Here is a 66,064-nt window from a genome sequence, read left to right as displayed (position 1 = left end):
CACTGGCAAGCTGGCCAAGTGGCAAATCCTGTTGAGAGAATTTGACATTGTCTACATAACTCAGAAGGCAATCAAAGGATAGACACTAGCACATCACCTTGCTGAAAATCCCGTGGACGGAGAACACGAACCCCTGAAAACATATTTTCCTGATGAAGACGTATTATTTATAGGGGAAGATATTGTAGAGTCCTATGACGGTTGGAGAATGTTTTTTGATAGAGCAGCAAATTTCAAAGGAGTTGGCATTGGAGCGGTCTTAGTATCAAAAACCGGTCAGCATTATCCAGTATCTGCCAAACTCAAGTTCCCCTGCACCAACAATATGGCCGAGTATGAAGCTTGCATCTTAGGGTTCAAGATGGCCATTAACATGAATATTCAAGAGTTGCTAGTAATTGGAGATTCGGACTTGCTTATACATCAGGTCCGAGAAGAATGGGTGACCAAGAAATCCAAGATACTCCCTTATCTGCATCATGTACAGGAGTTGAGAAAGAGGTTCACAAAGACAGAATTCCAGCATGTTCCTAGGGTCCAGAATGAATTCGCCGATGCACTGGGTACCCTATCATCTATGATACAGCATCCACATAAGAATTTCATTGATCCCTCCGGTAAAGATCCATGATCAGCCAGCTTACTGTGCTCATGTCGAAGAAGAAGCAGACGGAAAGCCTTGGTTTCATGATATCAATGAATACTTGGCAAAAGGAGAATACCCAGAGCTCGCAAATCCTACTCAGAAACGCACACTTCAGAGGTTGTCCAATAATTTCTTTCACAATGGAGGAATCTTGTATATGAGGACTCCTTATTTGGGATTACTAAGGTGTGTCGATGCAAAGGAAGCATCTAAACTGCTAGAGGAAATTCATGCAGGGACCTGCGGTCCACATATGAATGGTTTTGTCATAGCAAAGAAAATACTCTTAGCTGGTTACTTTTGGATGACTATGGAAATAGACTGCATCCAGTATGTCCGGAAATGCCACCGCCGTCAGATACATGTAGACATGATAAGGTACCTCCATGAAAGCTTAATGCAACAAGCTCGTCGTGGCCGTTCGCCGCTTGGGGAATGGATGTTATCGGACCAATAGAACCTGGCGCATCAAACGGGCACATGTTTATCCTAGTAGCAATCGATTATTTTACCAAATGGGTTGAAACAACATCTTACAGAGCAGTGACTAAGAAAGTCGTGGCAGATTTCGTCCGCGACCGTATCATTTGCCGGTTTGGGACTCCGGAGTCAATTGTCACTGATAATGGTTCCAATATCAACAGTGATTTGATGAAAGCCATCTGTGAAACCTTCAAGATCAAACACAAGAATTCTACAGACCTCAGACGAACAAAGCCGCCAACAAGAATATCAAGAAGATACTAAGGTAAATGATAAAGAAGCATAAGCAGTGGCACGAGAAGCTAGCATTCGCTTTATTGGGATACCGCACCATAGTCCAAACATCAAGTGGGGCAACCCCCTACGTGCTGGTATATGGTACAGAAGCGATTATTCCCGCCGAAGTAGAAATCCCTTCCTTGAGGATCATACAGGAAGCAGAACTCGACGATGCAGAGTGGGTGAAGAGTCGTTACGAGCAGCTGGCTCTTATAGATGGAAAAAGAATGAACACAGTTTGCATGGTCAACTTTATCAGAACAAAATGTCCAAAGCCTTCAACAAAAGAGTCAAGCCGAGACAATTCGCACTGAGGCAGTTGGTGTTAAAAAAAAATTCCCGCATCAAGATGAAGCCAAAGGGAAGTTCTCTCCCAACTGGCAGGGTCCATACATGGTGCACTAGTTTCTAACAGGAGGAGCCCTCATACTTGCAGAAATGGATGGGGAAATTTGGCCAAAGCCGATCAATTCAGACGCAGTCAAGCGAAACTATGTGTAACCTTTATGCTTTCTTTCATGATGTAATTTGAACTACGCCTGACATGATTCCCGTTTAAGAGGGGGTACATAGGCAGCCCTATGGGTTCGGTCACAAGTCAATAAAATTTTCATTCCCCCCCGCAATTGGAAACTGGGAATTGGGGCAGAACTTTGAAGAGGACCCTCAAAATTCAGAAGTGATTTTAGCCATTCGTCGCAAGCAGCCGTCAGAAGCAACAACCTAATAAACTAGGGCAGAATTTTGAGGAGGACCTCAAAATTCCGGAGCAAGAAAAGTTGCAATGTCTTGAACCACGTCACAGTCGTCGGTTCATCTAAAGAAAACTATTCTTAATTATGTATTTATGTTACATTTTCTTTACTAAAATCATGCAGTTTATTTCTGAAATCGCTCTGTTTAGCAGCGCTACCCCAATGATACGAGCAGTATCACCAGATCAAAATTGAGCAGGTCAAGCAAAGCCAACAAGGGACACGAACTAACCTTTCCCCCTTTACAAACTCACGACTTTTTCTTTGGATGCAGGCACTCGAGTTGCAAAATCATCAAATATACCATACGCTTACAAGACAAATATTGGTCAAGAATACAACTCTCAGAACCGTGGCACTTACTCACAGGTGTTATCCGCACACAATAGTGTCCCCAGCAGGCACAATATCCCCAGCAATCACGATACCACGATCCGTTATCAACTAAGAAAACTCTATTGCCAATTGCTATTTTTACTTCCTGCATAAGGCTACCTTTTTGCCTTCCGAGGTTAAGCTCTGTCTCCATATGCATTCTCTACATTGCATAAGGCTACCATTCTGCCTTCTAAGACTAAGCTCTGTCTCCATCTGCATTCTTTGCATTGCATAAGGCTACCATTCTGCCTTCCAAGGTTAAGCTCTACCTCCATTTGCATTTCCTGCATTGCATAAGGCTACCATTCTACTTTCCGAGGTTAAGCTCTACCTCCATCTGCATTTCCTGCATTGCATAAGGCTACCATTCTGCCTTCTAAGACTAAGCCATGTCTCCATCTGCATTCTCTGCATTGCATAAGGCTATCATTCTGCCTTCTGAGACTAAGCTCTGTCTCCATCTGCATTCTTTACATTGCATAAGGCTACCATTCTGCCTTACGAGACTAAGCTCTATCTCTATCTACATTCTCTACATTGTATAAGGCTACCATTCTGCCTTCCGAGGTTAAGCTCTACCTCCATCTTCATGGCTGAAAAATTGCCACTTTATTTACATCTTGCATGGCTAAAATATCGCCACCTTATTTACACCTTGCATGACTGAAATATCGCCACCTTATTTACGCCTCGCCACTTCATTTACACTTGCATGGCTGAAATATCGCCGCTTTCTTTTTTGCTTGCATGGCTGAAATATCGCCGTTTTATTCTATGTTAGCATGGGATGAAAGATCTCCACCTTCACACTTGCATGGCTGAAATATCGCTGCTTTATTTTACGCTTGCATGGATAAAATATCGCTGCTTTATTTTACATTTGCACTGGCTAAAAGATCGCCACTTATTGCATTTCATGGGCTGAAAGATTGCCACCTACTACATTTCATGGGCTGAAAGATCGCCAAAATTGTCCAAAGGCTTCATTGTTTGGAGGCAGCACTTTCATAGCCTGAGAATGCCATGCCATGGCCTGAGGACCCCTTCTAATCTCTTGCATATCATTATTCAAAAGGATCATAGTTCGGAGGCATCATTCTCATAGCCCGAGAGCATCATTTCATGGCTTGCGAATCCTTTATTATACGCTTCATGGCCCATAATGTCATAGTCTGAGGATGTCATCCTAACCCTCCAAAGACAACATTCATTGTCCGACGGGAACTTGCATCACATTTAAATTTTCGCACAATATACACTTGTATTGCTTATTTGCAGGTAAACCGGCGAGCAATGACTGCCTCAGTAGGATCAATCATGTTCCAGTTCCCACAGCCCTGTTAGACTTTAACCATCCATCCCAACCCAAATATCGAGTCCGTCTTGAAAAATCTTCATCGGCATATTCCGCTGACGGATCCTGAACTACATATGGCCTGATTCTTGTAAGATCAGGGATATGTAGGCAGCTTAGGAACCAGAGCACGGTCATCCTCTTCAAACCATTTTGTTCGGTCAAAATTGGCCATCATATCATTACCCGACAACTCTTTCATCCTTCCCGGGTAAAGAGGGGCAGCTGTTGATACCCAATTTTTCCCTGTATATTTTTCATATGCAAAATACTTTGAAAATAGCATATGTATGCATATATAAGTATTTACAATATTTTTATTATTTTTCCTTAATTTTAAAGGCTTTTAAAATCAATTTTATTGCCTTATTTTACCAAGAAAAATCCAAAAAGTGTCCAAAATTATCATTTTTGGTGATTCACTTGTTGAATTCTCATATTTATACTAAACTACAGCCCAGATAATTTTTGCATATTTTTACAAATTTATTTAGCATTTTTTAAAGCTCAACTACATGTAATTGCAATATTAGCCTCATTTACGATTTGATTGCATTTATATTTATAAAAATTAAGTACAGTATTTTTAAATTGATAATTATATGTTATAAATCATTTTAGTACTTGCAATTTATTTCCAGATTTTTATTTGCTATTTTTTATAAAATAAATGGGGGAAAGTGGCTATTTAAAATCTAGCCAGATTTCATTTCAATTTCAGCCTAATTTGCACCCCTAATCCAACCCAATTTCAAATCACCCAGACCAATTCCTAAAATTACCCGACCCACAACCCGTTTAAATGACCCGCCCGACCCCCCTTTTAATCCAGGCCGTTGATCGAAATGATCAACGACCACATTTCTTCCTTACCATCTTTAATTACCCAACCCCCCTAAACCTAAATCATTTTCCACCTACCAAGCTACCTCTAAACCCTCCCCATTCTCTCAAATCCTCTCAAAACTTCTCGAACCCTAGCCACCTCCCACCATTTCCACCCTGAAAACCACCGGAATCCATGGCTTCCAAGGCTATGGAAACCCTATAACGGCCTCCTACGGCTCCTACGTGCCTGATTTCTGAAGATTCAAGGCCTGACCATGAAGGGTCATATCCAGACCTCTATCAATTCAAAGTTTCATGGTCATCTCCGGCTTTGCTCCAGCGTACCATGATTGTTTGAGCCCAATTCTGACCTCTCCGACTCAGATCGGTGATTTTTTAAAGCCTTTCTCATTTCTAAGGTTCCTTTGAAATCCTAACCCTTTGAGGTTTTCTCTGATTCCTTTAGATCTGTTGTGTATCCATGCTTTCCCTGAGTTTTCAAATGATTTCTCTAGCTTTTCTTTCAAAAATTACTTTCAAAACCATTTCTTCTCTGATCTAGGGCTTTTTGAAAATATTTAAATGTTTCTCTGACTTTCTTTCTTTTTTTCTTTGTGTGTATTTGCCTCTACTGTGATCTTGTATTTTTCTTTTACCATGTTCTTGTATGCTTCTCCTACTGTGTTTTCCTATACTATGTTCTCGCATGCTTTTCTATTGTATTTCTTTTCTCCTGTGTTCTTGTGTTTCTTCTACTGTATTTTTTTAGTTCTTAAGTCTCCTTATTAAGTTCTTTCTACTAAGCTCTGTTTAAGTTTCTTCTAAAAGATCTTCTTAAGCAAGCTTCTTCTACTGTTCTTATCAGTCTCTTCTCATCATGCTTCGAATTAGTTTCTTCACTCTGTTTGCCTTGAACCCTTCTACTGTGTTTGCATATTACTCAAGAGTTCTGTTGATGAAAGAGGCATGTTGGAAGTTTCAGTTCTTTTCTGAAACCTTTAAACATGTTTCGATTCAATTGCTTTCCCTCTCATCTCTGCTTTGTGGTTTTCTTATTTCAAAACCCCCAACTCTTTCAGACCAATTTCGAGTCTCTGAACTGAGTTTGGGCATCTTTGTTTTCATACAATTCTGGCTTTTACTAAACTCTTCTACACTGGATTTTCCTACTAATTTTGCAATGGCACAACATCTTCTTTCAACTCAGCATGTTTGTATGCTCTTTATATGTGACGAACCTCCCTTTAAAGGGGTTTTCAAATTTATGATTAGTTCAGACTTCCTTTTGAATAGGACTAATTGATTTTCCTTCTTTGTTTGTTGATTTTCCTCAAGACTCGACTTAATTTTAAAACCCTTCTCAGCTTTTATGACTTGGTTCATTCATGGATCAGTAATAACAAAATCTCAGACACTTTGATTTACTGGATACTAATTGATTTTCTTACCTTATTTGTACAACTGTGTATTTCAAATTTGTTCCTTAAATAACTCTCTTATGTATTTACCCCTAATTGCCTACTATGCACAAAGTGCTTAGCTAATTTCCTTCCTTAAATAGTTCTTACCCGTTTGAATCTGAATTCCTTGAATAAAGGAATCCTTGTGTGATTTATTCTTAATTGATATTCAGTTTCTTAACTGTTTTCTTACCTTGTTTCCGTCTGATTTTCACACTATTAATGCACAACTCTTTCGCAAACTCAAACACAATTTTCACAATCCCTTTGAACTCATCACACACAATAATATTCTCTCTTTTTGTCTGCATTGTGGCCTGTTTACAAGACCTACTGTTTTCTTTACTTGTTTCTTTGAAACTGGTATGTCCTGATTTAAGCTTCAGCATCACAACAATGTGTTTATTTATAGTTTGTGTATCTATATCTTCTTACTGCTTCTGTAGAGCTCGATATTTCAATTAGCATGTTGATTTCTTTATGTTTGTTTCTGCTATGAATCCCTATTCCCTACCCCTTCTGTGTTTGAACATCTGTTTTAAACATGGCAATATGTAAGTTGTTGTCCATGAATTAAACTTGATCCTTTAGGATCCTAATCTCTAAACAGTGTGTTCTAACAGGCTTATGGGTGTGCCAGCATTTCTCATTGCTGGGTATGCCCACCAGCCTGTCTTTGCCTCTTTACCACCTCCCCTATACCCCTATGTGTATTTATTTGTAATTGTTTCCCTTTCCCCCTTTCAGCACTCTATTTATGCACTTGCACTCTCTCTTAGTCCCTAAGTTCTGTCCCCCCCTCTTGTGAGCCTTGCCTTGGGACCTTGAGTTCCCTCTGAACTTGGACACTTAAGGGCTGGCCCTTCCACACTGCACTTGTCCTAATCTGACATTGCAATTTGGTGTGAGCATTGCCCGGAGTCCTTTTCGAGGCTCTTAGGGAACTTTGACACATCCAAATGGAGAAAGGCTTTAGATCATGACTCTTGGAGTTGGTTTACTTCATATTTCAGATATGAAGTCTTAATCACGCTCTCCTTGGTTGTACCTTTTAATTTCTAATGTATTTTCTTCTTTTATCTTCATTCTGGGCTGTAATAATTTTGTAATAAACTCTTGGGGATGGCTAGTGAAAAGGGAGGAATAACTATGTATGCAAAGGGTAGATATCCTGCCTATAGGTGTATTTCTGAATTTCTGCACTCTCATATAGATAACTTGTCTATAGGTGTATTTCTGAATTTCTGCACTCTCATATAGATATCCTGCATATAGGTTACTTCTTGAATTCTACATTTCTCATATAGATACCATGTCTGTAGGAATTTTGCATTCTCTCATATAGATAACATGTCTATAATTACTTGGAAATCTGAATCCTGCATATGCATATAGAAAATACGCCTATAGATCTTTCTGAATCTTGCATATACATTCTTCATTTGGCAATCATGTTTATAGGTCTTAATCAATCAATAGCAATTAGATATCATGTTCATAGGCCTTAAATGAAATTCAACACCTAGATATCATATTTATAGGATTTTTGCATTTTACCATGTCTGTTAAAAGGGGTTTAAAATCAACAACGCATAGAAAGCATGCCTATAGGAGCTATTAATCAAGTTTGAATCGTTTCACTCGCTTACAAGTCTAAAACCAGTAATAATGACGTACCACCAGTTGCAGAACTTATGATCTCTTGCTAAAACTTGCTTTTTTTTTAATAACTGACGACTTTTCTTAAATCGGTATGTATTTAGTTTATTTCATTATTTCTGAAATCAGTAGATATCATGCATATAGGTTTTCATCTAACACTTAGACAAGCCATAGGGTAAACTTATAAACTGAATCAGATTTTATTGGCTACAACCAGCAGCAGGCCTGATTCGGGCTTCTTATCTGAATTACGTAATAAATCAATCTGCCTCAACCTTTAAATTTTAATCAAACCTTAAAAAGTATGTGTAAGTCATGCTAAATTCTGTGCTTTCTTTGGTTTAAAGGAGGCCTATCTGAGCCCTTCACTTGTTTATGTGCTTTCCCCCAATTTGCTATACGTTTTTTTATATGTCGCCTTAGAGTTTTGCCTTTGAAACTATAAACAAGCCTAATATCCCTTCACTTTAAGATTAGTAGTCCTAATTGCCTCCAGGACTGATAAGGATTGGGGCGGGAAATAGCATGTAATAAGTAAACAAGACCATTCTACGCTTTAATACCTTAACGGGGTGGGAAAGGGTAGATATGGATATGATGACCACGCGATAACATCACGTGTAGCCCCTCACTGAGGAGTGATTACCAGATGTTGTGTGGGATGATCCATATTATTTATAAACCTAGGATCCCCCTTCCCTTTGTTTCCTTGATTCTTTGCTTCTTTTCTAAATTTTAAATTATTTCTCTAAGGCAAAAATCAGTTTCCTTTGTTCTTTCTAACTTTGCTCATTTGTAACCATTATGTGAAAATCCCCTCTTACTTGAAGTTTTATTTGCCTATGTGTTATTTGCACTTAAGTCACAATAATTGTCTGGCCGGGAACCACACTAGTGGATCCTGAGGGATGCCTAACACCTTCCCCTTGGGATAATTTCAAGCCCTTACCCAATCTCTAGTTGTTCAAATCAAACCTTTCTTAGTGTCCTAATGCACTTAAATCATTAGGTGGCGACTCTTCAATTCAAACCCAATTCCCGAAAGGAAACGAGTTGTCCTCCCAAATGTCATGAACCCGATTTCGTGAGAAAAAGGGGGCGCGACAGGGTACAGGCCCACACGCCCGTCACCTAGCATGTGCATCACCTCAACATCAATCACATAACACATAATTTGGGGTTTATACCCTCAACACTAAGTTTAAAAGAGTTATTTATCTCAAACCGTGAAGTTCTTTACTCCGCTGTGCCCTTGCCTCATAAATCGACATCTGAACGCCTTGAATCTATCCACAATTAATGTGATTCAGTTAATACAATTTATATAAATTAATTCCATGTGAAAATATTAATTTTTCACAAAAAATCCAAAATTTAACTAAAAATCGCCTGTGGAGCCCACATCTCGGAATCCGACAAAACTCACAAAATCCGACAATCCATTCAAGCACGAGTCCAACCATACCAAAATTACTAAATTCCGACAACAACTCGGCCTCCAAATCTTATTTTCAAATCTCTAGGTCCAAATCCTCAATTTAGACCTCAAAAACATGTAATTTAGTCGGATTATTCGATGATAATTCAATATTATAGAGTAGAAATGATCACAAGTGACTTACCTCAAGATTTCCCATGATTTCTTGCTCAAAAATCCCCCCATGTCGTGTTCTTTCACCCAAAAATGTCAAAATGAGCAAAAAAGAAAACCAGAACAGCATTAAAAACACGATTCTGGTCGCTAAAGGCCCAATTACCATCGCTAAAAGTGTCAAATCCAATCGCTAAAGGTGCGCACCAAATCCTACTGCACCAGCCATCTTTAATTTCACTAATAATGCTCTAACTCCATCATACGAACTCGGAATTCGATGATTCTTATTCCTATGAGTCACAAATAATAATATAGACCTAGTCCTTTAATCGAAACTCAATTTAGAGTTCATTTGCTTAGTGTGATACCCATTTCGCTCGTTAAATAATTAACTCATGTTTCACATTAAAAACCCAATCGCGACTTGACAAAATTAGCCCAAACTTTCCAGATCGCTCCTATAATTCATTATAAAAATTTCGGAAGTCTCAAAATCAAATTTCGATCTTTAGAAAAAAAAAATGGACCTTTGGATCATTACATGTTTATGCTCAAAATACCAATTTCTTCCAAAAACTCTTCCAAAACTCATCTGAGCCAACAAGTCACATAATATGACACAAACTTAGTCGATATCTCAAATTACATTGAACAATACTAAAACATGAATCACACCCCAATTCAAGCCTATTTAAAACTAACAAATTCCAATTTCTACATTCGATGCCAAAACCTATCAAATCAATTCGGATTGGCCTCAAATTTTGAACACAAGTCATAAATGACATAACGAAGCTGTTAAAATTTTCAGAATCGTATTTTGATCCCGATATCAAAAAGTCAACTCCCCGGTCAAACTTCCAAACTCAAATTTCCTATTTTCGCCATTTCAAGCCTAATTTAACTATAAACTTCCAAAAAGAATTCCGAACATGCTCCTAAGTCCAAAATCACCATATGGAGCTATTGGAATCATCAAAAATCTATTTCGGGATCATTTACACATATTTTACCATCCGATCCATTTATTCAACTTAAGCTTCCAAAACATGAATTATTCTTTCAATTAAATTTTAAATCATCTGAAAATAAAACTTGACCACTCTCGCAAGTCATAATACACAAAACAACACTACTCAAGACTTCAAATAGCTAAACGGGATGGAAATGCTAAAAACGATGGTTGGGTTGTTACATCCTCCCCCATTAAACACACGTTCGTCCTCGAACGTGCCAAGAGTTGTTCCCAATGCCATCAAACCGACGTGTAGCCTTACAATGTACATACCCGGGGTGATCCCACGTCATCCTATCCTATCTAGGTCTGATAACTCCACATAACTGAAATTTCTTAATTCAACCAACCCTATAAGCCTTAGAATCCAAATTCCCAACCTCCGAACTTTCCTATAAGATCTGAACCTCATATCTATACATTGTATAATTCTGAACAAGTTGTACCAAGTCGTAACTATAACTCAAATATTCCAACTCAAATACCACATATCTCAATGCTCGTAGCAATGCTTTCTAATTACACTAGTTGCTCAAATTAATCTAATGTCGGTGATAAACCTCATATCAAACAAGACCTCGTTCTAAAACCTTCATACCCCGCCGAAAATGAAAGAAACATACGGAATTACCTGACCACCAATCAGATCAACAATTCATGGATCTTTTTCATTTCAATCAAAACCATAATCACCTTCTAGGTCGACATTCGATATTATCCTCCCAAATATACCATAATCAAATATGATAGTACACATTCTAGGTCTTATGACCTTATATTATCAAACACGACTATTCCACATATATTCCACCCCAATAGAACTCAATATTGCACCATCCGGGTACCCCAAAAAGGGAAAATATCTCAAAGAAGGGAACTGTTTTGCAAGTTCAACAAACACCACCACAACCGAAATGCTATGAGCTCATCATTAATAATAGAACCAAGACACACAAATCTAATAATGATAACCAACTCTCCTAGAGCTCATATTAACATCAACCGCACGAGCAACCCAGTTGCCAATAACACAATCCACCTAGCATAGTCACAGGCCTCCAATCCAAGCATATCATACAGGAGTAATCCAACAAGTACACATGTATATGTCAAATGAAATAAGATTCTCATGCTCCTAAACTGGCATAAATAACACGATGCACTGTAGGCGTGAGCCAATTACATTTCACACCTCAAAATCGGCAAGTTAACGCAAAATTAGTAACTACCAAGTTTATTCAGGAAATTAGCCTCCTTGTAACCTCAAGTATAGCCCAGATAGTTCTCAACAAAGATACAAATTATGAGAACCATTATAAATTCAAGATTAAAAGTCAACTCTAGGCATACAATAGCTTAAGCACATTCTCGAGCATGAATAATTGCCCCGGTGTTCGCTCATAGGTTCAAGCCTCGCATATATGCGCACTCATGGTGCATAATTATCACAATCAATTAGTGCAACTAGTGCCTCCACTGAGTTTAAATAAAATACTCACCTCAAACATACCACAATCCCGAAATAGTATACTTTTTGAGAACTCCCAGTCTCCAAATTCATAAATCACATAAATCACCGTAACTGATCACAACCTCAACACTCAAATGACTAACACATCCATCAAGCACGATCATCCCATGATAAATATTTTCAAAACTCTGAAATGTACACTTTTTCTTGGGAAATACCAGGTTGTAATAACATTGATCTAAATATTTTAAATTGGCCATGCTATACAAAATTTGTGTGTTTTCTTCAAAACCAAACTGGCACCTTATACATGAAATTTTCAATCCCACAAGACACACCACCTCTATTAGACCATCATACGAAAAGTACGAGCATTTCATATCAACTCTGAGTCACCAGTAGAATACATACCCGATTAGTTAGAAATATTCCATCTGCTCCCTTCCAGAAGAAAATCACAATACACCATGTGTTTCTCACACCGGTAGAAAATATCCGGCTCAAACATTTTGAAATCTGTTTGCACATAATCAAGATATCAAAAATGAATTCCTCTAGCTCGACCAAGCCACATAGGTTACCAAACCCAAGTTATTGCCACTAAAACATCTGTAAAGCATCACCACATCATTATTATAGAAAAGAACTGATCATATTCATTATCGTGTTGATCCAACTTACTACCAAGCTTCTATTTCTTTGATTCCTTTCCGAATTACCCTCAAGTCGACACTCTTACTTGACGTACACCATGAATGTTACCCAAAGCTCAATACTAGAGTTCCCAGCATAAAACCACATAGCCCTAAGGCCCACAAGCCATTGTATTCTTCTTAAGCACCCCCGTAAGTATCGCAACTGAAACGCCTACTTTGAAAGTACCTTATGTGAATTTAAAATCATTCTCTTACCTCCCTTACACTGGAATATAGAACTAGGAGTCATACAGAATTACCGCAAGTTTCAATACCATCCAATGCAAATAATTGATTCCAGCGGTATACAAATCCGAAAAATTTTCAATTTCTACATATACATTTTTGAATCCATAAGAACTCTATCAAGAGTCATCTACTCTGCTTAAATCTAAATTGCACCGCCCAAATAGGCCAAATGACGCATGTCCCATTAACACAATAACACTCAAAGAAGTAACTCTGCCTTAATACTACTGGTTGCATTCATGTTCCATGCGCATTACATTCTTCACAATTAATAACTTAATCATCCCATGATTTTAATATACTCATAAAGCGTAATATGACTCGTATTCAGGAATTTCATTATTCTAGTCTTCCCCGATCTCGACCTCTATAAGTCATAACTAACCCACGAGTATGTTTCGAACCAAAACCTAAATTTAATATATAACCATGAAATCAAATTGCCGATAGCGGACTCCCCCACTTGGCTCAAAGCCATAGATCAGAACGTTCAATAATTTACAATACACATATCTAGTTACTGCCATAACACTTAGTGAGATTTGACTAAATTCTTCACAAGCTCATGCAACACAACCTATATGGTTTCTCAAATCGTCCCCAAAGCTCACCTTCATTCTCGTGACAGTCAGGTCAACTTTCTTGACTAATTCAAATTCAAATCCCAATACCACTAACCTACCGGTAGTAAAGAAAAATTCTCCACACAATATTGTAAGGATCACACATCAATAATTTACCTCGCAGGTGATAACCCACATATTTAGCTTCAAACTGGCATCTCTCTATGACCTTTCACAGCCACAACTATTAGGCCATCAATTAATCTTTCTGAGTTTGGACTCATCAACAAGACATGAAAATTTTAATTTGTCCCACAATTTCATAACATGAAAGATCCTTCAACACATTCATAACTCAAGCCTCTACGTCAAAATCGATACAGGAGTCATATACTAAAAAGTCCCTTTTTCACTTTCAAACCATCTGAACACATCCCGCAGTCATCTCGTACTTATCATATCACCATTCAACCGCTCATCGAGCCACATATATCAACTCATAAGGACACTATCGGACATATAAGTTCAATACACATGTTGTTACAACTGAAACTACCGAGCATAAGCTGCGGTCTACACCTGACCTCAAGTCCTCCAGACTGGCCCATTACCGAAACACAAATTGCACATCTCAAATCTCGTTCATAGAATTAAAAGCCTTCAATGCATAACTGATACCGAGCACTCACATGCACACATGCATGCGTGTAAGGAATTCAAAGAGTGATATTTCAAAACTGAATCAATTCTGCACGATAAGGAAAGAAAGATGGGAAGTTTATCCTAAATGCCATGTAGCCTCTCGAAGATAGGTATGGACGTCATCATACCGATCCGCAAGACTCTACTAGACACTTGCTCATGACTTGTAGAACCTATGAACCTAGAGCTCTGATACCAATCTGTCACGACCCGAAATCCAACTAGTTGTGATGGCACCTAACCCATCCCGCTAGGTAAGCCAACTCATCAAGTCCGATAAAAATATAACATACTGAGGAAAAATAAATGATCTCTTATACACCTCCCAAGGACTGGTAGAACAAATCATGAGCTTCTGTGAGTAGAATTTACAAAACTGATATGAAACAAATACATCTTTTGTTTGAAAAGTACATAAACAAAGTTTAATGATTCTAAGGCTACCATGAACAAGAGGAAGCTACAACAGGGACGCCGGAACATCTTCCAAGTCAGCTCTCATCGAACGCGGTGGCATCGACATCCAAAATTTGTACGCAATGTGCAAGAAGTCTAGTATGAGTACAACCGACCCCATGTACTCAATAAGTAACAAACCTAAACTCATGTTGAAAGCAATGACGAGCTTGTACCAAAGTTAGAGTTCATACCCATATCCAGTAATACTTCACAACAATATTCATAAGCAGCACAAAGAATGAATTATTAATAAAGTGCTCAGCTCGTTCACAGTTCAGCAAAATAAGCATTTTCTTTTTAAGTATAACAGTAAAACCCAATTCTTTTACTGAAATCACCAAAATATGAGTAAATCTGAAAACTGTGATTTTTTCATAAAACGTTCTTTCAAAATAGGAGATTTCATTTTTCAAATGGCATGAGGAAAGTACATCTCTATGCCTACATGTCAAGATACAGGTAAAATCATGAATGTCACCAGAACCAGGCAGCAGAAAGAAATGCAACTCTATGCATATATCTCAAGTGCAGATGCCAAATGCAATGCCTCTCAGTAATGAACTCATGTACTCACACTCTAAGAGTAATCAATCTCACTACCTCGAATTATCTTTTACCATGCTCAATACTCAGCACTCTCAATCACTCAGCACTGTACTATATTCGTTGCGGCGTGCAACTAGATCCATATATATATAGTCGACTGTGCTCAGTGGAGGTGTGCAGACTCCGGAGGTGCTCCTACAGCCCAAGCGCTAAAATCTGCACGGACAACTCACGTGTTGCACGAACAACTCACATGCTGCACGGACAACTCACGTGCTATAGTATCAATATCAGTATCTGCACGGACAACTCACGTGCTGCACGGACAACTTACATGCTATAATATCAATATCAGTATCTGCACGGACAACTCGACTGTTGTACGAACAACTCACGTGCTATAGTATCAATATTAGTATCTGTACGGACAACTCACGTGTTGCACGGACAACTCACGTGCTATAGTATCAATATCTCACAATCTGGCCCTCGGCCTCACTCAGTCATCAATCTCTCTAGTCTCGCTCACGGGCTCACAATGTCATGAAAATCAGCCCAAAAATAATAATATAGTGTATCAATAATAACAACCGAGACTGAGATATTATATGAATACATGAATATGACTGAGTATGAAATATCAATAAAATCAGTTAGATGACAGCAAGAAACGACCACTATGGGTCTCAACAATATTGGCATAAAGCCTAGACATGATATCTAGCATGATGTACAACTCAATTTACTTATCACATGGTGAAAACACATATATCAACAAAGTAGGACCACTACACAGTATCCTGGAAACAACAGAGTCATCATTCACAGGGTGCACGCCCACACGCCCGTCACCTAGCATGCGCGTTACCTCAACATCAATCACATAACACATAATTTGGGGTTTATACCCTTAGCACTAAGTTTATAAGAGTTACTTATCTCAAACCGTGAAGTCTTTACTCCGTTATGCCCTTGCCTCGTAAATCGGCATCCGAACGCCTTGAATCTATCCATAATTAATGTGATTCAGTCAATACAATTTATATAAATTAATTCCATTTGAAAATATTAATTTTTCACAAAAAAATCCGAAATTTAACTAAAAATCGCTTGTGGGGCCCATATCTCGGAATCCGACAAAACTCACAAAATCCGACAACTCATTCAACCACGAGTCCAACCATATCAAAATTACTAAATTCCGATAACAACTCGGTCTCCAAATCTTCAAATCTTATTTTCAAATCCCTAGGTCCAAATCCTCAATTTACACCTCAAAAATATGTAATCTAGTCGGATTATTCGATGATAATTCAATATTATGGAGTAGAAATAATCACAAGTGACTTACCTCAAGATTTCCCATAATATCTTGCTCAAAAATCGCCCCAGGCCGTGTTCTTTCGCCCAAAAATATTAAAATGGGCAAAAAAAAATAGGAGAGCATTAAAAACACGATTCTGGTCGCTAAAAGTCCAATTTCCGTCGCTAAAAGTGTCAAATCTGGTCGCTAAAGGTGCGCACCAAATCCTGTTGCTCCAGCTGTCTTTAGTTTCACAGAAAATGCTCTAACTCCATCATACGAACTCGGAATTCGACGATTCTTATTCCTATTAGTCACAAATAATAATACGGACCTAGTCCTTCAATCGAAACTTAATTTGGATTTTATTTACTTAGTGTGATACCCATTTCGCTCGTTAAACAATTAACTCATGTTTCACGTTAAAAACCCAATCGCGACTTGACGAAATTAGACCAAACTTTCCAGATCGTTCTTATAATTCATTACAAAATTCCGGAAGTCTCAAAATCAAATTTCGATCTCTAGAACTAAAATGGACCTTTGGATCATTACATATTTATGCTCAAAATACAAATTTCTTCCAAAAACTCTTCCAAAACTCATCCGAGCCCCGTAAGACCCCAACCAAATATACTAACAAGTTACATAATATGACACAAACTTAGTCGATATCTCAAATTACATTGAACAAAACTAAAAGATGAATCACACCCCAATTCAAGCCTATTCAAAACTAACAAATTCCAATTTCTACATTCGATGCCAAAACCTATCAAATCAATTCTGATTGCCCTCAAATTTTGAACGTAAGTCATAAATGACATAACAGATCTGTTAAAAAATTTAGAATCATATTTCGATCCTGATATCAAAAAGTCAACTCCCCGGTCAAACTTCCAAACTCAAATTTCCTATTTTCGTCATTTCAAGCCTAATTTAACTATAGACTTCCAAAAAGAATTCCGGACATGCTCCTAAGTCCAAAATCACCATACGGAGCTATTAGAATCATCAAAAATCCATTTCGGGATCATTTACACATATTTTACCATCTGGTCCATTTATTCAACTTAAGCTTCCAAAACATGAATTATTCTTTCAATTAAATTTTGAATCATCTGAAAATAAAACTTGACTACTGTCGCAAGTCATAATACACAAAACAACTCTACTCAAGACTTCAAATAGCTAAACGGGATGGAAATGCTAAAAACAACGGTCGGATCATTACATTTATGGCCCCGACATGTGCTTTCACGAAGGCATATGCTAGCATTGCAAATGAATCAATGGAGTTAGGAGCCAAGTTATGATACCAAATCATGGCTCTCTTTGATAGTGTTTCTCCAAACTTTTTCAACAGAACTGACTCGATTTCATCGTCATTCAAATCATTTCCTTTGATTCTGCAAGTGTATGAAGTGATATGCTTGTTAGGGTCGGTTGTCCCGTTGTATTTGGGTATATCGGGCAAGCGAAATTTCTTAGTAATGGGCATCGGAGCTGCGCTTGGGTAGAATGGTTTTTTATGAACTTTTTGGCATCTAAACCTTTCAAAACTGGAGGTGCCCCTGGTATCTGGTCTACCCGAGAGTTATAAGTTTCCACCTTCTTATAATTTTCTTCAATTTTCTTTTCTCCAGACTCATTCTTCTTAGCTAGTTCCTCGAGAATTTTCATAATCATGGGGTCAGTCCCCGAGTCGCTTTCATCGGGCCTTTCAGGCACTGGTTCAGCACGCCGAGTGTTCACTGGTTCAGCTGTGTTTGGAATTCTATTCTAACTCTGAAGTTGAGCGATGGCGACTTGCTGGGCTTGCAACATCTCGAATATCACTTGGAGGTTGACTCCTCCTTCTTCCATGTCGTGTGTTCTTTGGCCTCCGGATCGGGCTTCCCTATGCACATCTCCTTCGGGGTCCGCACCTAGATATGTATTCAAAGCAATGTGTGAACTAACATCAACAGGTTTCGCATTTGGCATTTCCCCTGGATTTATCGATGGTACACCGACTCCTGCGTTACTATTTTCTCCAAGACCTTCGTTGTCATGAATGGGTGTGTTCTATGTGCTAGACATGTTTAAGCCTGAGAATCAAAAAATCTCGACAAGAAAAAGTGTAAAGATAGCATGTGTAACGAAAATCAGTAAAGAAACAATCATTATTATCTTTAACCCCACAGTGGGCGCCAAACTGTTTACCTCGAAAATTTGAGTAACAATTAAACTTGATTATTGGTTTTAAAGATATGTGATTTAGTTCAATACCGATTAATAATCAAGAAATATAAAGTAGAAATGAAAGATAGAAGTCATTCAAACCAATAATACTTGACAGTGACGACCTCGAGACGGTGACCTCGAGGTGGCTTAGGGCAGTAAGAACAGTTAAGTAATCAAAATAAAGTAACAATGGAGCTAAAGGACATTGCCGATGAACAGTAAAAAGGTAGAGAGTATATTCTTTGCTCAGTGATAATAATATGTTCTTACAAATGATTGGGGTCCCATTTATATAATAGAGGAACCCTAAATAAGGAATATTTACATTTACAGTAAGGAATATTCTTGGTACAATTGTCTTACCGCCTCGTATGGAATAGTACAATCATATTCTGGGATTTACGCCATGACTTTGGGGACATGGCAGGAATCTAACTCGTCCTAGTACAAATCCCCAACGGTACTATTTCGGGGACGAACACATTCGACCTCGGTATGCATCGTGCTTCGCCTTCGAACTCGGCCCTGGTCCCTCGAACTCGAACTTGATCTCGACCGGACTTTGGACTCAGGACGGTGCCCCGAGCCTATAAATCGGAGGGTTATGTTATCGGCCATATACAGACATGTGAGGAGGAGAAGCATAGACGCTCCAGTAATGAGGTGTGAGAGGTTGACATTGGAGGGCCTTAGAAGAGGTAGAGGTAGACCGAAGAAGAGTTGGAGTGAGGATATTAGGCATGACATGGCGCAGCTACAGCTGACCGAGGACATGACCCGTGATAGGAAGGTGTGGAGGTAAAGATTAGGATAGTAGGTTAGGTAGTCTAGATTATTCATATTGGTATTGTTAGTACGTACTCTCGCATTTGGTTGGTAGTAAGTTTATTTGAATACCTTTTTTACACTATCTTGTTGTGTATGCTGCTTTTACATGGTTTTCGGTGTTTTTTCGTCTTATTTTTTGTTATTATTGTGGTACATATGCTTGCCTAAGGGGTCTATTGGAAATAGTCTCTCTACCTCCAAGGTAGGGGTAAGGTCTGTGTACACACTACCATTCCCAGGCCCTACTATGTGGGATTATACTGGGTATGTTATTGTTGTTATTGTTGTAATCAATATTTTCTTAAGGGAAGCATAAAAGAAAGAAAAAATAGCAGTTTGGTGCGCAAAACATCCCGAGTTCATGCAGGGCTCGAGAAGGGCCACACCTTAAGATGATGTAATTAGGCAACCTACCATGATATAATTATCGATGGCTGAATCTACTACTTGAACCCCTTCTAATGTGTATAAAAGAGGAATACGACAAATAATACAAGACGGAGGGAGGACATATTTTATTTGATAAGAGACCAAAGGACTATTTTGAACCACCCCAAAACATAAGGGACGAGTTTTTTGTCATTTGCTTCTAAATTTACCATACTCTAAAATCACATTTCATCCCCTCTCACTCTACTCGTACGGATCCGAAAAAACCTCTGACCTTACCCCTCCCACTTGCCTTCTTTTCTCCATCCAAGATTCATCCCCAACTCTCAACACATTCAACTATGCGCACCCAAATTGTTCACAAACTCTTTAACCGAAGAATCAACGGAACCCCTTTGAATAGTAGTAAGAGATTTTATGGGGTAATACCAATGGTAATAGAGCACTCTTCAAGAGGAGAAAGGGCTTATGACATATTCTCAAGGCTATTAAAGGAACGAATTATTTGCATTAACGGCCCCATTGATGATTCCACTTCTCATGTTGTTGTTGCTCAGCTTCTTTTTCTTGAATCTGAGAACCCTTCTAAGCCTATTCACATGTACCTCAACTCTCCAGGTGGCGCTGTTACAGCTGGTTAGTTTTTTGCAATTGTTTGTTTCTCTTTGATTTGAGTTTCCTTTTTAACTAAATTTGATTTGGGTTTTTTTGTTTGTTTGTAAGAGTTTGGTTTCTTTTTTTGTTTGATATGCTTTGTGGTTGTGGAAATGAAATTGAGGTTTTAGCTTAAATTGGAAGTGAAAATAGATTTTCAATGTCAATATTTGATTTTTATCTTGTTCTTGGTTGTCTTTGGGATAAAACAATTGAACGTAGTGTCGACAGAGTTACCCGGTATCTATGCTGATGGAGGTAGCAGGCACCCGGAGGGATAGTCGAGGTGCCCACAAATTGGCCCAGCACTACTGTCGTTAAGAAAAAATAATTGAAGGTAGTTTTGTAGAGGTTTAGTTTTTGCATCTCCTTAGAGGAATATAATCTTTAAAGAAAGAAGTAAAAACGGAAAAGTGATTTGTGAAAAGATTTGATTCTTGAGAAGGATAAGTAGATAGCCAAATTATTTTTTTGAGGACAGAAAACATTACATATAACACTTCCATATGTGCCGATTAAGGTTGAGATTCTTTTGTTGTTATATTTCATTAGGTTCAGTGTTACGAGCTTTATTTGTGTTTTTTAGTGTTGTTTGGAGCTGTATGTCATTGTAGGGAAAAGTATTAGATTCAGAAAACACCTAAGTTCCCGCTATGCGCTGGTTTGGGGAAAGGTCCGGGCCATATTTGGTTTATTGTAACTAGTCTTAGCTTGCATTTTTGCTAGTGGCGTCATATAGCAATAACTCTTACCTAATATGTGTTAAAAAAACAGATATTTATTATTGAAATAAAATGGACTTTTATTAAAAAACCGAATGGATAGAGAAGATTCATATTTCCGACTCCACCTAATTAGGGATAGAGCACCTTATTTGGGACTTAAGTGCTGTTTATTGATATAAAGCATCAGGACAAAGGGGGAGGTCATAATCTTTGGTTCCAGTCAGCTGCTCTTATTTTGTTTGATTTCTTTGGGATGCAATCTTGTCTCATTTATTCCACGACTATTTGTTTGTTCCCATTCCTTAGATGGGTAAGTTTCAATCCTTTCCCTTTTGCTTTATTCTTTGTTTACAGTATTTCTCTACCTTCTAAACAAAGAAGCGGTTTCTTTTTATCTGTCTTTCCTTGAATACCATCTTTTTAATTAATCATGATTTGCATCAAATTCGCTTTCGTATTTGTTATGGGAGTTGGAACTGATAATAAGAGAGCAAGATAACAAACTCCAAACATTCTAATTAACCTGCCATGGATGAAAGACTGTATTTAACTGGCAGAAGGATAAACGAACAGGCGCTTTGTGTACCGAGTTTCTAACCGTGTGCCAAAACCCTCATCAATCTATTGGTTATTAAAAAAAGAGAGTTATAGGTTAACCGGCATATATGTGTTTTAATTTTCTCTCATACCTCTGATGAATCAAGAGAGAACAAGTGCTTGTTTTGTGTAATTTTGGAGAAAGATACTCGGAGTAGCTTTTTAATTCTTTGCAATTTCGACTTCATTTCTCATCTGTGTAATGTGTGCCCTGCTGATACTGACGTAGTAGTCGAAGACTGCAGTCAGTGTCATTTATGATTTGACTCCAATGTGCAATCAGCATTATGACTGAGAGACCGTTTTTTATGTTTAATATGCCTAATAATTATAGAGCCTGTGATTACTTTCAGCATACTTGGTATAGACTATAGAGTAGATCTTATATTATAGTGAAATTTCTTGGGTTCTTACTATAATGACTAGTGGGACTACATTGACGCACTAAGGACTATACTTTCGACAGTCATTTTTCAATCAAAGGAAAGCATCATTGTGCTAATAAGACCTAAACATTACATCTTTTTGTCCAGTTTGGACTAGACATTAATATTACATATGCAATGTTTGTTGATATATGCTTGGTTCTGTCGTATGTGCTGATGCTTTTATTCTGTGATTAAAGCTTGACAAAAAGGTCTGGCATTGGGATTGCAATGATCTTGAAGCTAAAATAGGATTTGGTGTTTAGTTGTTCTTTATCTAATACTTTGGCAGGACAATATTTGAAGATTATTTCTTAACTTTTGTGCTCATCTTTAAGGACATTGCATAGATTTCCTGAAACGCTGACTCAGTTTATCTTTTTTGCGTTGCTAGGTCTTGCAATCTATGATACCATGCAGTATATCCGATCTCCAATTCATACTATATGCCTAGGTCAAGCAGCTTCAATGGGATCCCTTCTCTTAGCTGCAGGTGCAAAGGGTGAGAGACGATCTCTCCCTAATGCTTCAGTTATGATTCACCAGCCTTCCGGTGGGTATAGCGGGCAGGCTAAAGATTTGACGATCCACACAAAACAGATAGTTCGGGTATGGGATACTTTGAATGACCTATATGCAAAGCATACAGGACAACCTATAGAAATAATTCAAAAGAATATGGATAGGGATTATTTCATGACACCTGAAGAGGCGAAGGAGTTTGGAATAATCGATGAAGTTATAGATGAACGACCAATGGCTTTAGTAACTGATGCTGTTGCAAATGAAGCCAAAGAAAAAGGTTCAAGCTAGAAAAATTGCTGTAATACTGATCTCATTGCTGTCTTTGTTAGCATTTACCATCGCTAACTAGTTCTCCATTTTACTTACTGGTGTATTTACTTTCTAGTATTTTATTTGATGAGGCGATATCTCATTACTTTGTTTTCTCAGTAGTTTGCTTTAGTGAATTTATATGCTGGAGTTATTTGAGGTATTAGATAGAAGCATCCTCTGATTTAACTTCAATTATGTGCTAGAGTTTTTACCTTATTTCCTTCAGTAACTTTTGGAACTATTTTTGGCAGAAAAGGTCTCAGATAAATCTGAAAACCCTAAGGGGTTGTTTTGTTTAAAGACAAGTTATGCTGGGATTAGCTATCGTGGTATTATTTCTTATTGACTGTTTGGTATGTTGTATTAATGTCAATTTTACTATTTTATCCTGGAATAAGTATTCTCGGACAGGTATAAGTTACTATTTTTTGTGCTGGGATAACGTATTCCAGGATTAGTAACCAAACAAGGAATAAGGTGGTACAAAATTTTTATCCCAGGATTATTTTTGCTTTATCCTAAACGACCCCGTAGTACTTCGCTTGAATAAGTTAGTTATTTTTCCTCCTTTAGCTGATTTTCATTTGGTTGCTGACCATTGATTCTTTTCTTGGTTTCATACTAAAAAGAGGTGGAATACTGAATGATTCTTGACTCTACTACTTAATACTCGAAAATTGTCTTAAATAAGAAATGTATTTGGTTTCCATCTCCAAAGGAAGTTTGGTGTAAATTACTAAAATCTCATGCCGGAATCTAATAAGCTGATAGTCGTTAATCCACGTGAACCAAAAAAACATATTGAGTTTTCATTTTGCCTCAGCATCTTTCAGAACTTTTTCTCCACATCTTTGAATGTGTGTGATAAATGTTATACTAAAGGCAAGCTACAAAAGTAAGGCAAAATACAATGATTAATAGTTTCCTTCTGAATAGAAATAAAAGCAGAGGAAAGCTACAATCTCCTTTGTGAGCCAATGAAAATGTAACGATGAAGATGTTTGTTTCAATCTTAAATGAATAATAAAACAGGATTCGCAGGAAATAAAAGGAAACAAAGCAAGACAAACATAAATTGTCTTCCAACACAAATAAAAAATGTGCACTTCTCCTCTTTGCCTTGCTAGTGAAGTATACGTGAGCTCTGTTTGCGAAAAATGCTTGGACCATAAGTGGACATAAACATATCCAGTAAGAGAGGAAATTGCAAGGACTCGAAGAGGATTACTGGAATGAGGGCTGCTATGCCCACTGGAATAAGTATCCATCCCTTTTTCTGACCAAAAACGAGATAAATTGTAGCACTAAATGCTATCATCAGAGATGTCATTGAAATGAATAGGGTACCCAGGCCTAGAATCAATCTCTTCGGAAGACGTCTTAGGAAATCCCCCTCTGCATATCTCGAGGTGAGGATAGACAGGAACATTAGAACAGAGGCAACAGAAGAGAACAGACAGAATGCAGCAGAAACTGCAAAAGTCGTGAAAGCAGTTTCGTTGGAGAAGAGTGGAAAACCACTGTTTTGATTGTTTCCACCTGGCACGGTAATGGCTGCTGCAAATACTACTGTTGTTGTTAGGGATGCCACAAATATACAGGAATTTGCAGTTTCTTTCATCCATTTCTCTCCTTCTTTGACCAACTCCTTGTGTTCCTCAGTAAACACCATTTTTGGAGTTTTTCCATTTGAGTTTCTCTTTGTTCTGAGCGTTGGTTGAACAAACTTTTCCACTTCCTACATAAACATAGATACCAACACATATAAATGGAATAGTTGAAGCAAGAATGATATATTTTTTAATAAAAGAACAATTTAAGATATTTTTTGTTGACTCATCTTTTTCACCAAGTCACTTCACATGTTTATATCCATTAAGGGCCTACATATTCGAATATTCTAAAAGTTCTTTTATTGTAAGGAGAAAATTCATAGTCACAGAGATACTTCAACTGACATGATAAATGGGTGTGGTCAAGCCACATACTATACACATAAGTAAACACATTTGACATCGTGATGTGTGATTAAATGGATGTCAAAGGAAAAAGAAAGAAAAAACTACTTCGCAAATGGCAGTAATACGTTAATGATATTCTTTTAAGTTCAATTTCTTATCCTTATCATAAAATCCATTTTCAAATGTCTGATTATTTTAGATACCTCCATTGTTTGCACAAGCAAAGCATTGATCCTTCATCACCGCAAATGCATTCGTAATTTATAGATCAAAGCTCGCACAAAACTGTTTTTTCTCATCTTTCCATATGCCTGCAATTGTCCAAAGATGAGATGATGCTAGTCCCTTTCATAACCCTAATCTCAATGACAATATGCTTGCACATACCCGTCCTAACATTTCCTTTCAATTGGTCGAGTATCTCAAATTATGCACAATTATATTGACTCCCATTTGCTTAAAAAGGACCATTCATCATGGATTACGATAGTTTGATATTTCCTTGACAAATTTGCAGCATTTTAAGATGCCGAGGATGCTGACATTTGTCATACTACATTTGATTATGGTGGAAGTTTCTTGGCAATTCATTAGTTTCCTAAAATAGCTTATGGTATGAGCTCTATGATACCACTATAAACTATTCTCGGCTTTTAAGGTCTGCTCTAATTATTTCCCTTTCAACAACGCGACTTAAAAGCATGCCCAGCAAAACCTAAAAAAGAACCGCGCATGAACGTAGTTATGTGAAACTCATACCTGAAACCATTGCAATTCACGCTGCATTTGCAAAGCCGCACCTGAGATAAGATTGAGTCGGCTAAGAGGTGCTAGCTTTCCAGCCATATGTAATATGTTATTCCCTGAAGTGTCTTCACCAGCTGTTACCAAATGTTTATATACACTTAACTGATATATAAGACTAAACACCTTCTCATAACGATTTATTACTGCAAGGTGAAATAAGTTATGGTTCTCAGAATCAACAAACCAGATTGCGTCTGGGTAACGTTCTATAATTTCTTCTATGATTTCAGAAATTCCTGAACCTGCTGCTGAAAGAAGTGCCTTTCTAAGTACTGGCTCAATATCCTCACCCGTAGAGGAATAATGTTTGGTAAGTTCCTCGCAAAGACGTTTCACAATATCAAGAGTCTCTTCATGCATTAATTTTGTATCCTTAATGTGTCTGATTGCTCTTGCTGTAAACAAAAAACACTTTCTTAGAACATGATAGGGCACTAACAAATAGTACATCATGTTATGATAAATTATCTTAGTACAGAGATTTCCATAGGAACAACTCTATCACAAGAGTACCATAATAATTCCCAAACACAGGAAGTCACGGCCCGTCTACGTACTACTATTTTGCTCTTATTGAAGTCACTATTATTAACATTATATAACTTTTTCTATGTCCAACTCCCAATCATGCTACGGAGAAAGGAAAAAAAATATCCCAGTCATGTGTCTCAGTGCATTTGTCATTCAGCTCTATTAAGTGTCAATGCTTTTTTAAGGCATGCAATTACAATTCAGTACTTAACCTAATCAAGTACAGCAGGCAGATCTGCACTCAACAACCTTTATAGCATGTTTGGCAAACTTCTAGGAAATTAAAAGTGCTTATTTTTCAACAAAAACAATGCTTATTTTTTAGGGTTAAGGCGTTTGGCCAAACTTCTGGGGGGAAACTGAAAAGGCATCTTTGAGTAGTAATAAAATTTGCTATTTGCTGTTGGAAAGTAGTTCAAAAAAGCAGCTTCTCTGTGGAAGCAGAAGCGAAGTCGTGTTTAATGTTTTCAGGACGAAAAATTATACTTATAGGAAAATTTCTATTTACCAAATTATTTGAACAGTATAGACAAAATCTAAACTCATGTGTTGTCCACACCAGATCTATGGCCAAAGTCTCATAAGATGCTCCCTCTCTATGTATTTTGATCTAAAATTTTACATTTTAGCTAAATGGAATTGGAAAACTTAATTAAGGTCTCTCATAATAAAAATTTCAGATCATGTATCTACTTAAAAATGATACTAATTGTAAAGTGGATCTTTACACTCTTTTCCATAATTTGACGCTCAAAATATCAACTTTTGAAAAGAGTGACCAAATATAAACTGCCTCCATAATACTAATGAAGTTGCTCATAAAATGTTTTGGCAAAACCTATGTTACTTGAACTCTCCGAAAATATCTCCGGGTGCGTGTCTGATCCTCCAAAAGTAGTGTATTTTTGAAGGATCTTACACGGGTACGGTAGTATTTTGGAGAGTCCGTGCAACATAGGGCAAACACAAACTGCTATTAATCAAAAGTACTTTTTCTGGAACTCCATTTGGCAAAGAGTTCTTCTCAAAATAAGCAATTTGAAAGTTTTGCCAAACATATTCTTAGTCCATATAGGTAAGAGGACTATATGACAAATGTAGGCGTAACAGGAATTACAGGTATTATCAACAATATAGTTTGTGCTAATAACGTGTGAATTACTTTTCTAGACAAGATTTAGGCCTATATTAAATTTCGAAATGCTAATGTCACAATAAGCGAACAAATATTAACTTACTTGTTGTTTTCCAAATTTCGCGAGTGGCACGAATCATTGACTTCATCATGATCCCTATAAAGTAGAATGATCCAACAATTACTCAAATAATCCCAGAAGTGGGCGTGCGATTTTTCACCAGTAAATAAGACAATTTTGTTTTAATGCCAATGTGCAAAAACTTGAGAGTCCATTCAAAACCTTAATTTAAAAGCTGCTACAATTCATGAGACAACTATAAGTCATACCAGCCTGCATGTGCAACTCAATTTTGGGGTTCACACATTTTGTTTTGCTTGTTAAAGGTAATATATTGTTTTCCGCAATTAGAAAGCGATGTGGAAGTATTTACAATAGTAGACTATATTACGAGTTTTGTGATGAGCTCAAAAAGTCCATCATGACCTCAATGTCATTTGCAATAGCCATGTTGCACCAAAAAAATAAACAAGATATAATGGCCAAAATGAAGTGGTGAGAGTGGAGGAGGAGAGGAGTGCATGAATGAGGAGGTAATGGTAGTGGTAGCAATGGAGGTTCAAGTGAGTTTAGAGATAAGGAAGAAAGAGAAAGAGAAAAAACAAAGTAAAGGAAAAAGATTTAGAAAAAAATAAAAAAAGAAATGAAATTTCTAAGTCGAGTATAATTAGTTGTATAACAACCAATTGGAAAATGATACATGGACAAATTTAGTCCATTTTTAGCATTTTTCCTGCCTTTCAAACGCTTCAAAGAAGGTATTTACACTTTGTCATGTCAGGAATAGTTCCACTTTGGACAAGAATATGGGGTAAGAGGTTGCTCGTAAAATTCAGTGTGTAAATTATTTTTCGGGGCAAGTTTAGGGGGAAAAATATGAATTTTCCAAGCCTTGGTTGATAGAGTTACCCGGAACCTGGTAGCTGTTGTTGGTAGGAGGTGGTACGTATCCCGTAGAATTAGTCGAGGTGGGCGCAAGCTGGCCCGGACACCACCGTTATCCAAAAAAAAAATGAATTTTTCCCTTAATTTTGTGTGACAGAGGCCAATTATGTCATGTTACATACAATATTAAAAAAGTACTTACCGACGTGATTCATACAGCTATAGATCGGTGTAACAAGCCATTTTGGACAGACAAGGATGCAACAGTTTGCTAAACGTGTACAATACTCCCATGTTAACCCACTAGCAGGCTCTGGTGATTGCCTCGAGGGTGATGTAGCTGACGATTGGGCTACAACAAGAGACTTTTCAATGTCTGCCAACCTGATCTCTAATTTTGCATGCATGACTTCACAAGAAAAAAACAAGGTAATTAGGTATTCACATACAACCGTTTCAGAAGTACATGCTTTCACTTAATTTTCTATCATTTGTTTTCTTGAGTTATTCATTTAGATATCCTATTAAAGATTCGTTTCATTCAAAACTTTAGATTTGGCTATCATCATTCTCTAAAAACTATTTAACCTTGTGGGTTCTGATGGTTTTAATGGTAATTTTACTAATGTTACTACAAGATATTAGGTCTATGTAGTGCTAGCTTGTTGTTCTCTCTATATGAATATTCCTAAGTTCTATATACTACCTTGATTTGATACCAAAGAAGGAGATCCTGCTGATTTCACCTATGATAACCATTACCCTCTTTCATCAGTGGCAAGAGAATCTCTAAACTTTTTCTTTTATGAGATTGAGGAAGGTGTTCCTTAACTGATATAAAAGTTTTGCGAAAGGAATGTCTAAATAAGAGAATAAATAACTTAAAGATGAGTTATATATCAACAAAGAAGACTAATAGCAATTACTGGGGCTCCATAAAAAGCTGTCTTAATTGGTCAAAATTAGACCAGGCTGCCAGCAGGAAGCTCTAAGGAACCCAAATCAATATAGATTGGTCTGGGGCAGGGGTGGAGACTAGTTTAGTCCCTTGGACTTCTCGCAAGTGTAGCATTACCATCTTCTGAAAGCACATAAACAGAAGAAAATACTATCGCAGGTGATAACAAGAATATAGTACGAATAGAACCTGAATAAAGTAACTGCTGCCAGTGCCAGAATCTTAGTCGAGTCCCACTCCGAAATGCAGAAGGTATTTCAGCCAGCAAGCTCAAAAGGGATTCGTTATTGTCACCATAAAACTCTGTTCGGGCCAAACCAGGATGACGTCTAAGCAGAGCTAGCAGCACATCTGTTTTACACAAGGAAGATTAAACAAGACATTATAAAATCTGGTAAAAGGTGAGCTACGAAGTACATAAATTGTATTAGAACATCATATTCTCATAAGCTTTAATCAGTTGCTAAATACTTTAAATATAAGTTTATAAATAAAAAGACAATTAAGGATTCAGCAAAGCCTTTCCAACTTGTTAAAGCTTCTTCACTAAGGGAAGAAATAATATTTTAGCATTCTCTTCATCTTGAAATTATTTTTCAAGCCCAAGATCAAAACAATTCCACTTCATTTTTTTCTTCTTCCTATTCATGTTGAACAAATCAGTCAGAGAGAAGGAAAATTGTTGAACTTTTCATTTTCTCTAACCATTCACTATCTTTCATGTAACATGTGGTAATGTGATGATTATTGTCGGATTGCACTTATCCTATTTGAATTATTGTGTTATTTTTCTTTTAATAAATATTGAGGGCGAAAATCTAATTGATCAAAAATAGATGGCTCATTTATGATATAATGGTGTTACTTCTCACGGATATGAAAGAAGATTAGTAAAACTAACTAGTCCTCTGCTAGAATCCTGAAGTTTCATGATCTTGAAGAGATGTAAGAATTTTGTTTCAAATTGTTTAATGTTTACCATCTATAAATGAAGAAAAAACTAACATTAATCATAGGACAAGTAAATATATTACCATAGAATCCAGCCAATACTAGAAGATGGAGAAAGTGGGAAGCACTCGATTGTTTAGTTGGTGGGGAGCCTCCCAACTTCCTTTCCATATCCCCAATCAAAAGTAAAACCATCTCCTTATGGCCATACCTAGCAGCCTCTATGATTGGATGTGGCCCAACAGCATCATCAAGAGATCCCATTCCCGGGTTGAGTTGCAGCAAATTCTTTGCTGCATCCATGTTCCCAACCATTGCAGCCACACAAAGAGGTGTGTGCCCATCATTGTTACGCGAAGTGTAAGCTGATGGACCCACAGTCGGATCATCAAACCACTTTCCCGCACCAACAATTACATGAAGGGTGGTGTCCCCAGCTCTTGTTATCTTACAATCCCAGGCTTTGTATAGGGGCCCCAGAGGTCGAGCAGCTAGCTCAAGATCACATTGGTCGCCTCTGAGTAATGCACGGTATAAGGGCAAGCATCTCCACAACTGATCCTTCTCGCTTCTGCCTGTTCAAGTATAGCCAATGCATTCTCAGCAGGGCAGAGGAAGTAATTGGCAGAATGTAGGAATGAAGAAAAGCTTTTACCGGGACTGGGCGATTGGTGAACATTATTGTTGCTTGTGTTCGCTGCTAGATTTGGTAAGGACGACATGCTTGTCGGTATCAGAGTTGATTAAGCAAGTGAGTGTTCAGCCTTCGACTACTGGATTGTTGGATCCAAATACTTCTTTTATCAGGAATTTATGTTTTCAATTGGCGATTGTTGTTTGTTTTGTCCTTTTCTTTCTTTCTTTCTTTTTCCCTTCATCTTAACAAATATTCCTCTCCACTTCAAACATTAGTATATTAATGTAACACCTGAGCTAGCTTTAGGTAGAATCACAGCAATGAGAACAGAAATACAGATTACAAGGAAGAGAGAAGAGAGCAAGTGTTGGGTAAGTTTTTATCCCAAATGAGTGGTCTGTATAATCCTCCTCTCCTTTCCATACAAGGCTCACACATCATTTGCTAAAACAATAATGATGCTAAAAACAATAAATTTGGGAAATCAAAAAACTAAAGGGACCAAAATTTCAAAATAAAAACTTCTAATTTAAATATAACTGGACTTAAGTGCATTAATAATAACTTCAAGGGGGGTTTCCATTTCTTTTTAGTCACCTCCTTCCAATGCGACAATCATTCCCCATCTTGAAACCTTGAACTCCAGGTTTGAATTTGGGGCTGAAATTAATTAGGATTAGGGCTTCGAATGGGGAAAATTGGGATTTGATGAAATAATCATTAGCCCACTGCACTATACCTGCTTTACTGTTGCATTGCCTCTTTTGACGATCCTTCGATCAAGAATTGCCTTACTGGCGAACAACTTGGAGGTGTAATACATGGTATTTTCTCAAATGCACTAATCAGTTGCTAAATATTTCAAATATAAGATTAACAAAAATAAAAAGACATCTAAGGGTTTACCAAAGAATTTCCAACTCATTCAGATCGGGCGACTGCTTGAAAGCTCGAGCTGGCTGTTGCTACATTCTGTGATGAGTCAACCTTCGTCTTTATCTCCTCCCCCCCCCCCCCCCCTCCCGGGGGCCCGTTGACGAGGCTTCCTCCCTACTTCCTTTACTAAAATAATGGAATTAATTATGCCGAGATAGTTATATTGGAACTGGTATTATTTCTTATTGCTTGCGGATATGTGTATTAATTTTGGGGTTATTATTTCAACATTTGGTGCTAGGATATTTTTTTTTAAATTAAATAATTTTTTATTTATTTTCTTATGTTTGGTAAAAGAACACAATATATTATTACTAGAACATTTATATATAATCTAAACAAATACAATCGGGTTGTGATAGATGGTGGAATGGGAGGGCGGGGCTTGGGTGGATGAGTAGTGACGGGGTCTGAGGTGGTTGGAGGTTAAGGGGGTTAGGAATGGAAAGGAAACAAGGTTGAGGGGTTAAAAGTGGAAAGGAAACAATTAGCATTCCATTTAAGGAACTCGTTTTTCCTACTCCCACCGTCATTATCCTGATTCTAGGGGTGGGCATATATCGGGTAAAACCGATAACCCGAACCGTTAATTCTTTATTGGGTTATTGGTATTGGGTTATTGGGTTAACGGTTCGGTAACGGGTTAAAAAATTTTTTATTGGGTTATCGGTTCGGGCTCGGTTTGCATTTTTGTTATTGGGTAAAAACCGATAACCCAATAAGAATGATGTAATTTACTAATTTACCCTTAAGTATATACTAGAGTTATTTATTTTCCTAACTCCCTTTTCACTCTTCAGTCTTCAGTCGTTTGTCTCTCAGTTCTCATTCTTGTTTCCGTCGCAGCCCCCAAGAGTCAAGACGCAAGACTCACCACCAGTTCTCCGCCAGACATCAGTAGATACTGCACGGAAGTGGGAGGGTGCTTTCGTTAAGAAACAACAAAAGTTGGCAGTTTACACGTTCTGGCAGTTTGATTTCTTTGTTTTATATATTGCAAAATTTTTTAGTTGTTTTATCTTATCGGGTAAACCGATAACCGAACCGATAACGATATATAACCGATTAACCGATAACCGATAACCAATATCTTATCGGGTTATGATATTTGTAAACCGATAACCAATATGCAAAACCGATAATGTTCAAAACCGAACCGAACCGACCGATGCCCACCCCTACCTGATTCTAAAGAAAGTGTTGAGAAATATTACGGAAAAGGGCCAAAAATACTCCCGTTGTATGTTAAACGGTTTATAAAAGCCCTCCGTCCATCTATCCATCTGAAAATATATAGGACGTTATTTCGATTTTCAAATTTAACCCCACGACTAACGGAATTCCATGTGTGCATCTCATTAACTGATGTGGCGTTATTTCATTTGTCCACGTGGGTCAGTAGGGCTAACATTATATTTGGGTATTTTTTTACCCATTAAACCGATCTGACCCATTACTTTTACCTATGAGTCAGTCTTTTAACCCTAAACCCACCGACAAACATTCATTTTTACCATTTCTCTGATTTCTTCTATCTAAACTATCAATGGCGATTTTAGGGCTTCTTTAGGGTTCATTGTTTGGTCCGATTTGGTGCGCTCAAAACAGGAAGACCTTTGATTTCCAGCGATATCTTGCATTATTATTCGATTAAAGTAAGTATTTACATCTTAAAGTTATTAAATTGTAGAGTTGGGGAATATTTGGGAACTGACAGGTTTATGTCTGCTGCATGTGATGTTTTTATGTTTTCTGAGCTATTTTTTGTACCTTTCTAGAATTTTTTATGTTACTTTTGTTTTTGGTGGTCCTTATCGTATTGGTCCTACATATTAAAGCTAGGGTTTTTGTCGATTTGTATTTTTAATTGATGGTGGGGTTTCATACCTTTATATTTTTATTGTCGCTTTGTATTATACTGCTGATGTGGTCCCATTTTGCCATTTTTTATTGTTGTTGCATGTGATTTTATCCGAAGGATGGTGGATAAAGTGAACTTATATTTTAATTATGGGGGTGAGTGGGTATTGGAACCTACGTTGTCTTATACTAAGAGAGATGTGCACGTGCTGAGTGGTTATGAAGTAGACCATCTCTCTTATATTGATTTGTGTAAAGAATACACTGAAGTGATAGGATATGTTGAGGTACAACAGTTGATATTTCTTGACCTTTCTGGAAGGTATTTTTTGTTAGATGGGGATAAAGGGATTAGGAAGATTCAAGCCCTAATTAATGATAGTTTCACTGATATACAATTATTTGGTGTTGACCTGTTGGATGATACTATAAATATTCCTGTATTTACCCAGTTTACAGCAACAATAGATAGTGTACCTATTGTTGTAGCTTCTAACTATGATAGTAGTGAAGATGATACAGATATTGAAAGTGTTGATAGTGATTATGATAGTGATGCCCTAGGCTTATTTGAGAGGCAGAAGAAGTGTGAGGTAACTGACCAACTTGATAGGTATAAAACATTGGAAAAAGGTATGACATTCAAAGATCTTGCTGAAACTAAGGAGGTTATTGGTTACTATGTTGTGTCTAATAAGAGGGGCCTTAAGGTAGATAAGAGAAGACTTAGATACAAGTGTCAGATTGGGTGTCCCTTTAAATGTCTTATTTCTAAGGATGACAAAGATCAAGGGGTAAAGATAAAAACTTGGAGGGATGAACATGATTGTGGTGAAGTCTTTGAGAACAGAAGAGAAGAGCTACTCCTGCTGTTTTAGCACATTATTTTAAGAGAAAGATTCAAAATAATCCTAAGTTTAAGATTAAAGAGATGAAGTTTGATTTAGAGGATAGATTTAGTTTGAATGTGAGTGACTCAAAGTTAAAAAGGGTAAAGAGAATGGTTTTAGAGAAATTGGAGGTTAGTTACTTGGATGAGTATAACAAATTAGAGGCATATGCTCAAGAGTTGAGAGAAACAAACCCTGGTACTGATGTGGTGATACAGATATCCAATGATGCAATGGAGAAAGGTAAGAGAAGATTTTTGAGGATGTATGTCTGTTTCCAGACCCTCAAGATTGGATTCAAAGCAGGTTTGAGACATCTTATAGGTCTAGATGGAACATTTTTAAAAGGTAAATGCAAAGGGATGTTGTTATAAGTTGTTGTTGCTCAAGATTCTTACAATCATGTGTATCCACTAGCTTGGGCTGTAGTGGATAAGGAAACAAAGAGAACCTGGCAATGGTTCATGGAGAACTTGAAGGCTTCTTTGGACTTGAAAGATGGTGAAAGGTACGCATTCATGTCAGATATGCAGAAGGTATGTTACCATATGTAAATTTTTACATTCAGCAGATTTTTACATTTAACACATTCTTTGTTGATGTAGTGTTTCTTCATGTGTAGGGTCTATTAGATGTTGTGAGGAATGTATGTCCACAATGATATCACAAATATTGTGCAAGGCATATTGAAGCAAATTGGAGCAAAAATAAAATACTGATGAGATGAAAAAGTTAATGTGGTGGTGTTCTTGGAGCACATATGAGGAGGAATTTAAGGACATGTTGAAACAGTTAGGTGAAGTGTCTGAGGATGCTGTCAGGGACTTGCTGAATTATCCTCCAGTAACCTGGTATAGATCTTACTTTGATACTCAGTGTAAGAACCCAATGGTGGACAACAACTTTACAGAGTCCTTCAACTCTTGGATTCTTGAAGCTAGACATAAGCCAATTGTGAAGATGCTTGAGGATATAAGAGTGAAGGTGAAGTTAACTACTTTGACTAACTGCTTGTTTACTGATTAACTACTGATTTACAACTATTGACTAACTACTATGTTACTGATTTCATACTGTTAATTAACTACTAATTTACTATGTTACTGATTAACTATTGAAGGTGATGAATCAACTAAAGGATAGAGCAGAAGAAGTTAACAGTTGGAGAGGTAAATACAGCCCATATGTAATGGAGTTATACAATGATTATAGAGATATGGCTTCAAAGTGCAAGGAAAATTTTAATGAAGAAAGGGGTTTTGAAATAAGTGAAGGTGAAAACAGGCACACAGTGATTCTGAAAGCAACAAAGGTGCACATGCAGACTTTGGGACTTGTTTGGAATCTCTTGTGTTCATGCTATCAGGGTATTCTTATATAAGAAACAAGACCCAACACTTGGGATTCACTGGTGGTATTCCAAACAAGCCTGGCAGTTGGTGTATCAACACAAACTGCAGCCTGTTAGAGGTGAAAGATTCTGGAAAGTTGAGCGACACCAAGCCATGGATCCACCACCATTAGCAAAGATGGTTGGTAAACCTAAAATGAAAAGGTCAAGAGAGAAGGATGAAGCTAGGAAAAGGCAAGGACAATGCTCAACATCTAGGAAGGGTCTTCAGATGACTTGTAGTTTTTGTGGCAAGCCAAACCATAATAAAAGAAGTTGCCCATTAGCCAACAAGATATACTTTCTATCTATTGTTTATACTTACAATCTGTTTTTTTACTCACAAGATAACATGTATATTTGATTACAATTACAGTCAAAGAAAGTGCAAGACCACACTCAGACAAATGGAGACCAAGAATTAGAATTTTTTATGGTCCCTACTCCAGGTTTTAAAGCACAAGACCAACAATCCAGTCAGAACACTCATATGCTAACTCAGCAATCCAGTCATGACACTCAGCAGCCAAGTCAGCAATCCAGTCAGAACACTCAACAACCAAGTCAGCAATCCAGTCAGAACCCTCAGCAGCCAACTCAACCATCCAGTCATGACACTCAACAGTCAAGTCAACAATCCAATATCTACACTCAGCAGTCAACTCAGCACTCCAATCATAACACTTAGCAGCCAAGTCAGCAATCCAATCTCTACATTCAGATGCCAACTCAGCACTCCAGTCATGACACTCAGCATTCCTGTCATTACACCCAGGCAACTAAGATGCCAAGTCAAAATATTCAGACCAGAAGAAGGTTTATTCAAGCAGACTTTGGTGGAGAAGCTGACCAAGTTTTGAGGCCTAAGGTTATGTCTGATATTAAGACTAGACTTCAACGTAAGAAATCAACAAAATTCTGGGACTAGGAAGATACCATTCACAGGTGATCACACTGGTAGCTCACAACCAACAAAACTGCCATACTCCCCAAAGAGAACTGCCTAGAAGGGGAAGGAAACAATGATAACAGTTCAACTGTTGGGTGTAAAAGAGAAAAAGATTGGCAAAATTAAAGCTAGAAGAGGTAAGGGGAGGGGCAAGGGGGAGTAGTGTAGCAATTTGTGATGAATGTAATATATATTAAAATCCTTTTTTTGCATGACTGTTCGAGTACATGATGTTTGGTTATGTTCTAGCTTTTTAGACAAGTAAATGTTATGACAGTGGTACAGGTTTTTGGATCACACATTTACTTGTCTAATAGCAATATTTTGTTGGGCTTAAATCTTAAAACAATGTATATTTGCTACTCGATTAATGGCAATGTTCTTCTTGTCTATCTTCTCTATCTATAAGAGATATTTCTATTTGTTATTGTGATTGTCTGTGCATGTGCACCTTTACAAATGCAGAATTAAAATGTTGTATGAGAGTGAAGAGAATGGTAACAAACTTCATTTCATACCAACAGAGAACCATTACAAATGCAGAATTACAAAATCAGAACCTAATACATAAACATTAAAATGCAGAATTACAAAATCAGAACCTAATACATAAACATCTGCAAACTTCATATTTCAATTTTGTAGTTTAACTTCAAACTTCATCAAAACCTAATACATAAACTTCAAACTTCTGCAACATAACATAACTACACTACAACATCTTGAAAACTAGTACTAACACAAAGACAATCCAAAAAAATACAATAAACAACTTCATATTTTGTAGTTGAGCCTCCATCCTAGCAACCTTCTCTAATTTTGATGAATTAATTCCCTCGACCTCTTATATTATTTTCTCCATTTTCAGTCTTTCAGCAAAAACAACATCTTCCAAGTTAGCCACCATCTTCTTCAGATAATTTCTTTCAACTTCCACTGACTTCAGTGAAGTATTCAAGTTATGGATCAACATCGTCACATGTGGTGGCATCTCTTCATCCCGCCATTCCCACAAACCACATGAAGAGGCCTCGTCAAAACGAGGGCAATTTTAGAATCGACGACCACCGTTCAATTGAGTCTTAGCCACAAAATGATTTGCAGTTAAACAACAACCACAATGACGCGACGAACCAGAAGAGACAGAATTTTTAGACATTTGAATTTTTTTCTTATTCAATAAAGGCAGAACTTTTACATCCAACCACAAGATTCGAAGGAAAAAGACAAGATTTAATTTGTTGTAAAAGAGAAATTTTGAGGAAGAAGAAAGGGGAATAGGGGAACTTAATGACTTAGGTTCTAAATTGGGGAAGAAGACGAGTAAAAAATGTGGGTTTAGGGTTAAAAGACTGACCCATAGGTAAAAGGAATGGGTCGAATCGGTTTAATGGGTAAAAAATTATCCAAATATAATGTTAGCCCCACTGACCCACGTGGACAAATGAAATAACGCTACATCAGTTAATGAGATGCACACATGGAATTTCGTTAGTCGCGAGGGTAAATTTGAAAATATAAATAACGTCCTATATATTTTCAGACGGATAGATGGACGGGGGGCTTTTATAAACCATTTATCATACGATAGGGGTACTTTTAGCCCTTTTCCGGAAATATTACAATTATATTAGTGGATGTCTATAACTTCTAAAGAAGTTACTCCCACTACTCTTCTCCATTATCTCCATAACTTCCACTATTCTAATATTTATGGTTGTAACTCTCATGCTTCCATAACCTCCCCCATGATCTTCCTCCATGATCTCAAATGTTTAATGCTATGTTTATGGCATTCTTTTGTATACCTCTATGTAATCCTATAAATAGAGGGTTTTGGCACCACATTGTACACACTTAAAAAACATTTGAATACATGAAAGAAATAAGAATCTCTTTTCTCTTGCTCCCTACATTCTTGTCTATTTTCTTATTTTATATTATTACTTTGAGCTAAGTATTTTAACACGTTATCAGCACGAGTCTCTAACCATCACGGTAAGTTATCTTCTCGACTCTGATTTAAAATTATCAGGTACAACCTATTTCTCTCTTTTGCAAGAATAATGACATGTTTTGTTGGATACTTAGTTTTTCTTAATTCCATTTTAAATAAAATGTAACGACCCGACCGGTGGTTTTGAGATTTTGCACTTTGATCGCCAGTTCTCAAGCATGACTTGCCCTGTGTGATATATTATGACTTATATTAATTGTTGGTTTTGGTTTTCAGGGTTATTGGAATGAATTTGGAAGAAACAGTTCTTAGTTGAAGCTTGAAATTTGAAAGGATTGACCAAGATTTGACTTGTTTGTATATGATCGCGGATCGGGATTTTTATAATTTGATTAGCTTCGTTAGGTGATTTATGACTTAGGAGCGTGATCAGAATGCATTTTGGAAATCCGTGGAAGATTTAGGCTTGAATTGGCAAAATTGATATTTTGGCGATTTCCGGTTGATAGGCGAGATTTTGATATAAGGGTCAGAATGGAATTCCGAGAGTTGCAGAAGCTTAATTATGTCATTTGGGATGTGTGTGCAAAATTTCAGGTCATTCGGAGGCGGTTTGGTTAGGTTTTTGATCGAAAGCGTATTTCGAAAGTCTTTAGGAAACTTAGGCTTGAATCCGATGTGTTTTGAGTGATTTGATGTTATTTGAGGTGTTTTGATTGGAGCAAGTTTGAACGAGGTTTTAGGATGTGTTGGTGCTTTGGGTTGAGGTCCCGAGGGCCTCGGGTGAGTTTCGGGTGGTCAATCGGACCATTTTGGAGTTTGAAAGTTGTAGAAAATCTGCTCAACTGTTGCAGAGAATTATCTCTTCGCGTTCGCGAGTATAGCCTCGCGTTCGCGTAGAAGGATTTGAGAAAGTCCAGAATTAAGCCTTCGCGTTCACGGAAGGATGGGAAGCAGTGCATCGCGTTCGCGAGAAGGCACTCGCAATCGCGTAGAGTAAATTGGGGTCCAAGGTATTTTGTTCATCGCGTTCGCGTAAGGTTGTCGCGTTTGCAAAGGTTAAAGCGGAGGAAGCATCACGTTCACGACTGGAATGTCGTTTTTGTGTAAGGTAAAAGTTGGTCAACGTAAATTTATGCTACACGAACACGAGAGGTTGACCGCATTTGCGATGAAGAAAGGGTCAGAACTGGGCAGAAAACTTTTAAGTTATTTCATCCGCAATTTTGGGTCATTTTTCTCCATGGTTGGTCATTTTGAGAGCTTCTTGGTGGAGATTAAAGAGGGATTCAAGGGGAATCGATTGGAGGTAAGATTTTTTAACTTAAAACTCGTTTCTATTGTGAAATCCACCTAGAAATTCATGGAAAACTAAGCCTAAAATTTGAAGAACTAGGGCTTGAGAAATTGGATTTTGATTTGGGATTTAAAGGACCATTTGTGGTCAGATTTTAGAGCTTTTGATATGTATGAATTCGTGAGGAGATAAGGAATCTAATGATGTAAAAATTTCTGAGTTTCGAGAAGTGGGCCCGGGGCTCGGGGTTTTTGGTAATTTCGGGATTTGTGCCCGATATTGATTGTTTTCGCTTGGGATTTATTTCCCTATCATATTGTGATGTATTCATTTTATTTTGGATAGATTCAACACGCGTGGAGGCCGATTTGAGGGGCAAAGGCGTCGCGAGCTAGGGATTTCGTCGGTTCGAGGTGAGTAATGATTGTAAATGATACTCTGAGGGTTTGAAACCCTGGATTGCACATCGTAGTGCTATATTGAGGCGAGACACGCGTTTGATGATGAGCATGGGGTCATTTACTATAGGGGATTGTGACTTGGTCCGTCCCGATTGATGATTTTACCGCGTATTTGACTGAAACTTGTTTGTTATCATCATGATTTGGGCTAATTGCCATATTTGGGTTTCGTGCCAACTATTTGAACCCTCCTGGGATTTTTATCACTATTTCCTCACTGTATTGATTTATCACTTGAACTCAGTCCTGTTGATATTTACTGTTTTACAAACTCAGCCACTTTTACTTATATTTGAAACTTAAATGATATTTCTAAAAGATGTTTTGGGCTGAGAACTACTGTTTTACTAATGCCCGAGGGGCTTGTGATGATTTTTCGGACTGAGTGAGGCCAAGGGACATATGTGAGGATATGCTGAGCGATATGAGGCCGAGGGCCTGAGATACTTTTATACACCACGAGGTGGCTTGAGTGATGTGAGGCTTAGTGCCGAGAGATGATGCCACGAGGTGGCTTGATATAGCGCTTGGGCCGTAAGGGGCCCCTCCGGAGTCTTCACACCCACAGTGAGCGCGAGTACCCATCATGATCTGAGAGTGAGCCTGAGGGGCTGATACTATACTGAGAGTGAGCCCGAGGGGCTGATATTGTTCTGACAGTGAGCCCGAGTTTGAGCTTTGCACTTTGATCGCCAATTCTCAGGCATGACTTGCCCCGTGTGATGTATTATGACTTATATTAATCGTTGGTTTTGGTTTTCAGGATAATTGGAATGAATTTGGAAGAAACAGTTCTCAGTTGAAGCTTGAAATTTGAAAGGATTGACCAAGATTTGACTTGTTTGTATATGATCTCGGATCGGGATTTTTATGATTTGATTAGCTCCGTTAGGTGATTTATGACTTAAGAGCGTGATCGGAATGCATTTTGGAAGTCCGTGGAAGATTTTGGCTTGAATTGGCGAAATTGATATTTTGGCGATTTCCGGTTGATAGGCGAGATTTTAATATAATGGTCGGAATGGAATTCCGAGAGTTTCAATAGCTTCATGATGTCATTTGGGATGTGTGTACAAAATTTCAGGTCATTCGGAGGCGGTTTGGTTAGGTTTTTGATCGAAAGCGTATTTCAGAAGTCTTTAGGAAACTTAGGCTTGAATCCGATGTATTTTGAGTGATTTGATGTTGTTTGAGGTGTTTTGATGATTGGATCAAGTTTGAACGAGGTTTTAGGATGTGTTGGTGCTTTGGGTTGAGGTCCTTGGGGCCTCGGGTGAGTTTCGGGTGGTCAATCGGACCATTTTGGAGTTTGAAAGTTGCAGAAAAATCTGCTCAGTTGTTGTAGAGTATTATCTCTTCGCGTTCGCGAGTGGACCTTCGCATTCGCGTAGAAGGATTTGAGGAAGGCTAGAATTAAGCCTTTGCGTTTGCGAGAGGTGCTTCGCATTCGCGGAAGGATGGGAAGCAGTGCATCGCGTTCGCGAGAAAGCACTCGCGATCGCGTAGAGTAAATTAGGGTCCAAGGTATTTTTGTTCATCGCGTTCGCGTAAGGTTGTCGCATTCGCGAAGGTCAAGGCGGAGGAAGCATCGCGTTCGCGACTAGCATGTCGCGTTCGGGTAAGGTAAAAGTTGGCCAACGTAAATTTGTGCTACGCGAACACGAGAGGTTGACCGCGTTCGCGATGAAGAAAGGGTCAGAACTGGGCAGAAAGCTTTTAAGTTATTTCATCCGCAATTTTGGGTCATTTTTCCTCCATGGTTGATCATTTTGAGAGCTTCTTGGTGGAGATTAAAGACGGATTCAAGGGGAATTGATTGGAGGTAAGATTTTTGAACTTAAAACTCGTTTCTATTGTGAAATCCACCTAGAAATTCATGGAAAACTAAGCCTAAAATTTGAAGAACTAGGGCTTGAGAAATTGGATTTTGATTTGGGATTTGAAAGACCATTTGAGGTCGGATTTGAGAGATTTTGATATGTATGAATTCGTGAGGAGATAAGGAATCTAATGATGTGAAAATTTTTGAGTTTCGAGAAGTGGGCCCGGGGCTCGGGTTTTTGGTAATTTTGAGATTTGTGCTCGATATTGATTGTTTTGGCTTGGGCTTTATTTCCATAGAATATTGTGATGTATTCGTTCTGATTTTGGATAGATTTGACGCGCGTGGAGGCCGATTTGAGGGGCAAAGGCGTCGTGAGCTAGGGATTTCGCCGGTTCGAGGTGAGTAATGATTGTAAATGATACTATGAGGGTTTGAAACCCTGGATTGCACATTGTAGTGCTATATTGAGGTGAGATACGCACTTGATGATGAGCGTGGGGTCGTTTACTATAGGGGATTGTGACTTTATCCGTCCCGATTGATGATTTTACCGCGTATTTGACTGAAACTTGTTTGTTATCATCATGATTTGGGTTGATTGCCATATTTGGGATTCGTGCCAACTATTTGAACCCTCCGGGGATTTTTATCACTATTTCCTCACTGTATTGATTTATCACTTGAAATCAGTCCTGTTGATATTTACTGTTTTACAAACTCAGCCACTTTTACTCATATTTTTAGCTTAAATGATATTTCTAAAAGATGTTTTGGGCTGAGAACTACTGTTTTACTAATGCCCGAGGGGCTTGTGATGATTTTTCGGACTGAGTGAGGCTGATGCCCATATGTGAGGATATGCTGAGCGATATGAGGCCGAGGGCCTGAGATACTTTTATACACCACGAGGTGGCTTGAGTGATGTGAGTCCGAGTGCCGAGTGATGTGAGGCCGAGTGCCGAGAGATGATGCCACGAGGTGGCTTGATATAGCGCTTGGGACGTAAAGGGCCCCTCCGGAGTCTGTACACCCACAGTGAGCGCGGGTACCCATCATGATCTGAGAGTTAGCCCGAGGGGCTGATATTGTTCCGAGAGTGAGCCCGATGGGCTGGTACTGTTCTAAGAGATTGCCCGAGGGGCGAACCTTTATGTGTTCATCTTTCATATTTACTTGTCATTTTATCTGTTATACTGTGGTATTTGTGCCCGAGGGGCGGATGTTCCGTGCTTATCGGAACTAAATGTTTTGCATGCGTAACTGTTGAAAAAATTATTTTCAAAAGAGGTTTTAAACTGAGCTAAGATTTTTCTAAAGATTTCACAGCTTCATTGCTTTTTTCAAAGGTTTTACACCGCTTCTATACAGCATGTTGATTTGCATTACGTGATTTCTTACTGCTCAGTTGTTATTTACCTTTATTACTCACTGAGTTGGAGTACTCACTTTACTCCCTGTACCTTGTGTGCAGATGCAGGTAATTATACATCCGGTAGCGGGTTTTGGCTGATCGAAGGCAGAATTATCGGAGTTTAGCGAGGTGGATGCCACCGTTCGCAGCACCGCTTTCCTCCCTTTTCATTCATCAGTCCTGTTTTGTATATTTCAGACCTTGTAGTTGTATTTATACTCTAATAGATGCTCGTGACTTGTAACACCCCGGTTTGGGCTGTGTCGGGATGGTTTCTACTATTGTTATCGTTATTTCCGCAAATTATGGTTATTATATCATGTTTTAGAACTACTTATGGTATTTAACTGTTTAAAAGAGGTGGTCTGTTTTGGTTTGGATGGCCTTGTCTTCACGAGAGGTGTCATCGCGACCGGGTTCGGGGTTAGGATCGTGACACAAAAAAACAAAAAACAAAAAAGATATTCTTACTTCACCATGATTTCTTTATTTACGAATAAGGATGTGATGATTTTAATAGACTTCTTCTTAATTGATTTGCATTATTAAAATATGAATATAAGTAATCATCAGTAGACTTAAATAACAAGAGTGTTTTCTTGACAGTAGTATCCATTCAAAATATGATTATAAATAGTGTTTGCATTATTAAAATATGGCATCCTACTTTGACTAAATCCAAGAAGTTTTTACTGATTATTCATCTTCTGTATAGAAACAAACCATGTTAGTAATAATGAGATTTCTGAATTCAAGTATATCCAGTTACAAGTTAAGGTACTTGGGTACACCTAATGTAATGCATGATGCATTATTATGCCGTATAACATGATATACTACACTAATTAGATGTAACTATTTATTTTGGCAAGATAACATACAGAGTATTAGTACACGAGTATGTACTGCATCCAATTTTCATTGATATTAATTCTGATCATTTTAGTTAACTTATGCATATAATAATGAAAGGTGAGTCATAGTACATTTTAGCCTATTATGACATTGGTTAAGAGTAAGACGATGGGTTCAAGTCCCAGCGCACCATGAAGAGTAAGATATCAGGTTCGAGTACTGGTGCACCATGATGATAAGAGTTAAATTTAAGTCCCAGCTCATTATGGCCTAACACGCCTTTATATGGGTAAGACATTGGGTTTGAGTCCCAATGCACCATATTGATGATCTAATGATGACTAATGAAAATAATGTATTTTTCATGAAAAAGCATGAAGTTTGTCCCAGTTGATTTGCTCCATTCTTGAAGTGAATGTGATAACAATGCATAATAAGTCTAAATGGAGATAATTGGTTGGCCGATGAACATGGCCGTGCCAAAGATCAAAATAATAATAGTCATCATTATGATAATTATAAAAAGGAGAGCAATAAGGGTTCTCAAAATAATCCTTCAAAGGTGAAGGAAATATGTATCGATATGGTCTATTAATATGAGACACACTCACATGGTTATAGTCCATTACTTGAAAATATGACTTGTGATAAGCATTGTAATTGCAGACTCATTCCTGAAAGTGAATATGAAAATATATACTTCATGTGATAAAGATTATGCATAATAACGTACTTATGTATGGTTGGATAAATACTACAACTCACCTCTAAGGGAGGTTTGAGAGAAATAAAGGTAATGAATTTTACAATGTAGTTTTATGACTATGTCATTGGTCTCATATATGTGGTACACCAAAAATATTTTACCGTGCCTTATAAAAAGTTATTAAAGGCAAACTAAAGCAAGAAATGATTTTGCTTATGATGATTTTTACCATGACAATTATTATGATATAATTTTCTCCGTGAAGGAGACATTCACCATATGGATGGTGTGACAAAAGATCTTGTAGTACAAAATTAATTAAGAGCTCTAAAAAAGTTAATTTGTTACTACTCAGATAAATAAAATTGTTCTCGACATTGATATTGTAGTAAGTCTCAAAAAACTTTTTTGAGTTTCAAATATAATAGCCAAAGTGGTTGGCAGTTGAGACTATAAATGAAAGGAAGATTGAATATCTTCATATTACTATAATCATACTGGGTAAATATGAAAGGTTGCCCGACTTTTCTTCTATTTGTACTATACATGTATAAGCATGATGATAGAATCACATGTCATAGTAAATTAGATGTTTACTAAAATAAGTATCAGCTGGCATGATCGGTCAGCCACCCCGGTTCAATTATGATGCAAAAAATTGATTGAGAATTCACATTGGCATATATTGAAGAAATAGAATGTTCTTCAAGAATTTTTTTGTGCTGCTTATTCTCATGATATACCAGTTAAGGTTAGGATTGAATTCCTTGATTTTTGAAACGAATAGAAGGTGAGATATATATATAGGGATCAGTCACCTGCCATGTGGACCGTTTACTATTATATGATTTTAATAGATGCATCTATTGTATGATCACATGTGCGTTTGTTATCAACTTGCAATTTCGAAAGATTGATTGCTCAAATTATTAGAGCGGAGTCCAGAATATAAATTTATCTTGATAATGATGGTTTGAATCCAAGTTGGTAGAGATTGTATGCCTCCAATTATAGCTAAACCATTGGTTATGAGAACAAAATTATCAAAAAAAATTTGGTATGAGATGTATTATTTAATATAGAGAAGCACTTGTACGCATCTAGCCAAGTTATGATAAATTCTTCCCGTCACAATTGGTTCAGGATCAGGAACCAAATAATTTCCATCTTGAGATATGAATGTGTTATATGATTTAATTGTGACACCACAATGTACAAAGATGGGTTCCCAAAGAAGGTTGAGAAATGTGTTGGTGATCCTAACATTAGGAGGAGAAAATGGGCAGTTGAAACAGTGATACGTGGAATGAATTATGTCACGACCCGGATTTCTCACCCTCGGGAGTCGTGATGGCGCCTACTAATGTGAGCTAGGCAAGCCAATTATTGAACCATCTATCTTTTTACCAATTTTATTCTATTTAACAATTACGAAGAAATAACATTTAAACGACGGAATATAACATAAGCGGAAGAAAACAATAAGCCATCTGAACACGAATATCTATTACAACTGTTCGAGTCTCAACTACCCAAACGGAATATAACATAAGCGGAAGAAAACAATAAGCCATCTATTACAAACGGTCTAAGAATTCTACAAATAAAGGTCTGAAAGAATTTAATACAACACTGTCTCTGGAAATACATGTAAGAAACAGGAAGGTAAATAGAAAGGACGTCTGCAGGGCTACCTCGGGTCGCTTGATGAACAAGAGTCAGCAATCTCACTGCGGTCCGAAGTCTACAATACTGGGGTCTGCACAAAAGAGTGCAGAGTGCAGTATCAGCACAACCGACCCCATGTACTGGTAAGTGCCCAGCCTAACCTCGGCGAAGTAGTGACGAGGCTAGGACCGGACTATCAAATAAACTTGTACAATTATATAATATACAGCAGAAAGTAAAACAGGAATAAGCAAGTAAAGATGGGAGAGGGAAACATGTTGCGGGGGTATACCAGTATTAACAGTAAATCCAGAGTAACAGTCTAAGGGCAGCTTAGAATTCACAGCGAACAAAAGAAACAAATATCCAAAATAAACACAATTGTATCAATAATTGTTACGGCGCTCAACCCGATCCCAATATGTATCAACACTGTTGCAGCGTGCAACCCGATCCATATCATTTATCATTGTTGCGGCGTGCAACCCGATCCACATATATTATTAACAGCAATCATAATAAGAGTCCCGATAAGGGATCAATACGGTCTACACTACCCCGGCAAGGGATTCGACATCATAAGTAATCACGTCCCGGCAAGGGAGAAACAGCTATAACCAAACTAGTTACAACATCCAACTACCTCAGCTATAACCAAACTCGTTACCACACCTAACTACCTCATCTACAACCAAACTTATTACAACACCTAACTACCTCAGCTATAACCATAATCCCTACCCAACACAAAGAATCATCAACCTAAGCATACGTAGTATCAATTAAGAACACAATGCAAGGGAACCACGACTCAACAATAGCCCGACAAGGGGGAAACATAATGATCTCTTCTCTTTCTCACTTTTACTTCACAATTAACTTCACAACTCGAGCCAATGCTCTAGAGTTTCAATTATCACTTATACTTTCACAATTCGTTATACAACTAGAGCCAACACTCTTCAATGTTCATAAGTCACAATTCTTTCCACAACTTTATACAACAAATATAAATCTTCACCAAGGCATGAATAATACAATGAAGTCATGAAAATCACAATATAAGACCCATGATCATGCTTGACACCAAATGGTGACCCCTCCCCAGGCGTTCGCGATGCACAAAATGGTGACCCCTCCTCAGGCCTTAACCTTACGCGTTCGCGAAGGGTATTCCCCTCTCAGCCTCGCGTTCGCGTCTCAAGCTTCGCGTTCGCGAAGAAGAAATCCGGCACCTAGGAAATTTGCCTTACATGTTCGTGAGAGGGACCACGCGAACGCGAAGAGTAAAATCCCTGGGCACTGAACAGCAGAAACCTGCAACTTTTTGAGTTCCAAGAACCTTTCGAAACACATCTGAAACACACCCGAACCCTCAGGGCTCAAAACCAAACATACGTGCTAACTCAATAACATCATACGAACTTATCCGTGCGATCAAATCGCCAAAATAACCTCAATAACAACGAATTAAACCTCAAAATCAATGAAATATTTCAATACTTCTTAAAGCATCAAACTTTGCATTTACGGTCCGAATCACGTCAAACGGATTCCGTTTCTTACCAAACCTCACAGAGTTATCTTAAACCACATATAAGACCTATACCGGGCACCAGAACCAAAATACAGACCCGATATCAACATGTTCTAATCAAAATTTATTTCAAAATCCTTTAAACAATTTCAGAAAATAATTTTCTTTAAAAATTCATTTCTCAGGCTTGGGACTTCGGAATTCGATTCCGGGCATACGCCCAAGTCCCATAATTTCCTATGGACCCTCTAGGATCGTCAAATCACAGTCCGGACCCGTTTACCCAAGACGTTGACCAAAGTAAAATTAATTTATTTTACAGTCAAAACTTATCATTTTTCATAGATTTTCACATTTAGGCTTTTCGGCTACGCGCCCGGACTGTGCACATAAATCGAGGTGACGCTAAATGAGGTTTTCAAGGCCTCGGAATACAAAATTCAATTTAAAAGCAAGTGATGACCTTTTGGGTCATCACAAATTATTATGAATACCTCTAGATCCTCGTACAAGAAAATGTGAACTTATGTGAACTTGAAGTTCAAGTGATAATTCATTTCCAAAATATTGCCACGAGCATTTGCTGACCTAAAGCTAAATGTCATATTTCAATTGTTAATGCTCCAAATAGAATAAAGTCCATGATGGATAGAGTTTATGACACACATGAAGCATAATAGACTAATCGATTCCAAAGATAAAACTCCTTGAAGAAGGAGATGAGCAAATGTTTAAGATGGTCACAACAAGGAGGCAAGTGCTTTATAAGAGCACCATGACATAAAACTTTATAAGACCTCATGGGAGAGGCTCAGGTATCTGAAAATAATGAGATAAAGATATCTCAAGAAGTTATGTCTTTATTGGTAACGAGAACCGATGTGAAATGATCGTCGACGATATTGTTGATATAATGTAGCGCTCAATATTATTAATATTGACAAGGATCTGCCCCAGTTTTAGATACTGGGGATTTTTGGAACTTTTTTTTTTGAATTCTTATTTGGTTGGACCGAACCGTGAGGCTGCCTACGTATCCTTTTTAAAGGAATCAGGTCGAACGTAGTTCAAACATCTGACCTAACTATTTTTTTCATTTTTCTTTCTGTTGTTTTTTCTTTTCTTTTCTTTTCTTTTTTTTCTCTTTTTTTTTTGTTTTCAAAACAAGTTGCCCCGACTCCTATTTTTTAGGGCATGGACCTTTGACAAATCTTTTTTTTTTTTTTTGAACTTTCTAAGAATTGCCCCAGTTTGTACTCTTGGGACATGGATTTTTTTCTTTTCTTTTTTTTAATCTAAACTTGATTCCAAAAGAAGGTAGTCAAAGAAAATAACACAGGCTCAAAAGGGGTAGCAAATGATATAAAATGTTTGGGTAGCAGAAAAAGGGCTTCCCAACCTTAAGAACGTCAAACATGGTATCTTTTCGCGATCACAACATTAACGAACATGTCTGTCTTCTTGGTGTGCCGTGGTCAGAAGACATTTTTTCATCCCTTAGTTACAAACTTTCCAAACAAATTCAATTGATTAAACATCCTCAAGCCCGATCTTCACAATAATTTGAAGGTCAATTTTACTCGACCTTAGTTCCAAAGTATTCCAACTCTTTATTCATCCTCAAAAGTATTTTTTTTAGTTATCCAACTCCAGATTAAATTAGTTTCTAAGATCTGGACAAAATTTTCGCATGCATGTCATGTCATTAGAACTAGCGTGTGATGACCCAAAATGTCATCTTTAAATTAAATAATCATCTCGGTGTTTTAAGACCATGAAAGCGTTATCAATAATTTTTCGACTTGCGTGCACAGTCCTATAATTTTCTGGAAGGTTTTTATAGGAAAAATGGATTAAATTGTGAACTAGAGCTTTAAAACTCAACTGAGTTGACTTCGGTCAACATTTTGAGCAAATGAATCCGGATAAAAGTTTTGACAATTCCGGTAGTTCCGTATCGTGATTTGGGACTTGGTCATATGCTCGAAATCGAATTCAGAGGTCCCTAGATCAAATTATCGCCATTTAATGGAATCGGGAAATCTAAGGCTAAAGATTTCTTAAGTTTGACTGGAGATTTGACTTTTTTATATCGGGGTCAAAATCTAGTTCTGAAAATTTGCATAGCTTCGTTATGTCATTTATGACTTGTGTGCAAAATTTGAAGTCAATCAGATTTGATTTGATAGGTTTTTTCATCGAAAATAGAAGTTGGACGTTCCTAGTTTTATTAGGCTTGAATTGGGGTGTGATTCGCGGTTTTAGCATTATTTGATGTGATTTGAGGTTTCGGCTACGTTCGTATGATGTTAGGACTGGTTGATGCATTTTGTCGAGGTTCCGAGAGCCTCAGGTGGATTTCGGAAGGTTAACGGATATAAAAAGGCTGCTGAAATTTTCTGGGTAGTTTTTGCATTTTTCGCACGTGTGAACAGTGACCGCACCTGCGTGAACAGTAGCCGTGCACAGTAGCCGTGAATAGTATCTATGAACAATATCCATGAACAGTAGCCGTAAACAGTAGTGTGTAGAGTATCCGTGAACAGTCCCCGTGAATAGTAAACATGTGAACAGTACCACGGAAATTCTGGACAGAATGTTAAGTTCTTCCATTTTTACCAAATTGGAGCTCGGGGAGAGGCAATTTTCGGGAGATATTCAGAGAAAATAATGGGGTAAGTATTCTTAACTTAATTTTGGTTAGATTACCTGGGAATCTATTACTAGTTTTGGCATTAAATCTTTGAATTTAGTTGGAAGAGTTTGAAAACCCTCTCGGATAGATTTGAGGATTTGATGGCCAAAATATTATCGAAATTTAGTAATTTGGTATGGTTAGACTCGTGGTTGGATGGGGGTTCATATTCCGTAATTTTTGCCGGGTTCCGAGACGTGGGCCCCACGGGCGAATTTTTAGTGCAATTTTGGATTTTTAGTGGAAAATGTAGGCTTTCATATGGAATTAATTCCTATAATTTTTATTGATTGAATCGAATTATTGTGGCTAGATTCGAGGCATTCGGAGGTCGATTTGAGAGGAAAAGGTATTGCGAAGTAGGATTTTGCTCGAATTGAGGTAAGTAACGGTTATAAATCTGGTCCTGAGGGTATGAAACCCCGGACATTGTGTCGGATGACTATTTTGGAGGTGACGCACATGCTAGGTGACGGGCGTGTGGGCGTGCACCGTAGGGATTGTGACTTGGTCCGTCCTGCTAGACTGTGGAATTAATTGGCCTACTGTTTTATACATATTCCCTCTGTTTTCATAGAAATTGACTGTACTTCATGTTAGAAATCATATTTAGGCCTTATGTGATTACTGTTGAGACCCGCGAGGTCGTGTACTTGCTGAATTAGCTGCTAATTGTTGTTTTGTACTCAGTCATAACTTTTCTTGCTTATTATGCCTTTGTCTGTTACTGTTCATTGTTGATATATGATATTACTTATGTTTGGGCCATTTAAATGATTTCTGAGAGCCCAAAAGACTAGAGAGATTGATGACTGATGAGGCCGAGGGCTTAAGTGTGAGGTTATTGATATTATAGCACGTGAGTTGTTCGTGCAGCAGGTGAGTTGTCCGTGCAGGTGAGTTGTCTGTGCGGATCCAGATATTATTATAGCACGTGAGTTGTCCGTGCGGATCCAGATATTATTATAGCACGTGAGTTGTCCGTGCAATACTTGAGTTGTCCGTGTGGATCTAGATATTATTATAGCACGTGAGTTGTTCGTACAGTTTATAGCGCTTGGGCTGAAGGAGCCCCTCCGGAGTCTGCACACCCCAGTGAGCGCAGTCGACTATATATATATGGATCGGGCTGCATGGCGCAGCCATTATTATGAGGTACCTGCTGAGTGTGAGTGCTTATTGATGAGAGTTGAGTCATGAGGGACTGAGAGGCTTGCCCGAGGGGCTATATATGCATACATACGAGTGATGCTTTGCCCGAGGGGCTTGTTTTGTTAAATTTCTGTCTTCACTCATCTTTATACTGAGCCTCTATTAAAATTGTTAAACAAATGTTTTGAACAACTTTCATTGGAACTGGAGTTTTTTTTACGAGATGTATGGAATTAAATTACTGATTTGGTTTTGTTATTTCTACTGAGATTTTTAAGTTATGAGATGAGATGAGGAACTGTTGCCTTGAGAGGCTATATTTGTTTTCAGTTAATTGCTGTACTTAGTTGCTATTTATCCTTGTAGTATATATTTATGGAATATTTGATATCTGGGTTATTTGAGTACGCACTGATGAGACTTAAACTATTAAATTGAAAGTATGGCTATTCTTATTGAAAGTTATTGAGATAACTGTATTTGCATAGCTCGTTACTACTTCTCAGTTTCTTATTTATTTCTGTTACTTACTGAGTTGGTGTACTCACGTTACCCCCTGTACCTTGTGTACAAATCTAGACACTTTTGGTCACGGTGGTTGCTGATTGAGGAGTCAGACTCAGGATACTATTGAGGTAGCTGCATGGCGTTCGCTGACCTTGACTCTCCTTTCCTTTCATATTCTATTGTTCTATATTTTTAGACAGTGTTTTATCAGTCAGATGTTGTTATCATTTAGATGCTCATGCACTCAGTGACACCGGGTTTTGGGGATGGATTGTATAGTAATTTTGGAGTTATATTCTATTTTTTTTTAAAAAGGATTTCTTTAATATTAACTGCTTCCGCCTTTACTTAAAAGTTCTACTGTGTTGAGATGTCGAGTTGAGGCTTGCCTAGTGTCACACCTCCTTTTTCCGCACCCGAGGGGGCGCAGGGGAGTTTTTTCCAATTAAAGGACAATCGAAAGGGGATTGGTTTAATTATTTCAGAGTCGCCACTTGGGAGATTTAGGGTGTCCCAAGTCACCAATTTTAATCCCGAATCGAGGAAAAGAATGACTCTATATTACAGTCTGCGTACCAAAAATCCGGATAAGGAATTCTGTTAACCCGGGAGAAGGTGTTAGGCATTCCTGAGTTCCGTGGTTCTAGCACGGTCGCTCAACTGTTATATTCGGCTTATTTATCTGATTTTAAATACAATTATGAACCAATGTGCCAATTTTAACTTTTTACCGCTTTATTATTGTTATTTCAAAAGAATGTGAACATCGCTTAAAACACGTCTTTGGATTGCGTCACATGAAATGCACCCACAATCCGAAACGCATTTTATTTGATGTTTTGAGATTTGGATTTGGGTCACATGAAATGCACACCCAAGTTTAAGAAAATAGATTATTAAACACGCGCCTAAAGAGACTATCGTGTTATTATTTGGGGAAGGCCGTGAAATTCGCTAAACGGCCCTCCTGAATTCTAAGTAATTTAAAACAAGTATTTACTGAGGGCCCCACAATTTGTATTTTTATTCGGCGAGGCTCATCTCATTCTTATTTTTTTGAAGGAATTTGCAACGACGTGGAAATGCGTCCCGGGCCACGTCACAATCAATGTGCCCGTGACTAGAGACATATTTCGACTCCGTTGAGATTTGGATTTGGGTCACATAAATGTGCACCCGAGTTTAGGGAGATAACATTATTAAAGGCGCGTCTAAAGCAACTAGCGCATTATTATTTTTTGGGTAGGGCCGTGAAATTTGCTAAACGACCCATCCCGGAATCTAAGTATTTAATACATATATTTTGTGAGGGCCCCGCAATTTGTCCCTTTTATTTGGCGAGGCTCGTCTCATTTTATTTTTTATTATTATTATTTATTATTTATTTATTTTTTATATTTTTAAAGGGATGCCATTTTTACGCTTTTAACCATACTAAACCTTACAGCTTCTTTACAACTAAAATCTCATAACTTGTTAGAAGTTTAATAAAAAGAGTTTTAGCGAATGAGTATTTCGGGAGTAGTAATAACATGTACTAATAATAAATGTTTTTTTGAATGAACTAAGCGAAGTAAAGGACGAACAAATTAATGTCAAACTTGTGTCACAGAACAACTAGTCAAACTTAATTACATGACATCAAATAAACAAGAATCACATAACGCAAAATGAGCAAAATGCATACGATGAAAACATAAGCAGAAAATTATCATACCAATTTCTATATTGCATCTTCGAACATTTAACGTAACATTTTCTTATCTAATACTTGAGGTTTACTAACCTTTGAACCTCGGCAAACTCAGGACGACAAACACGACCCCGACGGAACTCAAGCCGAACCTCACTGGACGAGGAACAACGACGAAACCTCGGACAAACACCTCGACGTACCGGACCTCGACGAACAGAAAGCTCGGACCCACAAATGTCAACGACCAGGGATTGTTTGGTTGCTGCTGTATTTTTCCGGCGCGACACCTGTGTACGTGAAGCCGCAGTTGGAGGGGTCGTTTGGGCAGTTGACGAAGGGGGTGGTTGGACGACGCAGTAGCGATGGCTGCTGCTTGACGGGTGGTCGATGGGTGTTGTTGGGTTTTTGGTTGAGGTCGACGGGACTGGGGCTGCGAAGGGGGGGGGGTGCGACGCGAAAGCATGCAGAACCAGCTGCTCGAAAATGCAGCGAAGCTTGAAAATGGTGGAGCAGCTCCGGTCGGGGTTGTCCGGTGGTGTTCAGGCGTTAGGGGGGGTGGTTTGCGACTGGTTTCTGTTTGGTTATGGTGGTTTCACGGTGGGGAAGGCGACGGGGGTGGACACAGGTGGTTTCGGGGTATGGGTTTTCTAGTTTTCAAAAGGAGGAAGAAGGTGACGGGGAAGGTGATGGACTGGTTGCGACGAGCGGTGGTCGACGAGCCCGTTTGGTTGTTCGACGGAGGTGGCGAGACGGAGAGGGACTGGTTGGTCGCTGGAGTTTTCCTTCTTCTTCTTTAGGAAGGAACAATGAATTAGGGTTCAGTAGGTTTTTCGTTTTCACCGGAGGAAGAAGAAACATGAACAGTCATTTTTTGTTTCAAAATTTTCCCCCGTCCTCTTGTCCAATGTGTTTGTCCGTGTTTTGTAATGTTTTGCCAAGAAAAATGAGCCCCACGCGTGGTGGGGTTCAAGGTTTATGTCCCCCACGCGTGGTGGGGTTCCCCATGTGTCCTGGACACGGTTTATTATGGGCTAGGTCCGAAATTAGGCCTAAAACCGGGTAGTTTGAACCCGAATATTATTCTTTTGCCCGGACCCGAGAAATAGGAACACGTTGCTTAACTAGTCCTATGTAAGCAAAATAACTACCAAAAATAAGACTAGTATTTAAACAAAGCTATATCTTTTTTAAATATTTTTTCAAGATTTAAAATAGCTACAAAATATTAATGAAACTATTTTTTGTAATTTTCGTTTTAAATATTAAGATAAAATATGAGGTAATATTTTTGTATTTTTCAAAGTTAAAATGACTATAAAACCTTAATAGAACTATATTTTATTTATTTTTTTTGTAATTTTCGAAATTATATAAAGTACAAAATAAAGTGCAATTTTTGTATTTTTCAAGTTTATGAGAGATACATAAACTAAAATTTATATATATATTTTTTTGAAATTTTTTTTCTTTTTTGCAACGAAATAAAGTAAAAATAGTTAAAATAGCTATACTAGACCCAATTTCACATATTCATGCTAAAAATGTGAAAATTCTCGGGGAGGGTCAAAAATCACGTGCTTACAGCTGCCCCTCTTTGACTGGAAACACGAAGAGTTTTCCGACAAAGAACGACTAGACGTGTTTTTGACCCGACCATTACTTGGACGGACTACACTTAAGGAAAGGGAGGGAATGTGACCGAGCCCTGGTATCTGAGCTGCCTACATATCCTTGGTTATACAGGAATCAGGCCACGTGTAGTTCGGGCATGGGAGAGATAGCGAAGTGTGCCGAGGTGGAGAGCCGATCGAGAAGCCGTTCCGTTGAGGTTCCGGTCCGCGGTCCTGTCATTACAACAAAAATGAAAACTGAAAAAGACTAACTAAGCCTATTAGCTACTAGTTACAAGGATTCCTATCTCTTAAGTCTTCTGAAACTTGGTCTTGAGTCTTGAATGGTGCTTCATACAGACTTTGGATCTGAACCTTGATACTTGCTAGTTGTAGGTGCTAGTTCTTGAGCAGACCACATCTGTTCTCAACTTCCGTAATCTAGGTTCTTTCTTTTTCTTTTTTTTTCTCTTTTTCTTCTTGTTTTTGTTTTTTGGTGACCAGCTTCTGTTGATCATCCCAGACTGTTGACATGCATTCTTGGGGCGAGCTTCTTGTTGCTTCTATCTTGGATTGAGTGCTGGGGATTTTTGTTGTAACCTTCTGCTTTCCGGTCACTGCTTGATCTTGAAAAATGTTTCTCCATTCTACAGGCGGACTCCTGACTTCTTCTATCTTCGACACGCAACAACCTCCGTTCTACAGGCGGGTCCCTGACAATCAAAACAAACAAGACAAACAAAATTTCCTAACCCAGTTTGTACTGGGAAGATTTGTGAGTCGTTAGCAAAATTGTAACTCACTTACACCACTGATGCAATGATGAGAGTAAACTAAAGGCTAGGATGTGCATCTCCTATGAGTAAAACCAAAACTCTGCTAGCAAATGTGTCTGCTAAAATAAAAACCTCAATGACTCAAACTAGAAAGTGTGTCTTCTATGGTTGAATCGGAATGAGCTAAACTAGGAAGTGCGTCTCCTAAGGGTGCAAACTTCAGTGACTAGAACTAGGAAGTGCGTCTCGTATGAATAAAATCTCGATTAGGAAGTGCGTCTCCTACGGGTAAACTTCAAAAAATTGGACTAGGAATTGTGTCTCCTATGGTCGAACTTAAAATGACAAACTAGGAAGTGCATCTCCTAGGGGTGAAATCTCAATTCCGGAAGTGTGTCTCCTGAAATAAAATATAATCTAAAAAGCCAAACTCGGGAGTGCGTCTCCTAAAGCAAAGGTATAACATGAGTGAACCAGACTAGGAAGTGTGTCTCCTATGAGTAAAATAGTCTTAGGAAGTGCGTCTCCTATGGGTGAAACCTTAATGATTTTGAACCAGGAAGTGCGTCTCCTATGAATGAAAATATTTTAGGAAGTGCGTCTCCTATGGGGTAAAAGTAAACTTAGGAAGTGTGTCTCCTATGGGCAAAACTAAACTTAAGGAAGTGCGTCTCCTATTGGATACAATAAACTTAGGAAGTGCGTCTCCTATTGGGAAAAACTGTCCTTAGGAAGTGCGTCTCCTATCGGTAAAACTTACTTAGGAAGTGCGTCTCCTATTGGTGAAATTTAACTTAGGATGTGCGTCTCCTTAGGAAGTGCGTCTCCTATTGGTGAAACTAAACTTAGGATGTGCGTCTCCTCTTGGTGAAACTACTTAGGATGTGCGTCTCCTTAGGAAGTGCGTCTCCTATTGGTGAAACTAAACTTAGGAAGTGCGTCTCCTATTGGTGAAACTTACTTAGGATGTGCGTCTCCTTAGGAAGTGCGTCTCCTATTGGTGAAACTAAACTTAGGAAGTGCGTCTCCTATTGGTGAATCTTATCTTAGGATGTGCGTCTCCTTAGGAAGTGCGTCTCCTGTTGGTGAAACTGACTTAGGAAGTGCGTTTCCTACTGGTGAAACTAAACTTTAGGAAGTGCGTCTCCTATTGGTGAACTATTCTTAGGAAGTGCATCTCCTACTGGTAAAAACTTGCTTAGGAAGTGCGTCTCCTGTTGGTGAAACTGAACTTAGGAAGTGTGTCTCCTACTGGTGAAACTGAACTTTAGGAAGTGCGTCTCCTACTGGTGAAACTGACTTAGGATGTGCGTCTCCTATTGGTGAAACTAACCTAGGATGTGCGTCTCCTACTGGTGAAATTAACTTAGGATGTGCGTCTCCTCTTGGTGAAACTAACTTAGGATGTGCGTCTCCTACTGGTGAAACTAACTTAGGATGTGCGTCTCCTACTGGTGAAACTAACTTAGGATGTGCGTCTCCTTAGGAAGTGCGTCTCCTATTGGTGAAACTAAACTTAGGAAGTGCGTCTCCTATTGGTGAAACTTACTTAGGATGTGCGTCTCCTTAGGAAGTGCGTCTCCTATTGGTGAAACTAAACTTAGGAAGTGCGTCTCCTATTGGTGGAACTAAAACAAACTTAGGAGGAAATGCATCTCCTATGGGTGGACTAAAACAAACTTAGGAGGAAATGCATCTCCTATGGGTAAAATAAACTTAGGAGGAAAGGCATCTCTTATGGGTGAAAGTAAACTTAGGAGGAAATGCATCTCCTATGGGTAGAGACGTGGAATGTATTCCCTTGTTATACAGGTGGGCGCCTAATGGCAAAGACACCAAATGTATTCCCTTGTTATACAGGTGGGCGCCTAAAATATGAAATGCACAGACAAAAGTATTCCTCTCGTTATTCAGGTGGGCGCCTGTTTAAACTAAGACATAAAAGTATTCCTCTCGTTATACAGGTGGGCGCCTGGTAAGAATTTTAAAGACTGAAAGTATTCCTCTCGTTATACAGGTGGGCGCCTGGTTTGAGGGCGGATGAACTCAACATATCCTATTTGAGGGCGGATGAACCCAGCATATCCTATTTGAGGGCGGATGAACCCGACATATCCTATTTGAGGGCGGATGAACCCGACATATCCTATTTGAGGGCGGATGAACCCGACATATCCTATTTGATGGCGGATGAACCCAACATATCCTATTTGAGGGCGGATGAACCCAACATATCCTTATTTGAGGGCGGATGAACCCAACATATCCTATTTGAGGGCGGATGAACCCAACATATCCTATTTGAGGGCGGATGAACCCAACATATCCTATTTGAAGGCGGATGAACCCAACATATCCTATTTGAGGGCGGATGAACCCAACATATCCTATTTGAGGGCGGATGAACCCAACATATCCTATTTGAGGGCGGATGAACCCAACATATCCTATTTGAGGGCGGATGAACCCGACATATCCTATTTGAGGGCGGATGAACCCAACATATCCTATTTGAGGGCGGATGAAAACTTGGTGGGGATTATTTACTTACCTGTTGAGGGGTAAAATGTTATCAGCTGGGGGTACCTGACTTCCAGAAAATTTTCTAAATGGAAGGAAAATTTTCTGCCCCAGTTTGATAATATCCCTTGTGGCATGCAGTTTTGGCATCAATGCCATTTCCGTTACCTGCTTCAAATCAAACAAAATTTTGTTAGTTTAAAACGCGGTGGTTGGTTGTGATACTCCTACTGGGATGACTTTCCCTTTCTCTCTTCCTTGCTCTGTGCTCCACAACTTGTTGGGGATGATATTATGTGCTGGGGATAATCCCTTCCTGCTGGGGATATCCCTCTTCTTTCGTGGCAGAGCTCGGAAACTGGCATTTCCCTGACCTTTTAGTCTAGCATGAATTTCCCCAAATCATGCACACTGCTTTCCTTGCTTTGTTCATGGGCCTTGGCCTTGAGGTTTATAACTTTTGGTAAAGGCGATGGTATCCCTCTTGACACTTGTCAATCTTTTTGTCAACTCCCTTTTGGGGATATCTTTTTGAGACTGGCCTCGCGCTTGTTCCTTGACGACTATACCATTTGGGTGCACCAGTCAGATCTCATCTGGCATAATTAGAAAGCTGATGGCATATTTTGAAGTCAATTCACACTTGTTCTGACCAGACAGACTCTATTGGGGATTTTCTATGAAAGGAGAAAGATAAAAGAAACAAAACAAAAGACAAAGGAAATGATGACTCTTTTACAAAAGAAACTATAAATAAAAACCTATCAAACGCAGATACCGACTCTAATGGCCATGACATGCATATGGGGCCTATCCTCTACCATTAATCATCTTTCAAGATCTTCAATTGGCGATTCCCCATCTGATTCTCAATCTTATTCGACTTGTAGTGCCCGAAGGGTTTTCACTATCAAGTCTCTCTCATTTTTGGTTCTTCTCTCAGCTTTCATCGCCTTATGGTGCCTGTGAAGGTTTTCACCAATAAGACTCTCTCGTTTTATATCTCTCTCCAGCTGGGGATTTTGGAGTGTTTCTGGTATGACTCTTTCTGTTGGAGATTAGAGTCCTTTCTGCTGTGGAACAGAATGTTGTGTTCGCCGGTAAGACTTTTCATTTGTCTGACTTGGCATCTTTTGAAGACTGATCAGAAGGTCTTTCTTGGACCGTAATGTGGGTTTTGGATAGGGCTAGAAAGAAAGGGTATTAAAGGCTCAAAAGTGCATCGATTCTGGGTTATTAATTACAACTTTCGGAACCAGATTTATTTAAAACGAACGCAATTTTTGCCCCAGTTTCTTGCTTGGGGATATTTTAATTGATTTTTTCATTTTTTCTTTCAAAACTATGACCGAGCCGTGAAGCGCCTACGTATCCTCTTTGAGGAATCAGGTCAAACGTAGTTCCCAATTCCTCTTTTTCATTTGATTTTCTTTTCTTTTTTCTTTGTTATCAATTTTCTTTTCTTTTCTTTTCCTCTCTTTCTTTTTCGTTTTGTTGTTTTCTTTCTCTTTCTCTTTTTTTCTTTTTTTTCTTTCTTTTGTTTACCTGCCGCGCTTGTGTTTTCTATTCGCTGCTACTAATTCCGAACGAGGGGTATGAAAGAAAATAAATAAGGCTCAAAAGGGGTAACGAATGGTAAAGTGTTTAGGTAGCAGAACAAAATGCCTTCGTCATTCCAGTCTTCAAAACATGCCAAGTGCAATCAACACAATCGAACATAGATTTATAGTCTCTTCCGATGATGCTGGACTTGACAATTATGTTAAACCTTTTATTTTTCCTTTGTCATTTCTAAAGCACCGTTGGGCGACACCCTCATTATATTGAACGGCCCTCATGCCAATTTGGCGAATCTTACTTTTAACGGTTTTTCTCTGTGTTTAACTTGCCCCAGTTCCACATAACTCGGGTCCTGAATAATCTCAACCGTCCTTATTTCCTTTAAATGGTCTGATCATCTTTCGGGGTTTTATGATTAACTTTAAGATTAGGCCCAAACTGTGTGCGCATGTCATGTCACTAGAATCGACGTTGAATAAAATGATGAAAGGACTAAACAAAAGAAAATTGGAAATAATAGAAGACCGGATTTTGCATTAGACTACCGGCGAAATGGTTTGAAAATCAAAACAAAACAAACCAGAACAAAATCCTAAACAACCCTGACAAAACTTAAACAGACCGCTACGACAAAACGGAAAGATAAGCGGCAAGATATTGACACAAAACAATCCGAATTACAATCCTAATGATCCGAACAACAGAAATGACAACAGAATAAGCCACCACAAGCTTCTCTCTTGTTAACCAAGGAACAGAGCGTCCTTCCACTTTATCAAGACTGGCATCTTAGCCACTGAGCTTTGCATCGATACTGCCAAGACCATTACCAGCTTCAATATCATCAACATCGGTCAACAAGTTCTCAAGAGGATTCGCGTGCTCCCTGTCGCTGTCATCGATCACAATTGCCCCTTCCTGAATCATTCTTTCTATTTCCTTTTTCAAAGAACGACAGTCTTCAATGCTATGTCCTTGGACATTAGAGTGATACATGCATCGTACAGCAGGATCGAATCCTTTTGCATATGGGTCTGGAGTATAGCCAAGGAGCGGCTCAATCAGTCCTGAAAGCTTTAGCTTTTCAAACAAACTTGCGTAGGACTCCCCAATTGGCGTGAAATTGTTTTCTTGCCTTTGTTTTCCCCCATGCCCCTGTTTTCTAGGGTCGTTGGGTGCTTGCTCTCGCCAGCGAGGGTGACCTGATGGTTGACCCCGCGACCGGATCTTGTTCGGAGGATAATACTGAGGTGGATTTTATGGAGCTCGGGGGCAGGCTTGGGCATGATAGTCTGAAAAGAGTGGATATGATGGTGGGTAGTAGGGTTGTGGAAGGTTGTATGGAGTGTGTGGATAATTTGTATGACTGGGCCTGGGCTGGTAGTGAGGGGAAGGACCTCTGAATTTGGACCCAGTACCTGCTTCGACTGATGCGACCTCGAGCGCACCTCCCGCGCCGCTCTGAATAGCCTGGGTCGTTGCCTTGAGCGCTGAGTAATTTAGGATTTTGTCATACCTTAGGCCCTCCTCTATCATGACCCCTATCTTTACCACTTCATTGAAGGATTTCCCAACCGTTGTCACCAAGTGACCAAAGTAAGTTGGATCAAGTGTTTGCAAGAAGTAGTCCACCATTTCTCCCTCTTTCATGGGAGGATCAACTCTGGCCGCTTGTTCTCTCCAGCGGAAACCAAACTCACGAAAACTTTCCCCAGGCTTCTTTCCAGTCCTCAGCAATGTGAGACGGTCAGGAACTATCTCGAGATTGTACTGGAAATGACCTGCGAAAGCCTGCGCCAGATCATCCCAAGTATACCATCTGCTGGAATCCTGCCTGGTATACCATTATAGTGCAGATCCGCTCAGACTTTGGCCGAAATAAGCTATCAGCAGCTCATCCTTGCCGCTTGCCCCTCTCATTTTGCTACAGAATCCCCGCAAATGTGCCATGGGATCACCGTGCCCTTCATATAAATCAAACTTAGGCATCTTGAACCCAGCCGGGAGTTGGACGTCTGGGAAAGGGCATAGATCTTTGTATGCTACGCTGGCCTGGTTGCCCAAACCGTGCAGGTTCCTGAAGGACTGCTCCAGGCTTTTGAACTTTCTCAACACCTCATCTTGTTCAGGGGCTTTAACCGGCTTTTCGATCTCTGCTGGTACCTCCAAGTGTGGATTGTAAGCATGTGGCTCGGGGGCATGGAATGTAGGCTCAAGGGGATAGTATTGCGTATCGTGAGCCTAAAACAATGGCTCACTGGTCGTTCTGTGCAAGATGGCTGATGTGGGTCCCACAAAAGTGGGAACATTTGGTGTTGGGAGAGGTTGATGGGATGGTGGAGCTTGGGAATCATGAGGGCTTCTCTCATGAAGACAACAGTGATTTGGGAGGCTTGCTGAAGGGCCGGAGTGGGGGTATTCGGGCACGTGCCCTAGTGGCTCAGGGCTCTTTTGTGCTTTGGCTAGAGCTAGCTGCATTGCATTCATCTCTAGTCCCATCCTTTCTATCTTTTCCATCGCTTCCTTTAACAACTGGCTCATCGGCCTTTCTTCCTCGGTACTATTCTCTGAAGTAGTCATGCTTGTTGTTATCGGTCCTTTGGATCTAGTTTGGTAAGGGTGTGTTGCCAGAATTCTTTAACAACTAACTGTTTGAGATTCGGAAAACAACAAACTTGTTAGCGTTTAGAGTTTAACAGATTTGATAACAACACATTGAGGATGCAATGCCCCTAGGCAGTTAACCGTTTCTAACATGCTTTGCTTCAAACAACATGCGTCATCCCTGCTTCAAACAACATGCGTCATCCCGGCTTGCTTATTTGCCCCTTTGAAGTACTTTGGGAACCCCTGTATTTTATTATATTGTATTTTCTTTTTCTTTAGATTTTTTCATTTTTTTTTTCTTTTCTCTTTTTTTTTCCTTTTTTCAAAAAAAAATTTCTTATTTTTTTATTGTGGTCGAATCTTATGGAGATTGCCTACGTATCATGCCCCCGCATGAATCAGACCTTGCGTAGTTCGGACCAATAAAAGATAAACAATACTAAACACATTTTTTTAAAATTTAAAACAAACTGGGTTTCAAGGATTTAAAGATTACCCACAAACTTGAAAATCAAACAACCCGCGTGTTCTAATCAAAAGATTGGTAGACTCAAAAACAAAATTCCAGCTCCCTTTCTCTGTTCGACAAATGCAACCAAATGGTTATTTTTTGCAAATGTGGCCCCTTCCAAATTTCACATGAATTTTGAGGTCGGGGAGGATTATTTCGACACTTTACAAATTTGTCCATTCTTTTACGAAAATAGCCTTTCGACAACTGAAAGATACTCTAAGGCTATTTCGGCAAGAACGGTTTATGACGCAGCCAAAGCTGGCTCGACTTATTATGACAAAATTCAAACGGTATTCACCTGTCCGCCGACTCTGTGTTTTTATTTTCTTTTCAAATTATAATAAAAACTTGTTGTTGCAAACAAGGCCCTTCAGCGCCTTGGGAACGAAAATTTTTAAGGCTGTGTGGGTCAATTGGACAAAAAATCCTAAACATGACCCAAAAGGTGGCTGTTTATGCAAAGTCAGCCTTCCGGCGTCCCTTTCGGGAACATTCGGCTGTTTATGACAAAACATCATCACCTGACCTATTCACGACTCTTTTATCGTTTTTCAAATTAGAAAACTCAATACTGCAAACACGACCTTTCAACGTCTCGGGGACGAAGATTTTTAAGGTTGTGTGGGTCAACTGGACCAAATCTTAAAAAATGACCCAAAGATGGTTGTTTATGCAAAGTCAGCCTTCCGGCGTCCCTTTCGGGAACATTCGGCTATGTCTTGATAAAACAGCGTCACCCGACTTCTTTATGGCAAAATTAAAATATTGACATGTTTTTCTTTTTATTTGTTTTTGGATATTTAGCAAAAAGGTGGGTTGGACATCACCCGACTTATTTATGACAAGATTAAAATTTTGATTTTTGGCTATTTTAGCAAAAGGTGGGGTTGGACCCGATGAGGGTTGCCTACGTATCTCACATCCGGTGAGAATCAAACCCGCGTAGTTCGGGCAAATAAGCTATTTTTGAGAAGACCCTTTTCCATTTCTATTTTTTTTATTATTATTCTTTTTTCACAACAATCAAATAGACTATTATTTTTCATTCATAACAAACAAACAAATTAACGAAAAACATAAAACATTCCTTCTTTTTTGAGAAGGTGGGGTTGAACCCGATGAGGGTTGCCTACGTATCTCACATCCGGTGAGAATCAAACCCGCGTAGTTCGGTCAAAAGAACTACTTTAAAAGAAGAAAGGAAGCATTTTTTGATTGATTTTCTTTTTACAAGAAACACTTCTAAGATATATTTTGAATTTTCATTTGCTCTTTTTTTTCTTTATTCTAAAGAAGAAGAAGGAAATATTTTTTCGGAATTTTGCTTTTAATAAAGAAATGCTTCTCAAAATGTTTTTTTTTTGGATTTTGAATTTTCTTTTCAATTTTGAAAAAGAATCAAAATATTTTCGGATTTGTTTTTTATTTTATTTTATATTATATTATTTTTTTTGAAAACAATTAGAAAGACTTCCTAGAGAAGCCAATAATGGAGAAAATATTTTTGGATTATTTTAATTTTGTCATTTTCATAAACAAATAAATAACACATATTTTAAAAACAAGACTCTTTTTTTCATTTTTATGGCAAGACAAACAATTTTCTTTTCTATTAATGCTTTTTTTTTAATAAAA

The 66,064-nt window shown here is 38.4% G+C and overlaps 3 protein-coding genes across 6 annotated transcripts; 2 read left to right on the top strand and 1 right to left on the bottom strand.

The window, feature by feature from the left end:
• The first annotated feature begins 20,097 nt into the window (after positions 1–20,097).
• Positions 20,098–23,444, top strand: LOC107806708 (ATP-dependent Clp protease proteolytic subunit 2, mitochondrial-like). Its single transcript, XM_016630929.2, has 2 exons — positions 20,098–20,522; positions 22,682–23,444. Exons 1-2 carry the CDS (start codon positions 20,228–20,230, stop codon positions 23,098–23,100), a joined length of 714 nt encoding a protein of 237 aa, XP_016486415.1. The 5' UTR covers positions 20,098–20,227; the 3' UTR covers positions 23,101–23,444.
• A 589-nt stretch (positions 23,445–24,033) lies between these two features.
• LOC107806704 (uncharacterized) lies at positions 24,034–32,139 on the bottom strand. Of its 4 annotated transcripts, XM_016630918.2 has the most exons (9): positions 31,957–32,139; positions 31,790–31,855; positions 31,069–31,710; positions 30,497–30,988; positions 29,652–29,813; positions 28,707–28,913; positions 27,662–27,715; positions 25,845–26,287; positions 24,034–24,862 (listed from the first exon to the last, which is right to left on the bottom strand). In XM_016630918.2, exons 3-9 carry the CDS (start codon positions 31,133–31,135, stop codon positions 24,248–24,250), a joined length of 2,040 nt encoding a protein of 679 aa, XP_016486404.1. In that variant the 5' UTR covers positions 31,136–31,710; positions 31,790–31,855; positions 31,957–32,139; the 3' UTR covers positions 24,034–24,247. The 4 variants fall into 4 exon arrangements, with proteins under 4 accessions (XP_016486404.1, XP_016486407.1, XP_016486405.1 ...); XM_016630921.2 differs by adding an exon at positions 25,289–25,396 and having other exon boundaries at positions 31,069–32,019; XM_016630919.2 differs by lacking the exons at positions 31,069–31,710; positions 31,790–31,855 and having other exon boundaries at positions 31,957–32,051.
• Positions 32,140–35,471: 3,332 nt separating this feature from the next.
• Positions 35,472–36,490, top strand: LOC142170467 (uncharacterized). Its single transcript, XM_075232382.1, has 3 exons — positions 35,472–35,720; positions 35,857–36,020; positions 36,103–36,490. The coding sequence occupies exons 1-3, from the start codon at positions 35,472–35,474 to the stop codon at positions 36,488–36,490; spliced, it is 801 nt and encodes a 266-aa protein (XP_075088483.1).
• Positions 36,491–66,064: the final 29,574 nt, after the last annotated feature.

The sequence above is a fragment of the Nicotiana tabacum genome, chromosome 16, assembly GCF_000715075.1.
Source record: "Nicotiana tabacum cultivar K326 chromosome 16, ASM71507v2, whole genome shotgun sequence".
In the NCBI taxonomy this organism is placed as follows: domain Eukaryota; kingdom Viridiplantae; phylum Streptophyta; class Magnoliopsida; order Solanales; family Solanaceae; genus Nicotiana; species Nicotiana tabacum.
This window is presented reverse-complemented; position numbering and strand designations above follow the sequence as displayed.

What these genes read in the sequence shown, in the direction of transcription:
- LOC107806708 (XM_016630929.2), top strand. Translation starts at nt 20,228, where the DNA reads ATGCGCACCCAAATTGTTCACAAACTCTTTAACCGAAGAATCAACGGA. An exon ending in AGGTGGCGCTGTTACAGCTG is followed by an intron (nt 20,523 to 22,681) that starts GTTAGTTTTTTG and finishes TTGCGTTGCTAG; the next exon opens with GTCTTGCAATCTATGATACC.
- LOC142170467 (XM_075232382.1), top strand. Translation starts at nt 35,472, where the DNA reads ATGTGGTGGTGTTCTTGGAGCACATATGAGGAGGAATTTAAGGACATG. An exon ending in TTGAGGATATAAGAGTGAAG is followed by an intron (nt 35,721 to 35,856) that starts GTGAAGTTAACT and finishes TAACTATTGAAG; the next exon opens with GTGATGAATCAACTAAAGGA. An exon ending in ATAAGTGAAGGTGAAAACAG is followed by an intron (nt 36,021 to 36,102) that starts GCACACAGTGAT and finishes TCATGCTATCAG; the next exon opens with GGTATTCTTATATAAGAAAC.
- LOC107806704 (XM_016630918.2), bottom strand. Translation starts at nt 31,135, where the DNA reads ATGTCGTCCTTACCAAATCTAGCAGCGAACACAAGCAACAATAATGTT. An exon ending in TCACCAATCGCCCAGTCCCG is followed by an intron (nt 30,989 to 31,068) that starts GTAAAAGCTTTT and finishes ATACTTGAACAG; the next exon opens with GCAGAAGCGAGAAGGATCAG. An exon ending in TAGCTGTATGAATCACGTCG is followed by an intron (nt 27,716 to 28,706) that starts GTAAGTACTTTT and finishes TCTACTTTATAG; the next exon opens with GGATCATGATGAAGTCAATG.